This window comes from Littorina saxatilis, linkage group LG3 (genome assembly GCF_037325665.1).
Source record: "Littorina saxatilis isolate snail1 linkage group LG3, US_GU_Lsax_2.0, whole genome shotgun sequence".
Lineage (NCBI taxonomy): Eukaryota > Metazoa > Mollusca > Gastropoda > Littorinimorpha > Littorinidae > Littorina > Littorina saxatilis.
This window is the reverse complement of record NC_090247.1, coordinates 53,649,551-53,721,146: the sequence shown is the minus strand read 5'-3', so window position 1 is coordinate 53,721,146 and position 71,596 is coordinate 53,649,551. Positions and strand designations below refer to the sequence as shown.

Sequence of the window (71,596 nt, the reverse complement as noted above, 5' to 3'; positions counted from 1 at the left end):
TAAAAAAATTGCTCCAGGGGCTTGCAACGTAGTACAATAATTATATGACCTTACTGGGAGAATGCAAGTTTCCAGTACAAAGGACTTAACATTTCTTACATACTGCTTGACTAAAATCTTTACAAACATTGACTATATTCTATACAAGAAACATTTAACAAGGGTAAAAGGAGAAACAGAATCCGTTAGTCGCCTCTTACGACATGCTGGGGAGCATCGGGTAAATTCTTCCCCCTAACCCGCTGGGGGCATCATCTCAATCTGGCCAGCTTTTAATTTTTTTTATTTTTTTTTATAGGATAAGACTACCCCCTCGCTTGAACACGTAGCAAAAAGTATCAGCCTGGGTACCCTCTCTGAAGAGTGAGAACTAGTTTGGTGAATTTATTTCTAAACGGTCCCTAGTGACAATCTGTGAAACTAATTTATCTCAAACAGCTGTAAGGATGTTGATTTTTGGTATGTGTCCCAGTGGAGGGATGGTCTTATCCCATGTAAAAGCTTGGCCTGATATCAGATGAATCAAAAAACAAGAAAGGTAGGTGGTTGGAACGTTTGTTATTGACCAAAAAAAAAATTATTATTTTTTAAATTTTTTTTTAATTTTTATTTATTTTTTTTCAATAACAAACGTTCCAACAACCTACCTTTCTTGTTTTTTGATTCTGAATTTTGGAACGTTGGCAGTCTCTTTGTTTTTGGATCTGATATCAGATGTTTTCGCCTAATTGTTTTGCGGGAAGCACGGTACTTCTTACTTATGTGACTTCAGCGTGCTTTGGGCATACAGAAAACGGAAGAATTTTGAACAGCGTTAAATTCAACCTCAAATTACATCAGCGACAGTTTCGCGACTCCCGAGTGCTTGCAAGAAACCCAAGTATTCTCAGCTTTTGCTGCCATTTAGGATCCGATTTGGTACGCACGTGTTGTATATTTTGACAGACTGAAAAACTACATCCCTCTTGACGATGTTCATCTGTTTATATAGAATACACGAGTATGGTATCTTACCTTCTCCAGTGGGAAGAGGGAACTGGTAAAAAGCGACATTTTCGCCCTTTACTGTCGGCACTGGTTCTTGTGTCACAATACCACCTTTCTGTAGTTGCTTCATGAACTCGATCTGGGCATCTGAAAAATACCGTTCAGTGTAGAACTTTCGACTCAACAGTACACGGTGAGATATGACGTTCGCCCCTAGGTCTACCTTGCCAAGACAACTAAAAATATAAAGGGCATCTTTTGCTTTTCATTGATATACAATGCCACTTAAATGTCATTGTCCAAAATGTGAAAACACTGAACAGAGAACCGACTTAGTCTGAATGTACCAGATTTTGTCTCAATCTCTCTGTCTTTCGTCTCCCAAACTCTCCAGGCCAAAAAAAAAAAATTGTCTGTTTAGGGTAACCCGACCGACCCTATCGATTTGGCGCCGACCCAAAAACTTTTTTTTGATTTCAAAAAAAAAAAAAAAAAAAAAGAGGTAAAAATGCTAAAAAGAGACATTTGGCGTTTCTTTCTCTCCCTTTCTCTCTGTTTTATTTATACGTTAGTTTTGAAACATGTATTCATCAAATATGAGAAGTGAATGTTCAGCCAAGCATTTACACACCAAAAAAAAAAAAAAAAAAAAAAAAAAAAAAAACCCTACCTACCTACCGACCCTACTTTTTTTGGTCATGTTACCCTAAACAGACAATTTTTTTTTTTTTGGCCCTAGGTCTCACTTCCTCTGACTGTCTGTCTATATCTCTCCCCTTGCATACACGCGCTCAATTGCCGATTTGCAGATGGTTAATAATGGATTTTTTTTCTAAACGGTGGCGGTACATACATGCACAGTTTACGCAAGGGCATCAGTGTATCCAGTCGCTCATCAATGGCACTCATATGGACATGCTGAAAACAGATAATACACTTAGCAGATGACAAAGGACTAAAGGGAAAGACCAAAACAGAAAGACGGCTTACACAAAATCTCTGGTCTCTTTGTGTCCATTGTGTTGACGACTTTCATGACGTAGCCTTCTGGATTTACTGTCTTCACATGGGCATTTGATGACGTCGGGGCGACCCGTATGTGGTAGTTTTTGTCGTCATATCCGTTAAGCTGCTTGCACTTGACGACTTTTAACCCGTATATCTGCAAAGAAACGGCGCAAAATCTAAACAGTAGGTTTTGCCAATAGATATATTCACTCATCGTACTTGATGTTTAGGCCAGCCATGTGGCCGATCATAGATTCTGACTAAAGCTGGATTCACAGCGTACATCGATGGAAGAAACGAGCTTGTGTCCATTTGAGTAGAGCGATTTGCAAGAGGGAACAGATTAGACCATCCTGCGAAACACATTTTTCTTAACAAATCAATAAACGCTTGTGTGAATCCTCTTCAGAATGACATACTGAACCACAAATGATCAAACTGTTCATCCGTCTGAACATGGACTGAGGAAAATTAGGATTCAACTCTGCATGGTTAAGCATTAAAATCTGACCCCAGTACAGTTTTGAAAACTTTAACAAAATATCGTCAAACAATAATTATTCACCTCTTCCGCGATTTTCTCCACTAAGCCGTCTGCCACTTCAGGGGCGATAACTTCACCCGGTTGCTGTATGACCGCCTCTGCGACAGAGTTCTTCCCCTCATCTTTCTCGTTGAAATTCTGGTCTTTGGTAGACATGGCGGTCTGGGCGTAACAGACTCACAATGGATATTCAGAACCTGGAATGAAGCGCATTGGCAAAGTATGTCAGACACAAAAAGAAACAGTAAACTTCCCGTTGCCACATCAATTTTAAGAAGCTCACTCGATCAGGCAGTAAATGTTACTTAAATGTAAAGACGGGTTTAAAGTTCCATTACACACCTCTATCCCGGCGTCGAAAAAGCCGAGGTGAGTGTACACATGTATTGTATTAACTATCTCGGCGTCCGGTTACACACAGAAAGATGCAGACACAGACACAGCCACTCTTATGTGACAGGGGAGGCTACCGCTCCTTTCACAGCAGACTCTGCACCCGAGTTGTTGGCCTTTAAGTCAACACCGGTGGATTGTGGAATTCTGTTTGTGATGGGGTCTGGTGGTTTCCACTTGTCTGTATGTTCATGGAAACCTTCGGGTTTGGATAACAGTTTCCATAGGGCTAAGAAATTGGCCCTAACATTTTCAATCCTGTTTGATTGCACTTCGCCTCCCGAGGTGATCGTAGTGTTACGGCACTCGGTTACATCTGGCGCTTGCGAGCAGGGATGGGACTCGGCATGATATGTTCAGGTAATGGCATAATATGACCACTGAACATTTTCGTGCTGTTCCCATTCTGCGAACTTGGGGTGGACAGTGGTCCCCCGGTTCAGAACTTCGGGACGAAGTTCATTCAAACGGGGGCGATTGTGACAGGGGAGGCTACCGCTCCTTTCACAGCAGACTCTGCACCCGAGTTGTTGGCCTTTAAGTCAACACCGGTGGATTGTGGAATTCTGTTTGTGATGGGGTCTGGTGGTTTCCGATTGTCTGTATGTTTTTACAGAGTGACGTTAAATAAACGATTTTATCATCATTTTATCATCATTGTCTGTATGCTCATGGAAACCTTCGGGTTTGCATAACAGTTTTTATAGAGCTAAGAAATTGGCCCTAACATTTTCAATCCTGTTTGATTGCACTTCGCCTCCCGAGGTGATCGTAGTGTTACGGCACCCGATTACACTTAAAACTGAAGTGTTCTGTTTTGAACACCCTGTTTGTAACCACTCAAAGACGGTTTTGCCCGTATCACAGTGACAAAGCCTGGGAGAAAAAGGCAATGGGACATTTGTCCCCCTCAACCAAATTCCGATGGGACATAGTCGAAGGCAAGACGCGACAAAGAGGCCTGTACTCGTTTTGACAAAAGATGTAAAATGGTGCAATATGGTGCCATCTGAGAATTAGCCGCTATATCGTGTTATCTCTGTATGTGTGTGTGTGTGTGTATGTGTGTGTGTGGGTGTGTGTGTGTGTGTGTGTGTGTGTGTGTGTGTGCCCTGTGTGTGTGTGTGTATGTGTGTGTATGTGTGTGTGTGTGTAATCCGATGTAAAGTGTACATTTGGTGGCGCAGTGGTACGTAATCTCAATGCGCCCTTTGAAGCACTGAAGGGAATTGTGATGGAACATTTTCAGATTTAATGCACCAATGACGCATTAGTAAATGAAACCCTGCATAGTACACAATTCTAGTGTTTACCGTGCGTGCCGCTACTTTCGCTAGTAGAATTACGTACTATGTCACACTGTGTTCAAAAGTGGTCACAATGGGGGTGTTCAAAAGTGGTCACAATGGGGGTGTTCAAAAGTGGTCACAATGGGGGTGTTCAAAACTGGTCACAATGGGAGTGTTCAAAAGTGGTCACAATGGGAGTGTTCAAAAGTGGTCAAAATGGGGGTGTTCAAAAGTGGTCACAATGGGAGTGTTGAAAACTGGTCACAATGGGGGTGTTCAAAACTGGTCACAATGGGAGTGTTCAAAAGTGGTCACAATGGGGGTGTTCAAAAGTGGTCACAATGGGGGTGTTCAAAAGTGGTCACAAAGGGGGTGTTCAAAACTGGTCACAATGGGGGTGTTCAAAAGTGGTCACAATGGGAGTGTTCAAAACTGGTCACAATGGGGGTGTTCAAAAGTGGAACACTTCAGTTTAGAGCAGACCGGAATTTGTAAGTAACTTCCTGCAGTATGATGACGGTTACTAAGGCTTTTCAGTAGGTCTCACCAAAGATCTTGTACGAGCTGCTATACGTAGCAGTTGAAGATCTTTGGTCTCACCACAGCCTGAATCCAGCACACACGGTTGCTACATAATTATGCCTAGTACCCGTAAGACTTAGCTCAACGTTTTCGAAGTGGTGCTCTCCGAGAATATAATCCAACAAGGCGCCAAAAACTCTGACTCAGTCCTGATTCCAAGCCACGATTTTTACCCCCCATCTGTCAAGTTGTTCTAAGCCATTATCGATTTCCTCGCTGGTCCATTAGGCAGGCAGAGGACGATGTCGGCGACAAAACTGTCTTGCGGAAATTCTCACCCCTAGAGCTAGCACGAAGTTTTCAGTCTCTTTCGCATTGGTCGGGTCTCCTAGCTGAGGTTTCTAGGGCAGAATCATTGGGATGCTTTCAGAAGTCCCATAATTATGGTGAACATGTACATTATTAGAACGCGTACATTGTGATCCCCTTTTTCATGCAGATTGTAACACTAAAATTCATTATAAAAAACACCACACACCCAACAAAACAACAACACCACCACCACCACCAACAACAACAACAGCAACAACAACAAACTCGCTTACAAGGAACGACGTTCAAATCCTAATGTGTCGTGATAATCAAAAAGCATCTGGGTTCTCTAGAAACTTGTTCAAAAATTATTACCAAGCCAGTTGTTGTTCACGCGACTGTTTAAAAGGTGTTTTTTCTCTCTCTCTGCCTGCTTCCCATTCCGTCCTTCAACCCCCACCCCCCAAATACCCCATCTTCGCCTCACCCATACACAGGAGGAGAGCTGTGACCTTTACTTGGCTGAATTTATCTCTTCGACGCCTCTGGGAACAAAATAATGATGTCGCCCCAAGTCCGTTTATTCCTCTCATACTCCCCCACCCCTCCCTCTCTCTCACACTCTCTCTCTCCCAGTCTCTTTCTGTCTGTCTGTCTCTCCTCAAGCGCGCGCACACTGCAGACACACATTCAAACATACAGACCAACAGGCAGACACGAACACATGCACACAGATCCACACACGCACGTACCGGCGCACGCACACAAACACCTGCACGCACGCATACACACACTCACACACACACTCACACTGACACACACACACACACACACACCGGTACTGACACGCACACCCACAGCTTGAACTGCAGACATACATACGCATGATACACACACACACATGTTACTCAGCGTAAATAACAGCACGGACGTACCTGAAAGCTGTATTGTGCCAGTCTAGTAGTAGGCCTACGGATTCAGTGATTACTTATCCCTACTCGACAGTGTACACAAGGAAATGGAGACGAGCTTGTAAGTTGCTCCTCTTTTTCACAAAGCTTATGACGAAGGAGAGGTCTAAGATAAACTATGAACTAGTCTACACTAAAGTAAACACCAAGAAAGTGTGTGAGTGTGTGTGTGTGAGAGAGAGAGAGAGAGAGAGAGAGAGAGAGAGAGAGAGAGAGAGAGAGAGAGAGAGAGAGAGAGAGAGAGAGAGACTGAGAGAGAGAGAGAGCTGAACTGAACTGAACTGAACTGAACTGAACTGAACTGAACAGAACAGAACATCATTTTACAAGGATTAAGATTTAAGGCTAGGCCTTTTCTTACAACCTATCCTTGAAATGCAAAAACACCAAAAAACAGGAAGAAAAAGGGTGAAAGAGAGAGAGATATTATATATAGAGTACTAGAGGAATACCCGGCTTCGCCGGGGTGAATCGCGAGACAAAGACAGACAGCGTGGCGCGCGGTTCACCACAATCACCTTTGAAGGCGAAGTCCTGTCAAACGGGATTGAGAATTTTCGAGCTTATTTCTTAGCCCAATATTATCTGTTGTGGCTTCTCAAATGCCAGAACATACAGACAGATAATGATAAAATCGTTTATTTAACGTCACTCTGTAAAAACATTGGCGACATTTGTCTTAGATTAAGAACACACACAGGCACGCACACAAACTTTCCCTTTATGTACAGTGGTTCACCACCCTCCCGCCCCCCGCACACTCTCGCTCATCTAATTAAAAATGGTGTTAAGAGATACTTGGATATAAAATGGTATTTTTAAAAGTTCTGATAAAAATATATAGTAGCTGTATGAGAAGCAATGGCGTCAGCCGCAGCAATGTCTCTTCATATCCAGGGACCAAGTGGGTGCGTGTGCATAAGTCCAGCGATAAGTTTGGGACCTTGCCACCCAAGGTCTTTATTAAAACTTAAAAGATAGCTTAATTTTTCCTTTGAGGTATTTGGCAGAATATTTCTATTTGAGTTTATAAACTGAGTCAGGGGTTGAAAGTGGCATGAGTTCAAATCACACTCCAAAGTCAAATGAGCAATGGTGAGGTCGGATTGACAGGTGCATTTAAGCTCTAGAAATTGGTAATTCCCAGCTTCTGCCCTTAGGCGGTTAATCCTTTTTATAACACGTGGGCATGCATTATAGGTGTTCATCTGTTTTGATGGGGCTTCCCGAATGAGCCAGCCAGAGCTTATAGCCTTGTGCATATATTTGTTCCTCCATTCTCTCCAGAGAAGAGAGTCTGTAAGGCTACTGATCTCAGAAGCAGACAATGGCAGGTCTACCTCGGAGGCGCCTATGCCTTGGGCAGCTTCTTTAGCGGCTTTGTCCGCTTTCTCGTTGCCAGGCACGTTCACGTGTGCTGGACACCAGACAAGGTTAATCTCGCTTCCTTTTTTTATAATTTTATTTGCCAGCTCCTTTATGGCAATGACAAGATCATGTCTTTTTGATCTTTTGTTAGATCTTAATGCTTCAATGGCTGCTTTGGAGTCAGAGAATATAGCTATCTTTTGAGGAGGAGTGTTCTTGAGATTGAGATGAACAAGCGACATGCAGATGGCAAGGAGCTCAGCTGAGAAGATCGAGTTTCTGTTGCACAGTTTAAATTTCCCAGTCATGTCATCACTGGGGATTACAAAAGCTGCGCCAGCCTTCTTGTCATCCAACACTGACCCGTCTGTGTAAACATGAACATGGCCTTTGTCAGGGCCGGACCCAGGGGGGGGGTTCCAGGGGTTCCGGAACCCCACCCCTGGAAAAAGCATGTACCTTGCTTTGAGTGTTGTTGTGTTTTTTTACTAGTTTTAGCACCAAAACAATGCTGCTCTTAACCCTCAAAACAAGGCCCAGAATGCACCAGATTGCACAGATTTTAACCGTTTTTCAAAAAATGTCCGGGGGAGCATGCCCCTGGACCCCCCTAGTTCGCGCGACTTGTGGCTTCGCCACTTCGCTGATTTGCCCCCCCAAAAAAGGAGGAACCCCCCCCCTTACAACTCATTTGGTCCGGCCCTGTTTGTATACAATATCAATGTGCTCAAGGGCTTGTATCCTGAGTAATAACTGATCATCCTTGGTAGCTGTGCAATATTCTGTGTCAAAATTCATTTCTTTCATTGTCCATGAGGGATCACGAGATATGGGGTTTTGGGCCACATCATTTGGGTCGACACTGATTTCACTAAAGAGTGAAGCATTGAATTGAGCCAGTGAGGTGAAAGCAGTGCCAATTGGTGGGCCTTTTTGTTTTGGACATGGTTGTAATGCGGTTGTAGCTCCTCTTTTGTTGAGTTTTGCACTGTGTTGGCTCGAACATTGTAATCTGCGCAGCACTTACGTCGCCACATGTCAAGAGGGAGGAATCCTGCTTGGTGGTATACAATGGCCTGCTTTGAATGCCTTGGGTGTCCAAGGGCAAGCCGAAGGGCACGACATTCCGCTGACTGTAGCTTATCAAGCCATTTTCGAGCCGACGAGAAGTAGGCCTCCTGTCCATATGATAGTCTTGATCTTATAAGAGCTCTGGTGATGTTTGTTAGAATAACTGGGCACTTTGCCCATGGTTGGGCAGCCAGTATTTTAAGAAGGTTGATGGTCTTATTTGCTTTGCTTAAAAGATACTTTAAATGAGCAGTCCATAGTCCATTTGAGGTGAAAAGTACGCCCAGATATTTCACCTGCTGACTGGGTGAAACAACAGATTTATCTAGTGAGAACTGTATCTTTTCTCGATCTTCCAGTTTTCGGTTTGTAAAGACAACGAATACAGTTTTCTCGGCAGAGAGAGTGAAGCCATTCTCCCGCATATAGTTCGCAATGTTATCTATAGCTGTTTGCCACTCTTTAGAGAATTTGTGTTCTGTTTTATAGGTTTTGTTTTGATACTCTTTGCATAGAGCAATATCATCCGCATAAAGCGTCAGTTCGGCTCCATGTGTTTTAATTGTCGATATGTCATGCAGCATAATGCTAAAAAGCAGTGGTGCTATTACTGAGCCCTGTGGCACTCCCATGTCAACTTTGCGAGTGGATGATTTGGCACCTTTATAATCAGTTTGAAAGGATCTGTTCAGTAGAAAGCTTTTTATATACAGACAGACAAAAGCCACTAGACCCCATCACAAACAGAACTCTATAGTCCACAGGTGTTGCTTACACACACACACAAACACACACACACACACACACACAGACACAGAAGCCGTATATATATATGTATATCTATAAATATATAGAGATAGGTGACAGTGTATTTTTCGCGTGGCTATAAATTGATTCGACCTTTTCACTTTGACAGTAAGAACAACTTACGGGTGCAAGGGAAGCGTTCTGGACAGCGCAGTGACATTCTAAAAATAGTAACGTAGAAACGGGGATATGGATTGAAGCCACACGAAGGAAGGGAGATAAACGCAAAACACTGGAGAAGATAAGGAAGAGTTACTGGGAATGGTGAAATGAACAGAAAAACCAAAATCGGTTCAGCGCTGCGCGCTGAGAGCACGTGTTGAAATATCTCATCGATGATATTGTGTCCGGGGTGTAGCTGAATACGGTGTCCAAATTTGAAAAAGATCCACCGAGAACTTTGGCGTTGTGATGTGGTCTAGCGGCTTTGGTGTGTCGGTATGGGGGCCCGGGTAGCTGAGGTGGAACCAAAATCGGTTCAGCGCTGCGAGCTGAGAGCACGTGTTGAAATATCGACCAGGTTGTGTCCTGTCCCGGGTGTACCTGAATATGCCCACCAAATTTGAAGCAGATCCATCGAGAACTTTGGCCGTGCATCGCGCGCGCGCACACACACACACACACACACACACACACACACACACACACACACACACACACAAGTCGTATATATATATAGAGTATACGAACAGCACACACTGTACGCCCGCTCTCGCTGCAAAACTATGGAAAGCCGTTTGGCTCATAACCATTACACGTGTAATAAATCATAAATACACGTGTAATAAATAGAGAATACTACATGGCTTGCTGTGTCGTACCATATTTACACGAGGTTTTTTTTTTTAAATATTGAACTGCGAGCGAAAGCGAGCTGTTCACTATTTAAAAAAAGCAACGAGTGTAAATCTGGTACAAAACAGCAAGCCATGTAGTATTCTGTTTATCCTACATACTGTACTTACGTGTATCTTACTGAAAATGTCCTGCATTCGAGGAAGCTAAATTGAAGACGCTTGTTTTGGATCCTCGATCTCTTCTGAAGCCTCGTGCCATCTATTACGTCAAAGCAAAGAAACGTCACTCTGAAACTAGTGAAAGTGTGGCGTGACGTGTTAGTTCTAAAGATTCATGGAGGGTAATTAGCGAGCGCAAATTTTGTTTCTATAATGACGTTTGTCTCGGTGACTTTGGCACCATAAGCAGTGGAAAAACAGGTCCCTGCCAGACTTGCTTGACATGACCTCATTTACATGATATACACACGTGTGATTTGAACGATTATCTCACGGGTGTCTCTCTCACGTATGTAGGATAAATGATTTATACACGTGTATTTATTTCTTATTGCACGTGTAATTTATTTTTTTCCGATGCTATGGAATAGCATAATGATTAAATACACGTGAAATAAATATTTCATACACGTGTAAGAAATGGTTAAATACACGTGTAAGAAATATTTCATGCACGTGTAAGAAATGTTTATTACGCGTGTATTTAATCATTTCGTACACGTGTATGACATTTTTATTACACGTGTATTAATCATTAATTACACGTGTATTAATTATTTATTACACGTGTACTAATCATTTTTTTACACGTGTAATGGTTATGAGCCAAACGGCTTTCCATACAAAACTGGCTCAACATACACTCGACAAAAATGAAAAGTCAAGTCTATGCACACGCGGCAGGTTGCCATGCAATGGTTAGGATTACCGGCATCTACTAATAATATGATAACCGACACCAAAGCATACATGTATCACTGTACTCACCTTCAGACATAAACTTCGGCATGCACACTGAAGGGTTATCTGTGGTTAGGCAGAGGAAAACAGCGTGAAGGAAGAACGATCTCTGCTTCGCTGTGTGTTGGCGTTAGCCGCGTGGTAGTCCCGAGGTCAAAGGTTGTTGCAGGCGAATGAAATATGGGATCGGGCTTTGGACTAGAGCGGGAGTTGTCGCGTCTCTCTCATTCTCTCTCTCCGGTCCCCCCAGTCTATCTCTCTTCCTGTGTGTGTGTGTGTGTGTGTGTGTGCAGGGCCGGATCGGGGGGGGGGGGGGGTTCCTGGGGTTCCGGAACCCCCCCCCCCCCCTCTGGCCATCCAATGTACCTCGGCTCTGAGAAAAAAAAAGTGGACTTTGGGCCCCTGCCTTCAGTTGGAACCCCCCCCCCTCAAACGAACTTGGTCCGGCCCTGTGTGTGTGTATGTGTGTGTGTATAAATGTGTGTGTTTGAGTGTGTGTGTGTGTGTGTGTGTTTGCCGGTGTGTGTGTGTGTGTGTGTGTGTGCATGTGTGTGTGTGCCGGTTTGTGCCTTTGTGTTTGTGTGTGTGTGTGTGTGTGTGTGTGTATAACTTGATGTCACTGTGTGCGGTGTGACGTGTGTGTGTGCCGTCACTGTGTGTGTGTGTGTGTGTGTGCACGGTGTGTCACGTGAGTGTGCGCGTGTGTGTGTGCCGTGTGAGCGATGTGTGTGTGTGTGTGTGTGTGTGTGTGTGTGTGTGTGTGTGTATACAAATATATTCACAGAAAGACGCGCAGCAAAATAAGTCCATAACTGAAAAAGTTTGGATAACCCAGCCTGAAACGGCACACAGAAAACTAACAACATTTCCAGATTACCAGGTAAAAAATATGCCTTTAATAATCTTCACACCATTGTACAGATAAAATCTGCACTACACACTTTTTCTTCCGGTATAAGATCACTGTAATGACACGGCACGATACAGCTCAAGACGTGGATTCATCACTGATTGCGGCTTCTCTGCATCAAGTCAAGGACAGGCATCAGTCCACCGAAAGAAAAGAACACATATGTTCCCAGACACAGACTCACTTTGTTTCTCTCTCTCTCTCTCTCTCTCTCTCTCTCTCTCTGTGTCTCTGTGTGTGTGTGTCTCTCTCTGTCTCTGTCTCTGTCTCTCTCTCTCTCTCTCTCTCACACACGCACACACACACACACATTGATTTTATTTCAGATATAAGAATGTGTACACGTGTATTTATGTCAGTGTGTATGCGTGTTTTTCTCTCTAGGCTGTCTTCAATGAATGTGACACATTTAGGCCAAAAAAAATAATAGGTGTGGTTACGGTAACATAGCCACAAAAAAAATAGGGTAGGAAGGTAGGCAATCACTTTTTTTTTTTAAACTTTTTTTTCTAATGTGTACAAATTAAACTTACTTGACAGGGAAATAAGTGTGCGACTCGGGCGCTTTCGCTTTCATTGCGTTTTCTGCACTCGTTTTCTTGTGTGGTTTTTTTTTGACAAATGTAATAAAAAGTTATTGGGTCGGCCCCTAAAAATAGGGTAGGTCGGGTTACCTTAACCACACCTATTTTTTTGTTTAGGCCTTATGAACAGGTCTCAAATTACGCGCGAAACTGATCAACTGAAATAAATTGAGAGCCCTTCCCCTTCTAACAGACTTACATGCACACGTGACTCCAGCATCCTCGTCGTGTCCACAGTTGTGTACACCAAAACCGGCGAAGGAGCAGTCCTGCAGACGGCTCTCGGTACCACCGCAATTCATATTATCCATTTGAATTGGGCCATTCCCTTGACCAAAGTGTGCGCTACCAAAGGCTAGCGCGTTTGCGCTGAACAGCGCACCAAGCACAACATTATAGTGTGTGCTCAGCGATACCGACATATTATATATGCACAATTCTGTCTTTCTGTCTGCACTCAGTCTTTGCGTGCACACACACACGCCCACGCAACTACACAGACACACACGCACACACACACACACACACACACACACACACACGCGCGGCACACACACACACATACACGCACGCACATACACACACACATGCACACACACACACACACACACACACAGACACACACACAGACAACTTGAATACAAATAACACATACACACACAAATCAGAGCATAAAAACACCAAAAACACAATAGCAAAACATCAGACAAGCAAGCAAAAAAGGAGAGAGAGAGAGAGAGAGAGAGAGAGAGAGAGAGAGAGAGAGAGAGAGAGAGAGAGAGAGAGAGAGAGAGAGAGAGAGAGGGGGGAGATAGAGAGAGTGAGAGAGAGAGAAGAGAAAGAGAGACTGAGAGAGAGAGAGAGAGAGAGAGAGAGGCCGGGGGGGAGATAGAGAAAGAGAGAGAGAGAGAGAGAGAGAGAGACGGAGAGAAAGAGAGACTGAGAGAGAGAGAGAGAGAGAGAGAGAGAGAGAGAGAGAGAGAGAGAGAGAGAGTGGGATGGAGAAAGAAAGAAAGACAGGCAGACAGACAGGCAGACAGACAGAAAGATAGACAGACAGACAGTGAGTGATGTAAACACTTAGTACCTTGGCAGTCCAAGCATTCTGCAAGCGACTTTAGCGTCAGACGCATCCCAGTCATCACCTTGTCTCAATAAACAGAAGAAGGATCGCTCAATGAGAGGGATATTCCTCTTAACAAACAGATGTTTTTAGCTAGACATTTATAAAATGTAACAATGACCTCGAATTACATTACCGACCAACATGAACATTCTCAATTAAAACGGCATCAAAACATATAGTCTGAAAGTGGTAACTTCTTATTATCTATACGTCATTCGCCAAACCGAGGCTCAGTGCTTGGAGATTCGCTGTCATGCAGAAACAACATCTATAACTATTATGCATCAATGGGATACACCAACTCGCAATAAACCTTTCGAATTCCAATAAATTTTTGATGGAACTTTTTCAGAAAACTTTGGTACATATGTCAAACATAAAAGTGAAAGTTAAAGGTAAGCTTATGTCTGTCAAGTACCCATTTATTTTTAGGAAAAGCTTTCTTGTGACTTTAACCTTTAAGGAGTTCAAGGGACATTTCCTGCAATGATTTCCTCGAAAATGCTCCGTAAGTATGCTAATCAATTGAATGAATTTTTAATTGGCAAAAGTGCAGCAGAAAGCGCAAAATAAAAATTGTCTCGGCTCTTGTAACCCTTCATGCACAGAGCTTTAATTGTGACTTTGGTTTCAGTGTTCCTGTTCCATCAGTCCTTCCCTGAATAGTACTTCTGCTGTCGGTCTTCGTAGTGTGATGCTCCGGAGGTTGACGGAAGGACGCAGTGGCGGTCTGCCCTCAGGGGACGCTCGCTCAGTCTGACTCCGCGACTTAACAGTCGATGTCGTCAGTCGGGGGCTTAGTAGGTAGCGGCCTGTGTCCATTACTGAACACCATCGAAGTGACTCGGCAGCATTGCAGTGTCATCTTCAGTGGTTTGCGTTTTTATTTTGTACTCACCACACATCAGATTTAAAGGTATATATATAGAGACCGTTTGGGGTTTTAATGGTATTGTCTGGTTGTGCATACGGGGGTATCGCAATGTTATGCCGGTAAAAGCGGTTCTTGAAGATTTCAGATGGCCCCAAGTGTTTACTTTGCGATATTTTCAGCGAAAGGTATTGTCTTTATCAAAATTTAAATCAGTTACTGCACGATGTTTCTGCTTCTAAACTGAAGTGGTTGTATTTGGATGTAGAATAAACAGCGTTGTAAATCCCGTACATTTTGAGTTCAATTCCAAGAAGCCTTGGTGCTAGGCCGCTGTGCATTCAGAAGCTTGACATTTCTAAGGCACGAACAATATAGTTAATCTGATTTTGCATGTTACTGGGAATCCTTTGTTCTAGTTCATCCGACTTTAAAACACATTTCGACACACAATTCCAATATATGCCACTTTTTCTCATGCCCTTTCACAAAAGACACGATTCTGACTCGTTAATCTACGCCCAGTCGTCGTTCTTACAAAAACTGTCATAAAACCTTTTGGAATGTTGAGGTTAACAACCTTTGACACTTAATTTAGCAAGCAAGACAGTATCTGATACATCATTTCTTCGACATGGATTCTTGAGATTAGAAAAGCGCATTTTAATCAACAAGATATTACAAAATTATGACGATAAAAGTGTATTCCTCTACACAGAGCATTGCTATCTGAAATAATGGATTGTTTAGCAGGAAATACATACTTCTTAATACACGATAGAAGAATACAAGGCTTTGGTCTACTCTGCTAAACAACAAATTCAGGAGAAAAAAACCAGACAGACAGACAGAGTGAAACATATACACAACCCGTATATATACGGGTGTGTAACAATACGACTAAAATCATGGACTCTATAGATGTCAGGCGTACTCTCCGACGACCACTACACGAACGAGCTGTGTCACCTGGTGGCGGCAGATGTATTAGCAACCAATACAAGCACATGATAACTACAAGTGCTCAACCACCTTTACTATCAGTCGACACGCGGTGATACGTATGCCCTATGACCTTTTCTTGGGGGTATCCCGTACTAAAAACAGAATACGGGATTCTGGGAAAGCTGTTCAAGGGCACTTACGCACTATATTCGATGTTCAATACACAACTCAAAACCTTTTGAATGAATAAAATGAATAAAATACAAGAATAAAAAGTTCAGAAAATACCCCCAAAAATTGAAAAATAAAAAACCTAAAATTTCTTGCCGACGATGCGTATCGAACCTGTGACCGCCGGGTTCGTGGGCAAGCTTACCACCACTAAGCCAATCTGGCACACAATGATCTGGTGCAAACATAGACATTTAAACTTCGAACGTTAAACGTGAGTTCTCGAGCATGTGTTGAATCCTCGGTTTCCGAGTTTCTCCGTTCGTATTAAATACACAAATTTTGTGTAGTGTACATTTCGTCGATCTCCGACTCGAGGTGAGTTAAATTGGTAACTGACCCATGCGCCCGTTTACTTCGTATTGAAGGCAATTTAAGTAGCGTTAAGTTCAAGTGTGACCGACATTGTGTTGTAGTCCTGCTCTGAAATGTATTGACCAATTGCCGTCATTTCTCACAAGGATTTCCCTTCCCAGAATTCCATATTTTTGATGACATACAAGGGATTTAGTTTGGGACGAGACGCCCTATGGTCGGTTTATTATATAAAGGGAAGTAAGCGGTTAAAAACGGGCGTCGACAGAGCAAAAGAAGGGGGATACTAACTTGTAGTTATCATTAGCTTGTGCAACCAACCATTGACGCGGGCGGGTGTGTGTGGTTTCTATACATGCGCTAAATAGCCACCGAAGCGATCTTTATTTGTACCTGCAAAATATAAGCAGCGGCAGACAGCCCATGTGTTGTTGAATTGTGTAGTGCATAGCCCACACTATCATCCCAGTTGAACACGGGTGCTCGTCAATACCGGGATCTGGTTGTATGAAGGTAAATGGTGATAAATGTGCCGCAATTAACTTGTGCGCTGCTCATATATTTGCTTTTATTGGTGATCCTGAAAGGTTCTACCTTTTAACTCGTTTTGAATAAAAATCATTTTGCAAACCCGTTATTCAGGATATAGAATACAGACTTATAATTCTTAGTGAGAAACATTTTAACTACTTTTCATTTTTACGAATTCCACAGAGCATCATCATCTCAACCTCACCCCCTTACCTCCTTTTTTTTTTTTTTTAACACCCCCGGTATAGGGGTGTGTATAGGTTTCACTGGATGTGTTTGTTTGTTTGTTTGTTTGTTTGTTTGTGTGTTTGTGTTCGCATATAGATCTCAAGAATGAACGGACCGATCGTCACCAAACTTGGTGAACAGGTTCTATACATTCCTGAGACGGTCCTTACAAAAATTGGGACCAGTCAAACACACGGTTAGGGAGTTATTGGTGGATTAAGATTAAGAGTGACATATTAATGGTCAAAGGGAAATAACCTTCTCAGTTGGTGGCAGTGAGAATGGTTATTTCCCTTTGACCAACGGGGGGTGTTTTTCCTAACTCGACGTACCCTTTCGCAATGGACCCTGTGTTTACATTCTGAGTTCTGAGTTCTGAGTTCTGACTTCTGATTTCTGACTTCTGACTTCTGACTTTTGACTTTTGACTTCTGACTTTTGACTTTTGACTTCTGACTTCTGACCTCAGTTGCTGGCAGTGAGAATGGTAAGGACGGGGGTGTTTTTCCTACCTCGGAGGAATTTCTTGTTTTTAAAGCAAACAAACACTCAAGTCCTTAATGGCAAAAAAACGTAGGACTTTTAATATCAATTTTACTACCTGTGCGCTGCTGTCATTGTTTTTTTGCTTAACGCCCAGCCGACCACGAAGGGCCATATCAGGGCGGTGCTGCTTTGACATATAACGTGCGCCACACACAAGACAGAAGTCGCAGCACAGGCTTCATGTCTCACCCAGTCACATTATTCTGACACCGGACCAACCAGTCCTAGCACTAACCCCATAATGCCAGACGCCAGGAGGAGCAGCCACTAGATTGCCAATTTTAAAGTCTTAGGTATGACCCGGCCGGGGTTCGAACCCACGACCTCCCGATCACGGGGCGGACGCCTTACCAATAGGCCAACCGTGCCGGTTGCTGCTGTCATTATATTTAGTGACTTGTTTTTAGTTGCGGTTGTGATCGTGCCATTCGCACAGTTTTGCCAGCTGTAGGTAGGCCTACGAGGGGGCACTTTGTCAGAAACAACTTGATGCCTACTCTGCTTTCGCCGTTGAAAATAACATCGATCCAAATTCCATCAGTTTAATTGTCTCAGGCTGTCTGTGTCTGTCTCTCTCTCTGCACACATAGGACGTCACTTTTCCATTCTGAGGATAGGACTCGTTGGCTCACGTAAGTGTAGCCTATGCGATCGTAACTTTGTCTGTCTGTGCGTTTGTGCGTTTGTGCGTGTGTGTGTGCGTGTGTGTGTGTGTTTGTGCGTGTGTATGTCTGTGGTAGAAACTTTAACATTTCCGAGTCTATGTGTGAGTGGTTATCCAAGACTACGGATAAAGCTCGCATAAGATTACGTCACGGTCAAAAGTGTTTGACGTCAATTAATGCATCATGACGGCATGCCTCCCTGTAGTCTTTCTCTCTCGCGTGGTGTGTGTGGTCTCGGTCATTGTTATTTTGAGCGGGCCGAGACTTTTTGGCAGTCGTGTCCCTGTAAGTAGGCTACATGCAGATCGACAGACAGATCTAGATCTAGTGTCTCTCACTCTTGCACCGTGTCACCTATGCTTGCTGTGTGTGTGTATGTGTGACGGAGTGATTGAGTTTGTGTTACTGTTTGTCGATTTCTTACGTGAGCCTTGAAGGCTTCGCCTCTTGTTTTTCATAGTGATCCTTTGAAGTTATAACGAAATGACACCGCTTTTGAAGTCTCGCGTTATCCGTCGAGCGAAACGGGGTCAACGTCCCATCAAAGAGCTTCTCTCTTTGGTCCCATTCATCGCTTCTGTTTTTTTTTTCTCTCGGTGAATTTTTGCACTCTAAACTGAAGTGTTCCATTTCTTTCTTTCTTTTTAAACAGTGGGACAAGGCATAGTTGGCCTTCATCACATTAATTCTACAGAGAGAGACATGTACAGAGAGACTGACTGACTGACTGATCTTGAAAACATAAGGGTAGAGGTTTTAAGGCACAGCCCAGTCTTATATAATAATGATAATAAATGAGCATTTATATAGCGCAACATCATAACTTTACAATTATGCTCTTTGCGCTTGACACATTTAAAATTAAAACACAGTTATACAAGCATTTACATCTACATTCATAGTCAACAACGCTTAATTAAAAGCATACACCATCAAACATACATTAAAAAAAATTCTTCTACTAACTAAGTAATAAAAACATGAATAAAATAGGTAGTGAAAACAAGGGAAATACCAGCTGAATACCCTTAATAAAACAGACCATGTTATTAACAATACTGAAAACAGCCCTAGATGTTTATATACATTATCACATTATCACTAAAACAACAAAATAATACACTACATGTAGCCTACTTAAGGACTGAGAAAACAAAATCAGGGGTTGTATTTCTTGAAGAGGTGTGTTTTAAGTGCTCGGGGAGGAGAGAAAGCCTTCGGACAGTCGTATATAAGTTTCAGAGGGACTTCGGGCTGGATGTGAAAGGCTTCGAGAGAAGCAGTAGGGTGTTTGTTTGTACGTTTGTTAATACTAACTGCCACAGAAAGATTTGCACATTGTCCTTTACGAAGCTCATCGTCACTGTATTACTAAAGTTTGCGTCATTAGTGATTTCTTATACTGTGTCTTGTGGCTGTACAAGACATGTTGGCGTAGCGTGCACAATTCTTAAGTATTTGAACCTTGACCTGCATGAGAATGAGACCTGATCTTAAATGCAATAACAATTGAGAAAGTATTTTTATGGAGGTGAGAATTTCTGCCCTTATAGAAAATGGGGATACGAGTCTTTAACTTTTTGTTACGTGTCTGTCTTTTTCTGTGTGTAACCGTTCCCCAAGATACATGTAGATAACTACATTTACCTGGTTTGTTCTATCGTAGACTAGAGGCTTTGAACACAACTTTAAATGCCGCTCTTCCATTTTCCCGTATCTCATTAACTAACAGTCGTACTCGGGTCCAGTGAGCGTAATTACTTGACGTGACATTCAAAGGGCAGTTTAAACGTTTTCAGAATACTGAATTCAGAATACAGAATCTTGAATTGCCCAAGGTTGGGAATTTGGGATGACATTGCGGTTAAGAAACATTTCAATCCAGCCATATACACCAGCACACGCATCATCTATACAAACTGATCAACAACATTAATTTAAAAATAACACTGGACAGCATAAGTATAAAAATACATTCACAAATTATACTAGCAGTATACACATCGAGATTCCTCGCCTCAAGTCAGTCACACACACACGCACACGCACACGCACACACGCACACGCACACGTCACAGCCTCATGCATTTTTATAACGTGACAGAAATCGCAGTCGCTGGTAGAATAACAAAAATAACAAATTAAAACATAAAATGCAATAAACATAGATCTGATGGTTTCTTTTTTCCGACAAAAATAACATTGCCCATGCGCTTCATTATAGGTACAGAAACAAATTTCTTTTTGAGTCTGTTACGTGAAGATCCAGCCACCATGTCTGGCAAGGACCAGAACTACATCATCGAGAAAGATGAGGGGAAGAACTCTGCACCAGAAGCGGTCATTCAGCAACCGGGCGAAGTTATCGTTCCTGAAGTAGCAGACGGCTTAGTCGAGAAAATCGCGGAAGAGGTGAATACAGTTTTCAGCTATTTAAAAGTGTTTTTGTTGTTATTGTTGTTGTTGTTGTTGATGTGCTAGGGTTACATTTTAAGCTAAGCCTTTTATCCTAACAATTCTGAGTTTATGTTCAGACGGGAGAAAATTGTAAAATTAATTTGTGATTGAGTTAGTCATTCCGAAGAGGATTCACACAGGTGTTCATCGTTTTGCTAAGGAAAGTGTGTTTGACAGAGTATTAAAATCAGTCTGACAGAGTGCTTTGTCCCTGACTCAATTAAATGACGCGTTTGAAAGGGTTTGAAACTTGCTTTTTCTTTTCTTTTTAATTTACACTATGAGGCCAGCTTTTGTAATAAATGGGCGACATGGTTGACCATAACATGACCATAACAGGTGGCGCTAACTAAGTTGGCATCTTTAAAGATGACGCCATGCTGTTTGTCTTTGCAGATTTACGGGTTAAAAGTCATCACCTGCAAGCAACTTCATGGGTATGACGACAAAAATTACCACATACGGGTCTCTCCTCCGTCATCAAATGCTCATTTGCTGTCAATAAATCCTGAAGGTTACGTCCTGAAAATCGTGAACACCATTGACACAAAGAGACCAGATATTCTCTGTAAGTCAGCCGTCCTTTTGTTTTGGTCTTCTCCCGTAGCTCTTCTCCATCTGTGAAATTCGTTATTTTTGTTCAGCATGTCTAAGATTGGATTAACTCAGAAACAAGTACCACTGCACAGAATGCAGCCAAGGTCTTGATTTTTGGTATGTGTTCAAGGGAAAGTACGGTCTTATATATGTGAAATCATGGACGTAGATATCTTAGGCGGTGAGCATGCTTGTGTAAGGCAGGACGGACATTAAGTCAAGTTATAGATCAAGGAAATACATGTATCCTTCCGTTGGAGTTGTCTTCTAAAGTTAGGCCTAAGGACCTCATACCTATTACGCTGTATACCGTTGAGTCGTAGTTTCTACACTGTGATGTGCTTTTCCAGATGCCCAGATCGAGTTTATGAAGCATCTTCAGAAGCGCGGCATTGCAACACAAGAGCCAGTGCCGACAGTGAAGGGCGAACAAGTCGCGTTTTGCCAGTTTCCTCCTCTTTCTGGTGTAGGTAAGCCTAGTGGTAAGGCGTCCGCCCCGTGATCGGGAGGTCGTGGGTTCGAAGCCCGGCCGGGTCATACCTAAGACTTTAAAATTGGCAATCTAGTGGCTGATCCGCCTGGCGGCTGGCATTATGGGGTTAGTGCTAGGACTGGTTGGTCAGAATAATGTGACAGGGTGAGACATGAAGCCTGTGCTGCGACTTCTGTCTTGTGTGTGGCGCACGTTATATGTCAAAGCAACACCGCCCTGATATGGCCCTTCGTGGTCGGCTGGGCGTTAAGCAAACAAACAAACAAACACTTAACATCCTGTAGATCCCTCTGTTTTGATTAAGTTCCCCTACCCTCCCCCCCCTCCTACATTTTGATCTTCTGGTTAGTAATTGCGTTGTCCACCATCATGAAAATGTGTGTAACTTAGTATTGTTATGGTCACGTGAAATAAGCATTTGCTTGAGTTCGTGTCTTAGCTGCATTTTTGTCAATTGTCAATTGTTTCATGTCATGTACTTTGAATACAATTGTGTGCAGAGAGAGTGGACATTTTGTGATGAATTGATGCCTTAACGGACGCTCGCGGAAAATGTATACCATATCCTAGACGTCATCGCTTGGCGTTTGTCATTCATTTCAGGTGACGTCAAAACCCACGCTGTCTTTGTACGAACCTTCCTCCCCGGACAAATCCCATATGACGTCACACTGACACGTGACCTGTGTTACAAGCTCGGCCACTTTCAGGCTTCTGTGACAAAAGCCTTGGAGGTAAGGAAAAGTACAATCCACAATAAAAGTAAATACACAAAGCGGGCATGCAAAAGAAAGTGTGAAATGGATTAACACCCGATTTTTGTACCCTAAGTTATGAATATTTTATTGCAAGATTAATGGGTGAAGGGTCAAAATAAACGCTTGAAAGCTTGAGATTTGTTGGGTAGTATTCAATATAGGGCGGTGGAAGGGCGGCGGGGAATATATATTCACTTTATATGCTGGCGATATTACAATGGATTAACTTCAGTTTTCTGCGTCTGTGTGTTCTCGTGTAGTTAATCTTAACTTTAGTTAATCAATTGTAATAGTTTCCTAGACGCCAGACACCAGAGTCTGCAATTCTTTGTAGTGATTTAAAAGTGGTTTTGTGTTTGGGAATTCCCTACATGCTATTAAAAGACCAGTATCATTAAGCTTAGTTTGAAATTTCGCAGGAAAGAAAGAAAGCAGGATAGGACACGTACGTCTCCTGTTATATATGCATGTCTTGTATTGCAGGACTTCAGTCATTCGTTTTACGACACATTCGACTGCCTGTGGAGTTTCAACAACATACCAAAGCTGAAGGAGTTCGTACACGTCATTACTGACGTCAGAAATCGACGCTTGGTTGATGACGTCATAGATCACTTCACCACAGTCGTGCTACCGAGGCGAAGTGAAATAAGAGCTGGTGTGTTGTTTTGGTCTCATTGTTGTCATTTCTGCTTCTCTGTGTTTCATTCGTTGTACTCTCTCTCTCTCTCTCTCTCTCTCTCTCTCTCTCTCTCTCTCTCTCTCTCTCTCTCTCTCTCTCTCTCTCTCTCTCTCTCCCTCTCTCTATCTCTCTCCCTCTTTCTTTCACCCGAAATAACATTTCAAAACGCACGGCCCTCATGTGAAGCTGATAAGTATGTGTTCAACCAGACTTTCACTTTTGTTCTTGTCACAGGTTTTATCCACGGTGACCTCAACGACCAGAACATTCTGGTAGAGCGCAAAACTGACGTCATGCCAAACGACCCGGATGAGTACGTCATATGCGGTGTTCTGGACTTCACGGAAGTCGCTTGCACGCACCCCCTGTACGACCTTGGCATTCTAGTGGCCCACTTCATGTTGGGGGCCAAGACCTTTGACCCTCTAGAGGTGGGAGGTCACATCCTGGCTGGCTACAGGTCAGTGCTGGACTTGCCTGAGCTGGAACTGTCGTTGTTGAGGGTGACGGTGGCCGTGCGGTTAGTGCAGTCGTTGGTGCTTGGGGCCTACAACTACAGTTTATATCCCGATAATGAATACTTGCTGACAACAGCGCGGCAGGCCGGCTGGCACGTACTGCACGCCCTGTGGGACACGCCTGCTGACGGTCTGTATCAGATGTGGGCCAACATTCAAGAATCCTACCAGAGACGATCAAGCGTGCGAACAACAAAGCCAAACATCAACGACGATCAGGAGAACCCTGGAAAGTGTATGGATTCTCGTTCATTTAAAGATCTCAAAATATAAACCTGACAAAATCTGACGGCCAGCTTCTTCTTCAGCGTTCGATGATGGTTATGTCTAAATTCGTTGGCCCGTGATGTTGACAAAGTGACGGCCATCGACTAGCTCTCACATCAAAAAGCTAAAAGCGCACAGTAAACAGTTAGAAGTTTATACCACTTAGGTCTTTAGGTCACTGCAGCGCCTTTTCACTCCAGCGCCGCAGGCTGAGGTTGTTCACCTTGCTGTCAATACTATTGGTTCGGGTTGTCACTGGTGAGTTCTGGAGAGCTGTCGATCACTAGGTCTGATCGCGGTATCTCTATGTTATGATCTTGCACATTTTTTTGTAGTGCAGTGGAACCTCCCTTTTAAGACCTTCCAAAATCTGAGAAAATCAGGCCTTAAAAAGGAGGGAGTCTTAAGATGGGGGTATATTTGCGGAGGTTATGAACAGAGAGTCTGAGAAAAACAAGGTCTTAAAAGGGAGGGAGTCTTAAATTGTGTGGTCTTAAAATGTGGGTTCCACTGTGTAGCAACGCACGCTTATATGCAGGCTATTTATTTACCCTGTTATTTCCAAACATGATTTAGGTGTTTCGAGCACGATATTTGTGTCGCCCCCCGCGGGTTAGGGGGAAGAATTTACCCGATGCTCCCCAGCATGTCGTAAGAGGCGACTAACGGATTCTGTTTCTCCTTTTACACTTGTTAAGTGTTTCTTGTATAGAATGTAGTCAATGTTTGTAAAGATTTTAGTCAAGCAGTATGTAAGAAATGTTAAGTCCTTTGTACTGGAAACTTGCATTCTCCCAGTAAGGTAATATATTGTACTACGTTGCAAGCCCCTGGAGCAATTTTTTTATTAGTGCTCTTGTGAACAAGAAACAATTAACAAGTGGCTCTATCCCATCCCCCTCCTTTCCCCGTCGCGATATAACCTTGAACGGTTGAAAACGACGTTAAACACCAAATAAAGATATTTGTGTCGTTATTCTTGTGCTCAAATCATCCTCGTCAGGCCCTTGTCCGGACGGAGGAACGCACAGTTTGTCAGGACACTGACGCCCTGTTACTGGAGATTATCCAAATTTGATGGCGACAGCTTGGAAAGAACAAACAATAATACGTTCGTCCCACGTATAGGGCTCCCTTCTCCTAGAGAAAAGGGCCTTTCTTCACGCCTGACGGAGATTTAGATTGGACTTTGTTGAATATATAGAGCTTAAACAATGACCACGAGTTGATTACTGGAAAATAAACCACGAGTGGGTATTTGCAGCCGCTTGGTAATTCACGAGTGCACTCGGAGCACACGAGTTAATTACCAAGCGGCTGCAAATACCCACGAGTGGTTTATTTTCCAGTAATCAACGAGTTGTCATTGTTTAAGCTATTTATACAAAGAACAACACGGGTCGAACATGCAGTCATGCAGACGACATTTTGTAGGCAATTTCATTTCAGCCTAATCACTCAGAGTGTCAAATGCGCGTCATTCAAATAGTCCCTATTGTTTTACTTTATTCTTAGTCTCCGACTCGTCGGCATTATACTTGTCTCGTCTAAATATCGGACCCTATTGCTACGATTAAAACACAATAGCGTTTGGTCCATGTCGTTGACTGATTGCAGACGACGGTTCCCTTTCCGCATGAAACCACGGAAATAACCGAACATTGAAAAACCCACTGACATCTATTACGGAGAAAACTCGGGATAACCGGATGTTTAGCATTACGTCAATATGCTAGGAATCATATGACGTCATGACGTATCATGCTTGCCTACGTAGATTGTATGTTCGAAAGTCTGACTTCTGTTGTGAATTCGCGTGGTGAAGACTGCGGTAAATCTGTAGATGATAAGAGAACAAGGATTGTCTCAGAAGAAACGACTAAATGTTTCAGACCGGTAACTTCATTTCAACATTGCACTATATAATGGACGTTCTATGTGACAGGAGAGTTTGCTGATTTTGTGTTAAACATTGGAGAGATCGTCTGCTAGAATCAGAGATAGGTCGCTTCAGATTGCAGCTTCTGGAAATTTGCAAGGTTTGTTGCCTGTTAAAGAACTGGATTTTAAACGTAATGTAGGGTACAGTAAGCAACAACAAAAACACACACAAAGCAAATGGCATCGTCTGTCGACTAGTCACAAAAACAAACCTGGCGAGGTATGCGTGTACTTTATACACGTCAGCCATTGTTGTTACAGTTTTGAGTCAACGTTGTATTCTTCCGCAACAAGGTCCAATCGTCTGGGTTTCAAATGATGTCATGTTCTAAAAATAAATTCTAGTATTGATTATTTTTTAGCCCTCTTTATTCTTACTTCGAATAATCCACGTGTGATTTTGGTGTAATCAAAGTAGTTCGTTCTAATTTCTCACTTGTCTAAAAATAATCAACTAGATTTAATCCACCCCTCCGTTGCATTACAGGAGTTGTATACATTTTGATAACTGATTACTTGATTTGTGCAACTTGGATCGTACTTTTCATGTGAACATTTGTTTTATTGACATGTTCATTTTTGTTGTTGCTGATCGTGTTGAACAGTAGTTGGGAGGCCTCATTTAGAGGGTTCTTTTCTAAATAAAAGCCCATTTTGCACGCTTAGCGGACACAGGTCTCACGTTGTTAAATTTATATTTTGGTTACTGATTGCTCGCACTTTGTAACCTGGGACAATGGTTTTTAATTGCGTGGACATTATTTCTTGCTCTCTAATTTATTTTCTGTTTGTGTTAATTAGGCTACTGCTTGATGAGCCGGACAATAATGACAAGTACCAGTTAATAAAGGCATATATGTGTTGTATGCTATTATACGGCACGCCACGGCATATTATCGTATCGATTTGTATTGTATTTAATGGTATTATATTTTATCGTATCAGAATATTGCAGTGTGTTTGATTGTCAAGGTTGTACTGAATTGTAACGTTTTTGAAGCGTATTGTCGTGCATATAATTGCATTCAATTGAATTGCATTGTTAATTGTAATTATTGCAGTGTATCTCACAATGTTACCTCCCTTTTTAAGACCGCCAACATCTGCGGATTAGATTTTTCTCGTTAAAAAAGGTGACAGTTTTGGTGAACTCGTTAACTCATCAATTCGCATAAAATAAACCTCCGTACATCTTGGTGAGTTCGATGCCGCATGGTTGCACAGAAACATATACATTCCTGTAAAAAAAAATGTATGATTACAATTATTTAGTTATGAATTAAGCTTGATTTATTTTCGGTTAATTAGAAGTGTTGTGTCTCATTATTACATATCTTTTTTGTCGTGTTTATTGCAATTTTTTGTTTTAATTCATGTAACCCTAGGTTTTTTTTAAAAATAAATATTGACTTGACTTGTAATAGGGCCTTATTCGTGGTACTACTTTTGGAGTGTTGGCATTCCTTATGGCCTCAGGCAGTTGAACTTTATGTTTAATCAATGTTAATGTTTTGCCAGCGTCTCCATCCCCCCCCCCCCCCTCTCTTCCCCCCGTTCTGACTCTCAAGTCGCACGACACCCCAGCACACACACACACGCGCACCGTACACTTTGACACAAACACACACCAGACCTAGCAATCCGTGTGTGTGTGTGTGTGTGTGTGTGTGTGTGTGTGTGTGTGTGTGTGTGTGTGTGTGTGTGTGTGTGTGTGTGAGAGAGAGAGAGTGTTGTTAAAACATGCATAAGCCTATATTCCTGACATTGACAGCAGTGATTGCCGAGCCGACTTCTCAACGCATACGTTACCTTGTAAACAAGATAAGTCACACAGAGCCAAGGAGTTTATTAAAAAGTATACACGCGTATAGAAAGAGGTTGTAAACAAAGGTATCTGAAAAAAATGTATACATAAAGTGCTCATGAATGAATAAGCCACCACACCAAAAATTCTATAAATTGCTCATATAAACACCAGTTATGGCTTATAATAGTTACTGTATTCTTATCTGCAAATACACAGACAGTCATGCCCTCCATACACTTTCTACGATTTCAACAGTGTTGCATAATAATCAAAGTAACCATCATATTTTAATAAAACACCAAGCCTACGGCTTATAGAAGTTTCTTCAAAGCATAATTTCAACTAGTGATAAACATAGAAATGGTAAACAGTCAAAGTTAGTATATAATAACACACGAAAACAAGATGGTGAACCATACTTGGGTTTTAGCATAAATTATTTACCGTGCTGGTGCTGCCACCACTGCTACTGCTGCAGTTATACTGTTCAAAAAAAGAAACGTATAGCTTGTAATATTTGGTTAATTTAGTTATATGGCTACAAGGATATCCACCAAACTGCAGAAAATGTTTATCTGGTCGTCGACCTTTCGTCCATTGCCACAAGTGAGCTCTGCACGTGACGCATGCGTTATCAGTGGCTACAATGTCAAAATTGCTCATTTGGCATGACCACTCGTCATGCTTCAGTGTAATCTCGTGAAACTCAGGGAATATTGAGCTCTCACCATGTCTTCCAAAACCCATAAAAGCGGATTGTTCGCCACAAAGAAATCAGACGACAATTCAGCGACGAAAGATGGCCCGATTGAGCAGAGAAGACCGCCAAATTGCATTGGGTCGTTTACAAGCAGGCCAAAGTCAAAGTGCAATCGCCAGGCACTTCCACGTGTCCCAGAGCACCATCAGTAGACTGTGGGTCAGGTTTCAAGCCACTGGCTCCGTTGCTGACTTGCCACGAGCGGGAAGACCAAGGGCGACAACTGCTGCTCACGACCGCTTCATACGGCTCCGCCACCTCCGGAATCGTTTCCTGTCGGCCTCATCTTCTGTCCAGGCTCTCCCCGGGCCACACCGATTATCGGACCAGACCGTGCGGAACCGCCTGCATGAAGCTGGTTTGAGAGCTCGCAGACCTCACAGAGGAGCTGTCCTCACCCGCCGCCATCGCCAGAACCGAGTGCAGTGGGGCAACCAGCACCTTCGCTGGACCGTCCGGAATCACTGGAGACACGTGTGGTTCAGCGACGAGTCCTACTTCCTGCTCCAGCGACATGATGGTCGGAGGAGGGTCTACCGGAGAGTAAACGAACGTTACGCGCCCAACTGTGTGGATGAGGCACCCGTTCATGGTGGTGGAGGCGTCATGGTGTGGGGGGCGATCAATACCGCTGGAAGGAGCACCCTGGTGCACGTCCAAGGGCGCATAACTGCCCAGCGATACGTGGAGGAAATTCTGCGCCCACACGCCCTTCCTCTTCTGGCTGACCAGGATGCCATATTCCAGCAGGACAACGCTCGCCCGCACACAGCACGACTCACCACCCAGTTCCTCACCGACCACCATGTCCAGGTGCTTCCCTGGCCATCCATGTCGCCAGACATGAACCCGATAGAACACCTCTGGGATGAATTGGACAGACGTGTGCGCAGGCGAGAAGAAGCGCCGGCAAATCACCGCGATCTATTGCAGGCACTTCAGGAGGAGTGGGACACCATCCCACAGCAAGATATCCGGCATCTGATCCAGTCCATGCCCAGAAGGTGCCGGGCAGTTGTTGCTGCTCAAGGCAGTCACACCCCCTACTGACTTGACAGCCTCGGCACCCAATCGTATTGATTGACTGATTGATTTGAAGATGCAAATGAACTGTGTGTGCATTCAACTGTGTTCATACCAAATTTCAAACAAATAATCTAAATATTGGATTTTCTGTTAATTTTTTCGTAAAATAAAGCAAATTTGGCAAGTAGCAACTATGCGTTTCTTTTTTTGAACAGTATAGTACTTCTCTGAGCAGAAAATATATTCTCTCTCCTGTTGCTTTCTATGACGTGACCTCCACTTTGAGAACCTACATTTTTAAAGCCCGCGCTAGGCTGTGTTAAAACGAAGAGTTTGAAGCCGTTACTGGTGGATGTAGTATATGAAAGAAAAAGACCTTGGTCATCCTGCCATAAGTGCAGATGGCTGATACCGCCTAAACACGCATACACCAGTGTATCTCATCTAAAGTTGGGTTAAAACCCGGGAACATGCCCCTAATGGCTTTGCCGTGAGGGCGTAAAACTTAATTTCTCTGTCAAGCGTAGGACTGTGCATGGTAAGAATCTCAGTCGAAATAGGCAGAACCCAGTGGGTGAAATGTGATCGATTTCATCATCATCCTTGAGCGACAAAACATACTAAATTCACTTTTAGTCATCCGTATAAGAATAATAGTACTGATTTCACTTCAACGTTATACAACAGTATCAGTAACATACAATGACCCGGAAATATTCCCTGAAATATCGCCATCGGTCTAACCTTTTTGATTTTCTGCAATCTTACACATACTAATCGACTTTAAGCTCGTGGCGGATATCCTTGACAAGATTATGTTCAAGTAAAGGTTAAATCAGAAGTATGTACAAGTAGTCCGCACAACAAAGCAAAACAAACTCAAATCACCTGCAGAATAAGACAGAGAAAATCCAGGCCCAAATTTCAATATACTGTAGCATAAAAACCATAGAAACCATATAGGGGAGACCGGGGCTAGTCCGCCCCCGGGGCACATCCGTCTTTGTCTGTTTATTCTTTCGTTTGCCACCTTTTAGTCATTGAGAGTGGTGTCCCATCTTCCCGCCATATCCTGCAGAAGTTCAGAGGTTGCGCGCCCATACATCGTGAGTACAGGTCACAAAAAGTGTTTTTCTTCAATTTTGTAACATGAATGCATTGGAGTTCACTTAGGTTTTGATGCATTACCTCTGAGAACAAATACTTAGTCTTGGTGTCGAGTGAAAGTGCATTAATTAAGGTCGAGTTCTGACGAAAGCTTTGCTTCTTTCTTCCCATGTTGTGCTCGCTATCTGGCACTAGAGTTGCCTGCCCGTGCGGGGGCAAGTCCGCCTATTTGTCATAGGGCATGTTCGCCATGAAGAATGTGCAGGTGTGGGGAACAGTCCAGTTTACATCTGCCATAACTGTGACTCTGATGGTGACTCCATCTATTCTCGATGGTAAAGATTGCAGATTCATGTCTAAAAAAGACTGACGCCGATTTGTGTTACATTCTTTCGACATTCTTTTGTATTTTGTCATTGGCATTTTTTGAACCTAAATATTGAAGGGAATTAAAAAAGCTTTCCCACTGATCGGGTGCTTGTTTGACTGACTGTGTGTGCGTGCGTGCGTGTGTGTATAAAGCTTGCCCACTACTAGTCTTGTACCTACTATGGGATGAGAGCGGCGGACTTGCCCCACCCTGTAGGCGGACTTACCCCGACTTGGGGCAAGTTCGCCTACGTCAGGGTAGGTCTACTTAAAGCAGTATGTACAACAAATGTTCATGCGCACATACAAACTGTCTGCACATTGATATCAGCTACACATTTGTCTTGATGTAAAATAAAAAATCAGTCTTCTAGTTCATCAAACTCGCCAGTTATGCTACCAAAAGCATAAAAGTAGGCGGACTAGCCCCGGTCTCCCCTACCACTGTCTGACGACCGTTTTGCTTCTCTGTCCAGTTAATTATTTATGTCCTTTGCAAAGTTGTCGTTGCTGGCGTCACATGCAGATGACACAGGTCCAAGTCTACGTCTCGACTGAAATGTTAGGTCTTGAACTGAAACTTTCTGTTTTTAGTTGTTTGTTGCTGTTTTGTCAGTTTGGTGTGAGATTTAGTCGTTGGGTTTGTCGATTTTCATTGTGAGATCCTATATATAATTAACGAGATTTAATACATTGTTCACGGTTTTTGTCGTCGTCGTAGTCGGTGGTTTTTAAGGTCAAACGGTTGATCGACTCTTGTAGGATTCTTGAATGTTGGCCCACATCTGATATAGACTGTCAGCAGGCGTGTCCCACAAGGCGTGCAGTACGTGCCAGCCCCGATGTGCTGTTGTCAGCAAGTATTCATTATTGGGATACAAACTGTAACTGTAAGCCCCGATCACAAGCGACTGCACTAACCGCCCGGCCACCGTCACCCTCAACAACGACAGTTCCAGCTCAGGCAAGTCCAGCACTGACCTGTAGCCAGCCAGGATGTGACCTCCCACCTCTAGAGGGTCAAAGGTCTTGGCCACCAGCATAACGTAAGCCACGAGTATGGTAAGGTCGTACAGGGGGTGCGTGCAAGCGGCTTCTGCGAAGTCCAGAACACCGCATATGACGTAGTCATCTGGGTCCTGGGAGGAGGCGTGGTTTGGCATGACGTCAGCTTTGTGTTGAACCAGAATGTTCAGGTGGTTGGGGTCACCGTGGATAAAGCCTGGAAGAAAGGGAAGGTCTAATGTGACATCGTGTGGAAAAAGAGACATATTATAGGTCGCAAACAACACTTTCGAGTTTCGTGCTGAACATCGTCTGAAGGGGACAGTTTTGAGGATGAAAGTCGCTTGTTCATTTCAATGCTTGTTATTCTCTCAGGTGCCGGGAGACTGGTTCCGAATAACTCTCACATACTCTTTTACGCATGTCGTATGCATTTAGAGCGCTTCCTTCCCTTTGTTTGTCAGACCTTTAAAAAGCGCTCTGCCTTATTTGTTGAAGTTTTTTTAATTTGATTTTTCTTGGAGTGCATAGGGCTAACTCTATGCACAGACTAAACTGTTTTGCGAAATGACAAGAACAGGTTAATTTTCTCACGACTCACTATCTCTCTCTGCACAGTTGTCTTTACATTCTGCACAATCCCTGGTGCCACGCCTCTGAGCATTCAGATGCCTGACATTTCCAAAATAAGAAAGACTGATAGAATGGATCTCTTTTGGTAATGTTCATCAGAGTCCTCGGAGCTATAGTTCATGACATTAAACACTCATTTTCTGATTGCACTATGTCCCTTTGTATTATGCGCGTTCACTTATCAAGTGAAAACAGAAATATAGGCCTATCAGCTATACCAAATAAGCTCATCATCATTCTTTTGTTTGCAAGTTGGGCTTGTGGCCAGATCACAAAAAAGACGCTTGGTTCAGGATTTCAAAAGCAAAGTATCACAACAATGAGGAAAAAGACAAGAAAAAAAAAACCACAACAATTGTCAATTTGTGACTCACCAGTTCGTATGTCATTACGCCTCGACAGCACGGATGTAGTGAACTGGTCTATGACGTCATCCACCACACGTCGGTCTCTGACGTCAGTAATGACGTGGACCCACTCCTTCAGTTTTGGTATGCTGTTCAAACTCCACAGGCAGTCGAATGTATCGTAAAACGGATGACTGAAGCCCTGCGCGAAACACATACACAATAAAATAGGCTACGTTTTCTTATTTTTGTTTGCTGATTTCTAACTGAAGATCGCGTTACAGGTCCTAACTTGGAGGTTCCTTTCCTCTCGTGTTCCGGACATTCCCCGGGACAAGGTTTGTAACTTATTGTAAGAGATCAGGATTTAAAACAAGATTTAAAGTACTGACTGTGAATAAAACAGACTTTTAAGGAACATTCTACCTTTTCCTGTGATGCATCTCAAATGTGAATAGCTTTACAAAGAAGGGCAAGTACAAAGCAGAAAACAACACCAACGCTGAATTTTTAACAAGATTTAAATTACCGATTGTGAAAGAGGCTGACTGTTCAGGAACCGTCTACCTTTTAAAGTGTTAAAAGGCTAGGCCAGGTACAAAACAGAAAACAACATCGACGCTAAATCAGTCTCACATCACCCTCTGGGTTCAACTTCAAGAGATATGAAACAATGATAAATATTCTTCTTCGGTCAGCCATCATAAACACCATCACAGACATGTCCATCACACCTGTGACAAGAGCGTCCATCACACCTGTGACAAGAGCATCCCTCCACACACCATCACAGACATGTCCATCACACCTGTGACAAGAGCGTCCATCACACCTGTGACAAGAGCATCCCTCCACTTCGACACATACCAAAATTCTACACCCGGACTGATTCCTGTGAGGAAAAGGTACCCCCCCCCCCCCCCTGGATTAATTTAGTAACGGATACCAATGGCAATCTGTGAAATCAATTCAGCATTAAATAAAACTCCCACTCTGCGCAGACACAGCCAGACCCCGATAGTGATAGCGCGAAAGCAGTCTTACTGTCCCAGTTCTCCGCGCATTATTTATCGACCGGCCTGATATGTGTTTTTACTTTCATTTTGACGCTTTGTGTGTCTTACCTCCAAGGCTTAGTTTGTCTGGCTGCCGACGTTTATCGTGTCTTACCTCAAAGAATAGATAAGACTGCTAACGTTCCAACATTCTGAATCAAAAAACAAGTATTGTAGGTTATGGGAACGTTTAGTTATTGCCAAACAAAACGTTACATTTACGGGCGGGGATGTAGCTCAGTCGGTAGCGCGCTGGATTTGTATCCAGTTGGCCGCTGTCAGCGTGAGTTCGTCCCCACGTTCGGCGAGAGATTTATTAGTCTCAGAGTCAACTTTGTGTGCAGACTCTCCTCGGTGTCGGAACACCCCCGTGTGTACACGCAAGCACAAGACCAAGTGCGCACGAAAAAATCCTGTAATCCATGTCAGAGTTCGGTGGGTTATAGAAACACGAAAATACCCAGCATGCTTCCTCCGAAAACGGCGTATGGCTGCCTAAATGGCGGGGTAAAAAACGGTCATACACGTAAAATTCCACTCGTGCAAAAAAAACCACGAGTGTACGTGGGAGTTTCAGCCCACGAACGCAGAAGAAGAAGAAGAAGAAGTTACATTTACAACTCAGCAGTTTTGCAAGCGAGATGCATCGACGATTTTGAGATAAGTTCATAATTTGCATCATAAGTGTTTGTCTGTCCGTCTGCTTAGGCCAAAAAAAAATGTTTGTCTGTTTAGGGTAACATGACCAAAAAAAGTAGGGTCGGTAGGTAGGTAGGTTTTTTTTTGTTTTTTGTTTTTTGTTGTGTAAATGCTATGTTGGCTGAACATTCACTTCTTATATTTGATGAATACATGTTTCAAAACTAACGTATAAATAAATCAGAGAGAAAGGGAGAGAAAGAAACGTCAAATGTCTCTTTTTAGCATTTTTACCTCTTTTTTTTTCTTTTTTTTTTTTGAAATCAAAAAAAAGTTTTTGGGTCGGCGCCAAATCGATAGGGTCGGTCGGGTTACCCTAAACAGACAATTTTTTTTTTTTGGCCTTAAAAGACCACAGGGTCGACGTGCTGTACATGTAACGTTTGGTTCTGTCAATAATTAAACGTTCCAATAACCTACAGTTCTTGTTTAAACAAACATTCGTACCTCCAAGGCTTTTGTCATGGTAGCCGTAAAGTGGCCTAGCTTGAAGCAGAGTTCAGGCGTCAGTGTGACGTCACCGACTATTTGACCGGGGAGGAAGGTTCGTAGACAGACTAGGTGAGTCTTGGCATCACCTGTAAAGAAAGATAACATCTGGCGTTGACGCTTCCACCTACAAGGTGAATTCCCTTGATTTCACTTGCCCTAGCTGCCTCAAGGGCCGACCACATTTGGCCGCCGTTTTACGCTCTATGCGCCGCAGGCCGTTTTGTGCGTCGCGCGGGATTTGCCGAGTGGCCACACATCGACGATTTTTTTCACAACGCGGTATCAGTGAGCGGGTCACCGTTCAGTTGCATTCGACTGCCGCGCCGCGAGCAGCTGACGTCATCGCTCTGGTTTGCTCTGATTGGTCAAATTTCCGTCGTTCTATGTCTGTGTCATAGAAATTAGAACACGCGCTATTCTTCTGCAAATAACGCTTCGCGATCATAGCAGGACGCGGTGCGCCGTTTTGAGCATAAGTCAAATGTGGACAGGGTCGGCCGGGAGTGTCTGGTCGGGCCTTTACGAAGACGGCGTACCGATGCCTATATGACGGGATGGCTGAAAACGTAATCTTGCCATTTTGATGGCAGAGTCCCTTTGTTTTTGTTTTTGCCAAGTAGCTCCACGAGTGTTAAAGACACAGTCCTTCCCGTGAGAACAAATCTTCTCAACATCTTGTTTGTTTGTTTGTTTGTTTGTTTGCTTAACGCCCAGCCGACCACGAAGGGCCATATCAGGGCGGTGCTGCTTTGACATATAACGTGCGCCACACACAAGACAGAAGTCGCAGCACAGGCTTCATGTCTCACCCAGTCACATTATTCTGACACCGGACCAACCAGTCCTAGCACTAACCCCATAATGCCAGACGCCAGGCGGAGCAGCCACTAGATTGCCAATTTTAAAGTCTTAGGTATGACCCGGCCGGGGTTCGAACCCACGACCTCCCGATCACGGGGCGGACGCCTTACCACTAGGCCAACCGTGCCGGTTTCTCAACATCTCAGATTTGGCCAAGTGTTTCAATGGGACAAGAGCATCCTTCAACTAAAACACATGCCAAATGTCAATATCCTGGCTGATCCCTGTGCACAGTGGGAGTGTTTGGTTGGACTGGGTGACCGAGTGGTAACGCACTGGGTGGCCGAGTGGTAACGACTGGGTGGCCGAGTGGTAACGCACTGGGTGGCCGAGTGGTAACGCACTGGGTGGCCGAGTGGTAACGACTGGGTGGCCGAGTGGTAACGCACTGGGTGGCCGAGTGGTAACGCACTGGGTGGCCGAGTGGTAACGCACTGGGTGGCCGAGTGGTAACGCACTGGGTGGCCGAGTGGTAACGCACTGGGTGGCCGAGTGGTAACGCACTGGGTGGCCGAGTGGTAACGCACTGGGTGGCCGAGTGGTAACGCACTGGGTGGCCGAGTGGTAACGCACTGGGTGGCCGAGTGGTAACGACTGGGTGGCCGAGTGGTAACGCACTGGGTGGCCGAGTGGTAACGCACTGGGTGGCCGAGTGGTAACGCACTGAGTGGCCGAGTGGTAACGCACTGGGTGGCCGAGTGGTAACGCACTGGGTGGCCGAGTGGTAACGCACTGGGTGGCCGAGTGGTAACGCACTGGGTGGCCGAGTGGTAACGACTGGGTGGCCGAGTGGTAACGCACTGGGTGGCCGAGTGGTAACGCACTGGGTGGCTGAGTGGTAACGCACTGAGTGGCCGAGTGGTAACGCACTGGGTGGCCGAGTGGTAACGCACTGGGTGGCCGAGTGGTAACGCACTGAGTGGCCGAGTGGTAACGCACTGGGTGGCCGAGTGGTAACGCACTGGGTGGCCGAGTGGTAACGCACTGGGTGGCCGAGTGGTAACGACTGGGTGGCCGAGTGGTAACGCACTGGGTGGCCGAGTGGTAACGCACTGGGTGGCCGAGTGGTAACGCACTGAGTGGCCGAGTGGTAACGCACTGGGTGGCCGAGTGGTAACGCACTGGGTGGCCGAGTGGTAACGCACTGGGTGGCCGAGTGGTAACGCACTGGGTGGCCGAGTGGTAACGCACTGGGTGGCCGAGTGGTAACGCACTGGGTGGCCGAGTGGTAACGCACTGGGTGGCCGAGTGGTAACGCACTTGCGCTCGGAAGCGAGAGGTTGCGAGTTCGACCCTGGGTCAGGGCGTTAGCAATTTTCTCCCCCCTTTCCTAACCTAGGTGGTGGGTTCAAGTGCTAGTCTTTCGCGGATGAGACGAAAAACCGAGGTCCCTTCGTTGTACACTACATTGGGGTGTGCACGTTAAAGATCCCACGATTGACAAAAGGGTCTTTCCTGGCAAAATTGTATAGGCATTGATAAAAATGTCCACCAAAATACCCGTGTGACTTGGAATAATAGGCCGTGAAAAGTAGGATATGCGCCGAAATGGCTGCGATCTGCTGGCCGATGTGAGTGCGTGATATATTGTGTACAAAAATTCCATCTCACACGGCATAAATAAATCCCTGCGCCTTGAATATGTGCGCGATATAAATTGCATAACAATTTTTTTTTTTAATTTAAAAAAAATTAAAAAAATCCCTGCGCTTAGAACTGTGCCCACGGAATACGCGCGATATAAGCCTCATATTGATTGATTGGATGAGTTTCCTAAGTGTCACCTATATGCTATTCTGCTGTAAGTGACACTTTCGTCATTTTGCTGTAAAGGACGCCCGTGTCATTTTGCTGTAAGGGAGACCCGTGTCATTTTGCTGTAATAGGGGACACCTGTGTCAGTCTGCTGAGTGACTCAGCAAAACGATTCACCAGGATCACCACTATAATCTTATAGCTTGTTGTTGATTCTAAACATGCTCATTACATATTATTGCATCTATGCATTTTTGAATAAAACACTGTTTAAACCAAAACGATTCAAGTCAGGGTAGAATGCAGCTAGTGAGTTTTGTTATACATGTGTCCAAGAGAAAAGATTCTCTTGTTCCATGTATTAGACAGACGGGCGCAGTGGCGTGGTGGTAAGACGTCGGCCTCCTGATCGGGAGGTCGAGAGTTCGAATCCCGGTCGCTGCCGCCTGTTGGGTTAAGAGTGGAGATTTTCTCGATCTCCCAGGTTAACTTATGTGCAGACCTGCTTAGTGACTTAACCCCCTTCGTGTGTACACGCAAGCACAAGACCAAGTGCGCACGGAAAAGATCCTGTAATCCATGTCGGAGTTCGGTGGGTTATGGAAACACGAAAATACCCAGCATACCTACTCAACGAAAGCGGAGTGAGCTGACTATGCTCTCAGAGTATAGTGTGAGGAACCCAAGTGGGCAAACAAGCTCACACGTAACCAGACAATTCTGGAACGCTGAAGAAGAAGAAGACATCTCAGATCTCTGGCTGTCAACACGATCGTTTACGATGGGAGGACAGGGCTTTTGGGAATTCCTTAAAGCTTTAGACGCTAGTAGTGAATACATTTCCTTTTCGTTATAGGAGGGGCTAATGTCCTTTGGTAGACAAAAGCTAAACTTACCTTCACCACTGGGAGGAGGAAACTGGTAAAAAGCAATATTTTCGCCCTTCACTGTTGGCACTGGTTCTTGTGTTGCAATGCCGCGACTTCGCAGATGCTTCATGAACTCGATCTGAGCATCTGAAGAAAACAGTAAGGTGTAATTTCAATTCGACGCTTTGACGGTTTACTTAACGAAAAGTTAGCATTAGCTGTTAACGGTACACATTGGGAAGGCTTTTACATTCAAGATAAACTTAGAAGAAGAAAGAACAAGAAGAGATCCCAAGGAAAACACAAGGAGGAGTGGGGCTGGCGTGGTGAAGGAAGAATCACAAAGGATGTTTATAATCAAGCTTCGTGTATATTTTGTTCTTTTTACATTTAGTCAAGTTTTGACTAAATGTTTTAACGTAGAGGGGGGAATCGAGACGAGGGTCGTGGTGTATGTGTGTGTGTGTGTGTGTGTGTGTGTGTGTGTGTGTGTGTGTGTGTGTGTGTGTGTGTGTGTGTGTGTGTGTGTGTGTGTGTGTGTGTGTGTGTGTGTGTGTGTGTGTGTCTGTGTGTGTCTGTCTGTCTGTCTGTGCGTGTGTGTGTAGAGACTAAACTACTGGACCGATCTTTATGAAATTTGACATGAGAGTTCCTGGGAATGATATCCCCGGACATTTTTTTCTTTTTTCGATAAATACATTTGATGACGTCATATCCGGCTTTTTGTAAAAGTTGAGGCGGCACTGTCACACCCTCATTTTTCAATCAAATTGATTGAAATTTTGGCAAAGCAATCTTCGACGAAGGCCGGACTTTGGTATTGCATTCCAGCTTGGTGGCTTAAAAACTAATGAATGAGTTTGGTCATTAAAAATCGGAAACTTGTAATTACAATTATTTTTTTATTAAACGATCCAAAAATAATTTCATCTTATTCTTCGTCATTGTCTGATTCCAAAAACATATACATATGTTATAAATTATTTGGATTACAAACAAGCTCTAAAAATTAAAAATATGAAAATTATGATTAAAACTAATTTTCCGAAATCGATTTAAAAACAATTTCATCTTATTCCTTGTCGGTCCCTGATTCCAAAAACATATAGATATGATATGTTTGGATTAAAACCAAACTCAGAAAGCTAAAAAGAATAGACATACAAAAAAGAACTTCTCGCCACGCTCGCGTGGCGATGGGCAGTTTGTGTGATTGCATGCGCCTTTCTTTGATTGACTCGTAGCGGACCGCTGGAACTGACCGATGCGGCGGACAGTGCCCCGCACAGAGCTTAGCTTAGCGTCACTACGCAAGATTCCAGCAAGCTGAAAGGTCAAGTTTTTGTATTTGGTGAACATAGACATAGAATAGACATACAAAAAAGCGTGTTATCCTGCTCAGCGCGACCACTACCGCACTATTCTGCATGGCTTGTCGATTTCACTGCCTTTGCCACGAGCGGTGGACTGACGAAACTACGAGTATGTGGTCTTGGTGAAAAAAGCAGTGCGTTCAGTTTCATTCTGTGAGTTCGATATCTTGACTAAATGTTGTCCTTTCGCCTTACGCGATTTGTTTATAATTAATTTTGAAAAGTTCATTCACTGTTATAAAACAACAACAACCTTACGGCTTACAGTGGTGTCTTCAATTTGAAAGCAGAATTGCAACTTTTGTGTTAAATAAGCAAATTGCGAGCATTTAGCTTAATTGCAAAGTAGAATTTCAACCTTTTTGATGATTCAGCATAATTTTAATTAATGTTACACACATGTGCTCAATATACTCACGGGAACACAGTATCTCCATGCTTTTCTCCAGACCTATCCACACAAAGACAGGCTAAACGTATTTATTAGATAAATAAGGACTTGAACTAGTAAAAGAGAAGACAAGGGAAGAAGAAGACTTACGATGTATCTCAGGCCTTTTTGTGTCCATTGTGTTCACGACTTTCATGACGTAACCTTCAGGATTTTCTGACGTCAAATGAGGGTTTGATGACGTAGTGACCCTTATGTGGTAATTTTTGTCGTTATATCCGTTAAGCTGCACGCACTTGACAACCTTTAACCCGTAAATCTGCAACAACAACAACAACAAACAACCAACAACCAACAACCAACAACAACAATAACAACAACAACTTTGCTTTTCGTGGGACAAATAATCTGCACGTGCGCCTTGTCCACGTTTTTCAGACACAACCCTTTCTAGTTATTGGCCCGAGGATTGTTTTATCTCCATAAAAGCAAAGTTATTCACTCTTTCACAACCAATACAAAACCGACTGAGACTAGATCGGGTAGTTCCGCCTCGCCTTCCTCGGCTTTTTCCGTCTTTTCTTTCTTTATTTTGGTGTTTAACGTCGTTTTCAACCACGAAGGTTATATCGCGACGGGGAAGGGGGGGAAGGGGGGGGGGAAGGGGGGGGGAGATGGGATAGAGCCACTTGTCAATTGTTTCTTGTTCACAAAAGCACTAGTCAAAAAATTGCTCCAGGGACTTGCAACGTAGTACAATATATTACCTTACTGGGAGAATGCAAGTTTCCAGTACAAAGGACTTAACATTTCTTACATACTGCTTGACTGAAATCTTTACAAAAATGGACTATATTCTATACAGGAAACACTTAATAGGGTAAAAGGAGAAACAGAATCCGTTAGTCGCCTCTTACGACATGCTGGGGAGCATCGGGTAAATTATTTCCCGTCCCAACCAATATGGGACTCCCCCTAGCCCGCGGGGTGTGTTTTTTCCGTCTTACGTCTTACACTAATCTGTCAGGACGCTGATAAAAAGTGATTCATCGCAAAGTTGAAGTGGTATACTCCTTGCAATAAAACTTGGTAATTTCTAAATGGATAGCCTGAAGCATGGTTGAAAGCCCCATGGAGAACTGTGTAACAGTGCTGCACTGTCCTCTTAACATTTGCTCGAGAAGGAGGAAGTTGAACATTTGGTTACTTCACCCCTTTAAAAACCGTTGAGTAAAAGAAAATATTCACCTCTTCTGCAATTTTCTCTACTATGCCGTCTGCCACTTCAGGGACAATAACTTCGCCTGGTTGCTGTATGACCACTTCTGTGGCAGAGTTCTTTCCCTTGTCCTTCCCGTTGAAATTCTGTTTCTTGTAAGACATAGCGGCTGGGGCGCAACAGACTCACAGTGGATTCTCAGCACCTGTAATAAAATGCATGGGCAAATACACTTAGAACAAGAAAAATGTTCATTCAAAATGAACAGGCGTCCATGTTATTTTGACAAAATGAATATTTTTGTTAAAGAAGCTGGCAAGCACACCCTATCGAATATAGCGGAAGTAGTAGTAAATTTCAAGGGGCTTATTGTCCGTCAGGTCTTAATTGCCTATATTGGACATGAATTGGTTTATACGATTCGAGTTTTACGCCCTCACGGCTTTTTGATGTTTGCATGTTTAGATGGTATCAGCCATCTGCACTTATGGTAGAATGACCAAGATCTTTAACGTGCCATTGTGGTGACACGGGGGTGGGAGATGGATACCGTCTCTGGGTCTGCACATAAAGTTGACCCGTGTCCGTCCCGGCCCGGATTCGAACCAGCGACCTCTCGATCACAAGTCCAGTACTCTACCACCTGAGCTACCCGGGCCCCCGGAAGTAGATTCGACCCTAAATGCTTAAGGTATTAGAACACACCTGACAGTACGCTGGAGTAGCCTCCCTTCCCGGATTTAGAACGCGTTTCGTGTCGTAACAGATTATCCACTTATTAGCCATATCCGTATGCAAAATAATGAAATAAACATTAGGAAATGTCAGAAGTTTACAACTATCGACATTCTCTATCAGTGCAATAAAAAAAACAATCGTTAGAACTTGCATTTACGACATGTCGTGCGTGAGAACGTGTCACTGTAAACAAGCACTTCTTGCCTGGCTGAAGAACCATACGAGTCAATCTAAAACAGCTGTTCTGCGCGAACTTAGAATCCGGTTTCATTCTAGAATGGACCGGGTCCAGGTTGGAATTCTAACCCTGCGCAAGTACAGGGGTGCCATTCTAGAATGAAACCCTTGTTGCTGGTCCATTCTAGAATCGGCCGTGCGCAAGGTTGGAATTTGGGTCCAAGTTGGAATGGTCATTTCAGTTAGACTATCACACAACCAAAGCCACAAATGTGGATTTTCTGTTTGTTTTTGTTTTTTGTGTGTTTGGTTGGGTGTTTTTTTCGGGTTTTTTACACTTTACTCAAAGACATCGTGAATTGGGATTGTGATGTTCTGAAAGTGATTACGATTTTGAGAGACACTCAGCACTGATCGCTACGAACGGAAATTTCCGGACTGACAGTGTTTTGCCGATCTCGCTTGTAACTTTTAATCTTATTCATATACATGAAGTTGGTCTTCTGAATTGTGAAGATATAATGTCAACTTTTTTTTAAACCTGTGACAACAGCTCTATAACTCACTCTGTCCTTCTGTTGGTCTGTCTGTCGGTTAGTCGGTCTGACCGTCTGTCTGTCTGTCTGTCAAAAAAATTGTCAAAAAACCGGACATTTCCGAGAGGGAGACAGCGCTGACATTGCAAGCGGCCGCAACCGGCTCTCATCACAAAAACAACAGCCCTGCAAACAATACCGCCCTGGTAGTCCCCCTTGCTATGGTCTGCCTTTGTTTATTCCAGCGTCGCGGACGACGCTGGTATCTGCGGTCGGGAAGACTTTCCACGAATTTGCCTGCAGGGCGCCGCCGTGTTTTCTGTGCTCGACTGCGAGCAGACCACAGGCACATTACACCCAAAATTCTTGTAGGCATACACAGACGCAACATAGCATATACAGACAATAACACCCACAACACTTCAACTGCATATGAAAGGAATAAAAATAAATCCGCAAATCAGTCGCGCACAAAACACCAGAAAGAAAAACAAGGAGTACCAAAGCGGCGTGCAGAAACTAAACTGACTCGGAGACTGAGAAGAAACATTTATCACACGATGTGGATAGCAAACATTAAAATAAAACAGATAAGTCAAGCAAAAAATAAACACAAATATCGAAAACACAATAAACAAAGGTAAAGAAAACAAAAAGAGATGCTTGCCGACAGTCAGTGTGTGTGTGCGTGGTTTGCCGTGTGCGTCAGCGGCAGGGCCGGACTACCGGGGGGGTTATGGGGGTTGCGCAACCCCCCCCCTAGCCTAAACATGTACCTTACTTATTTAATTTTTTTTTATTATTGCTTATTTTATGCCGTTTCATGCAAGGAGCGACCATTTTCCTATCTCAGAATATGACCTACCCGTCAGCTTCAGGGGGCTTCGCCCCCTGACCCCCACAACGAGGAGGGGGGTGGGGTGGGTTCTAGGGTTTTCGGACCCCCCCCCCCCCCCCCAGCCAAAAAAATAAAAATATTGAATGAGGTATGCATTTCTTTATTTTACATTGAGTTTCAATTTTTGGGGTATTAATCAGTGACAAAATCTGCTGCCTGAAACTGGTAATGATCATCCTCAGAATGCACCAGATTGCACCATTTTGCATCCTTTTTTTCAAAATTTTCCGGGGGGGCATGCCCCCGGACCCCCCTAGCAAGCTAGGCGCTTCGCGCCGTCGGCTCGGCGCTTCGCGCCTTCACACACATATCTTCACAATATACTTTTGAAAAAAAACAGTCATAAAATGAGCTGATCCGCCCCTGCCGCCAGGGGGGACATACCCCTGGGCCACCACTGGCAACCCCCCCCCCTCCTCTTCGCCTAGTCCGGCCCTGAGCGGGGTGTGTGTGTGTGTGTGTGTGTGTGTGTGTGTGTGTGCGTGCGCGTGCATGCGTGCGTAGGCTACGTTCTTGCGTGTGTGCGTTCGAATGAGAAAGAAGAGAGAGAGAGGATTGAACAATGAGGTCACGTTCTCTGTCACATGAATACATATACACACACTGAAGGCTACTTCGGACACGAACACTTGCCAACAACTGTGGTTGGACATGCTTTTGAAATGTAATATTTTTTCGACATGATTTCTGGACATACGAATCCCGCTGTGTTGCCTACTGATGTTGCGAATGATGAAGGTTTTGAGTTGACTGACCTTGAGGAGGGATTGCATCAGGCGTTTATCGTCTCAAATTATATCCTTGCTACTTTTCAGGAGTCAACTATTGCCATTCATGGTAACTTGGATAGTCGATGTTTTTATTTGTTTGATTCCCATAAAAGAAACAGAAATGGTAACCATTCTTCAAATGGCGCTGCAGTTTTGATGTCATCAAGTTAATTCCTTTGCAGAATTGATTGATTTTCTCAAAAGCCATTATCAATGTGTTTATCAATTAACACCTGTTCATTTCTGTCCAACTGCAATGCAAACTCAATGTGGAGGAAACAAGGATTCATTACAAACAAGTCATCCCTGTACATCAACAGATTTATGTACCTCAATCAATACTGCTAGTATGAGTGACAGGAATCTAAAAGAAAAAACAACCAAACGCAAATGTACTACTACTTCTACGACTCGTTTGAATGTAAAACAGAAATGTAACACTATCTGTGACAATGACGGTTCTACGACTCGTTTGAAGGACAGTATAGATCGAACCTTAACCCACAACTACGACAATTTGTGTCAGACTTTTTTGAACAGGAAAATATGCCTCTGTTCAACAGTAACCAAAACATGGAAGATGTTTTTGAAACTTTACAGAAATGTAACACTAGCCTATCTGTGACAATGTTGCTTTTGAATTGAACCCACATTTGTTGAACAGGAGAGAATGTTCCTGTTCAACAGTGCCCAAAACACTGAATCTGACGTTTTTGAATCTTTTCTGTCATCTAACTGAATCTGACGTTTTTGAATCTTTTCTGTCATCTAACCCAATTGCTCATGACTTCATCGATCTTGAACATGCCTACTTTTCAAAGAAAGACAGACAAAAGCGAAATCTGCATGTTAGCCATCTGCCTGAAATGGTCAATGCACTTTTGTAAAATTGTCACAGCTGTAATGCACTTTTGTGAAATGGTCAGTGCTGTTGTGCACTTATGCAAAACTTGGTGCTGTGCTGTTAACATTTGAACAAAATGCATTTTGTTCAAATGTTTAGTGCAACTTGCTACTATATAATCGCTGTATGCGCTTTGTGGTAATAATGCACTGTTGTGAAAAGTTTGCGCTAAATGTTGGCACTATGCATCATTGTTGGAGCACCCTCCTGTAGATGCACCATGCTGAAAAATGTACTTATGAATCAAGCATTGACTGAAATAAACAATTTATATATCCAGCACAACATGCAATTCATTAACTTTTGACCCTAACCTTTAACACTTCCCAAAATAAATCTTTGGTGGACATTGCATCGACGCTGTTCATTTTGAATGAACATTTTTCTTGTTGCGTACTCAGGAGTGTCAACTTTCTTGACATGACATGACATCGCAAGATCGCCAAAGGATTTTTTTCAGGGGTAGACAAATCAGCCCCATTTTATCAAAGGGAAGGTGCAGGTGGAGATAATTCAAGGGAAGACAACTCTGTCTTACCTACAAACATTACGGCCCCCTTTATTCAAGGGTTTCATTCTAGAATGGCACCCCTGTACTTGCGCAGGGTTAGAATTCCAACCTGGACCCGGTCCATTCTAGAATGAAACCGGATTCTAAGTTCGCGCAGAACACAGACAAGTAATGGAAAGCAGTCTGCGAATAAACATAACAAACTGCTGATGAAAAAGTGTGTTCGTCCCTGCTCTGGATAAAAGACATTGGACTGATGACAACGTGGCAGCGTTCACGCGAACAGATTTTTTTCACATTATCGCTTCTACATTTTATTGCACGTACTTGGGGCAGATCAGAATTTCACACTGGAAGATGACAAATTGGTCTTGTGAGTTGAGAACCACATGTTCTTTGCCGACAGAAATCACGATGGGACAAGATGCAGATTGTGTTGAAGAGATGTTTGCAGATTATCGCATCTACATTTTATTGCTCAGATCAATGCACGAATTAAGTTGGGGTAGATCTGAATTTCGCAATGCCGGAAGACGACAAATCGGTCTTTTGAGTTGAGAACCACATGTTCTTTGGCGGCAGAAATCACTATGGGACAAGATGATGATTGTGTTGAGGAGGTTAATACTGACTGACTTTAGATGAAGAGTTCCTAGACCTGGTTTTTGTAGAGAGGCATCATGATGATATCCTGTGTTTTTTTAACGTTCTTGGTGACAACGCGCCAGAATCGCACGAAGATCGAACTCTCGAAGAAAACAAGTTTATCGCTGAACATCGGAAATGTGAAAGTATTACTCTTCCTGTCTGATCAGTCTCCCCGTTAAATCTACAGGCTACATTATTTATCAGGTAACTTACCAAACCGGAGTGTGTGTGTGTGTGTGTGTCAGTGTCAGTGTGTGTGTGTGTGTGTGTGCCGGATTACCACCATTAACGCACCCTTTTGGACTTTTCTACGTAACCTTACTATGCCTGCTGTGACATTCACGAGGATTATTGTGATTCTTGGACAATCGTGTGCCTGTGCTGGACTTGCAGGAAGACAAACGGCGTCGGAACGTATACGTGCTGCCAAGTGTGCATGCCCAGAGCGCAGTGTGAACCGAGAGTGAATGTGTCATTGTGTGGAAGTTTTGCTTGATTGATTTATTCATGATTTAATTTGCCTTTTGGTTCAATAGAAAAATCTGTATACCTTATACTTTGTATTTTGTGGTGTGATTCGCCCGAGTGCGAGACCCCCATCCCCGAACGCCTCTGTGGGTAGAATTGTATAATTGTGTGAGTAACGTGAGTGTGTAGATGAGAATGTGTAGATGAGAATGTGAAAGTTGCTTTGGACCCAGACACACACAGCAGACTTCAACGCAACAGCTAAGTTTCAGCCTGACAAAGAAATTCGAGTGACACAGCTAAGGGCTGTACTTGTTATTTCTCTATTAAAACAAATGTTTCAAGATCTTTAGGCCAATAAAAAATAAATTGTCTGTTTCTAATAACATGGGTAAACAAAATAGGGTAGGTAGGTAGGGATTTTTAATTTTTTTTGCCAGGATAGAATTGTTCAAAATAACTAAATGACACAAAGAGACAAGACTCGCTATAGATAAATTTATTTTTAAAAAAGTTAAAAATGTGACAAAGAATATAAAATGATTGTTTTACCTGGTCTGGAATCTTCAGTAGTAATTGCATTAAAAAAAGTCTGATATATATATATATATATATATATATCAATTATCATGTTAACTTTTTCTTAAAATGGGTGCGCTAAATCCTAGTCTATTTGTTTTTAATGGACTAAGCAATCCTTGGACTGACAGAAAATATGTATTTTAAAAATGTCCAGTTGCAAGTTACTTATTTTTCTAATTGGAAGAGAATATACACTCTTTTGTGTTCAAATGGGTAGGGGGCGGGGGTAGTAAAAGGATCACAGTTCAAGATTGTGCGCGACAAGAGGTGTGTTTCTTTTAACTGTGATAAAGAGCGACAACTCAACTTGGTATCTAACACTATTTCTGAACACTGTAACCACTTTAGCACTTTTAATTTATTAATTTTTCTGTCTTCCAAACTTCTTCTTCTTCTCCTCCTCTTCTTCTTCGTTCATGGGCTTAGACTCCCACGTTCACTCATGTTTTTAGCACGAGTGGATTTTTACGTGTATGACCGTTTTTACCCCGCCATTTAGGCAGCCATACGCCGCTTTCGGAGGAATTCCAAACTTCTAATTCAGCTTCAAAAAATGAGAAAAAAAAGGTGTTTTTTTAATTCAACAGTTAAATCACTATGTTGGATATTCTATTTTGCTTCCCTATTTATCTTAAGTTTTTGATCATCTGATTACCTTGCTTTCCTATAATTTGTAAGATAATATGCACTCTTTTCTGAAAAATAGGTAGGGGGTGGGGGTAGTAAAAGCATCAAAGTTCAAGATTTTGCGCGACAAGAGGTGTGTTTCTTTTAACTGTGATGAAGAGGGATAACTCAACTTGGTATCTAACACTATTTTTGAACACTGTAACCACATTAGCACTTTTGATTAATTTTTTCTGTCTTCCAAGCTTTAAATTCAGCTTATAAAATGAGTAAAAAAGTGGTGTTTTTTTCTGAATTCAACAGTTAAATTACTATGTTGGATGTTCTATTTTGCTTCCCTATTTCTGTTCTGAAGTTTTTGATCATCTGACTACCTTGCTTTTCTATTTGGAAGACAATATGCACTCTTTTCTGAAAAATGGGTAGGGGGTGGGGGAAGTAAAAGCATCACAGTTCAAGATTGTGCGTGACAAGAGGTGTGTTTCTTTTAACTGTGATCAAGGGGAATAACTGAACTTGGTATCTAACACTATTTCTGAACACTGTAACCACTTTAGCACTTTTAATTTATTTTTTTCTGTCATCCAAGTTTTGAATTCAGCTTACAAAATGAGTAAACAAGTGTGTTTTTTCTGAATTCAACAGTTAAATAACTCTGTTGGGTGTTCTTTTTTGCTTCCCTATTTCTGTTCTGAAGTTTTTGATCATCTGATTACCTTGCCTTTCTATTTGGAAGATAATATGCACTCTTTTCTGAAGAATGGGTAGGGGGTAGGGGTAGTAAAAGCATCACAGTTCAAGATTTTGCGCGACAAGAGGTGCGTTTCTTTTAACTGTGATGAAGAGGGATAACTCAACTTGGTATCTAACACTATTTCTGAACACTGTAACCACTTTAGCACTTTTAATTTATTTTTTTCTGTCATCCAAGCTTTAAATTCAGCTTATAAAATGAGTAAACAAGTGGTTTTTTTTCTGAATTCAACAGCTAAATCACTCTGTTGGGTGTTCTTTTTTGCTTCCCTATTTCTGTTCTGAAGTTTTTGATCATCTGATTACCTTGCCTTTCTATTTGGAAGATAATATGCACTCTTTTCTGAAGAATGGGTAGGGGGTAGGGGTAGTAAAAGCATCACAGTTCAAGATTTTGCGCGACAAGAGGTGCGTTTCTTTTAAAATTTGTGAAGAGGGATAACTCAACTTGTTATTTAACACTATTTCTGAACACTGTAACCAGTTTTGCACTTTTAATTTATCTATTTCTGTCTTCCAAGCTTTAAATTCAGCTAATAAAATGAGTAAATAAAGTGTTGTTTTTTTCTGAATTCACCAGTTAAATCACTATGTTGCATGTTCTATTTTGCTTCCCTATTTTTGTTCTGAAGTTTTGATCATCTGACTACCTTGCTTGTCTATTTGGAAGATAATATGCACTCTTTTCTGAAAAAATGAGTAGGGGGTGGGGGTAGTAAAAGCATCACAGTTCAAAATTTTGCGCGACAAGAGGTGTATTTCTCTTAAAATTTGTGAAGAGGGATAACTCAACTTGTTATTTAACACTATTTCTGAACACTGTAACCACTTTAACACTTTTAATTTATGTTTGACTGTGTTCCATGCTTCAAATTGGGCTTCAAAAATGGATACATAAGGGTTTTTTTTCCAAATTCACCTGTAAAATCACTATGTTTGATGTTCTATTTTGCTTCCCTATTTCTCTTCTTCAGTTTCTGATCATCCGATTGTTTTTTTGTTAACATATTCACAATACAATATCACAATTTCTTCAGTAGGGTTTGCGTGAAAAAATCTCATACCTATGCTCAAACTTCAGTCGCTATCTCAAAATTTTGCGCGACAAGCTCTATTCATTTTGTTTTTTCCTGATAAACAAAACACTGAACTAACATAAAAACAAACCTTTAAAACTGCCTAACCACTTTGAAATATGGCCTCAGGTGTGAACTCCAGCCTTAAGTACTTAGGCCTTAAACTGAAGTACGTGTTGACAGAATATTTTAATATAAGTGCAGTTTATATTTCAAAGTTTGGAGTCGTAGATCATTCTTTTTGGATGCAAAATGACTAACATGTATCACTATCAGTGAAATTTGTTGTTTAATTCTGCAAGCAAATGTGTGTGCTGTTATTGCATTATTTGCAAAAAACGCACAGAAAAAAACACTATTTTCGACGACTCACTGCGGAGCAGAGCGTGCAATATACGCTCTGCTGCAGAGTTATCCCACGTGCGGTTAGATAGACGCTCATACATGTAAGTACAGTTTATTTTCTAGGTTTGGTATCGTAGATAATTTTTTTCGAATGCAATGTGAAAAACAGGTATTGATACAGTTTGTTGTATAATTTTGCAAGTGAATATTTGTTTATTGGCTGCATGTTTGACAAAAACGTTGTAAAATAAACACTTTTTCGTTGCTTTTGTTGTTTGCTTTGATTGCAGCCAAACGACTTGCTCTACGGGGCTGAAAATAAAGTGGAAGACACTTGAGGAATTGGATAGGCCATCATACGAGAAGGTGTAGAAATCTGCTTGCTGGCAGCTTTAAGTGTTACAGCGACATCAGAAAGCTCTAAAAGCTTTGGTTTTTTTTAAATGCATGATTTTCATAGTTTGTCACTTTAGACTATTTTTGTAATAATTAATTTGATCGGAAAAAAATAGTGTAATATACAAATAAGAAAATTTTTGAATCACATTTTTGCTATCCTTGATGAGAAGCGAGTTGAAATGTGCCTAAATAAAGTCACACCTTAACATTTTTTTAGTTTTTGCCCACTAAGGCATTTGCAACATGAAATTTCAGTATTTTTTAAGTTTTTACCAAAATGACATGTTTTAACAATTTGAAGTTTTTGTCTAAACATGAAGTGACATTCTAAGATCTGAAAGCTTTTTTTTTTTTTTAATGCAACGTCATGAATAATATTTTCAATTTTTTGCATTAAAGAAGCTGGCAAGCACACCCTTTCGAATATAGCGGAAGTAAATTCGACCCTAAATGCTTAAGTACTTAGGCCTTAAACTGAAGTACGTGTTGACAGAATATTTTAATATAAGTGCAGTTTATATTTCAAAGTTTGGAGTCGTAGATCATTCTTTTTGGATGCAAAATGACTAACATGTATCACTATCAGTGAAATTTGTCGTTTAATTCTGCAAGCAAATGTGTGTGCTGTTATTGCATTATTTGCAATAAACGCACAGAAAAAACACTATTTTTGACGACTCACTGCAGTTATCCCAGGTGCGGTTAGATAGACGCGCATACATGTAAGTACAGTTTATTTTCTAGGATTGGTATCGTAGATAATTTTTTTGGAATGCAATGTGACAAACATGTATTGATACAGTTTGTTGTGTAATTTTGCAAGTGAATATGTGTTTATTGGCTGCATGTTTCACTAAAACGCAGTAAAATAAAAACTTTTTTGTTGCTTTTGTTGTTTCCTTTGATTGCAGCCAAATGACTTGCTCTAGGGGGCTGAAAATTAAGTGGAAGACACTTTGAGATATAAGGAATCGGATAGGCCATGACACGAGAAGGTGTAGAAATCTGCTTGCAGACAGCTTTAACATGACATCACATATTGATATATTTTTTAAGTTTTTGCATATTACCCCATTTTTGAGGTCACGTTTTAACTTTGGTTAAGTGTTTGCCCACAACTGACATTAGATTATATTTAAACATTTTACATTATTTTTCTAGCACATGTTCATGTTAGTCTGCGCCATCCATTTCTGTGAAAAATACCAGTGTTCAACATTGATGAAATCATGGACATGCGAGTTGGCACTGTCAAGAGAAACATTTGTAGTTTTAGTTTTGGAAACACGGCGTCGCTTTCGTCTGTCTTTCTGTGAAAAAGAGTGTTCAACATTGATGAAATCATGGACAGGCAGTCTTGATGAAACATTTACAGTTGCTTCAATAGCACAGGGATGTTGCTACAAATTCATACCTATAGGACAAATGTCCTGAGTTCTTCAGCATCAATAGGACATTTGACCGCTTTCAGAAAGTTTCATAGGACATTATGAATTTGCGCCAAACAGCTTATAACATTCCATGGAATTGTTCCAAAGTCATGCGCCCACACACACACGCACACACACACACCCATGCGCGCGCGCTGTAGAACACACACATAATATAGTAAATACATCAACACAGTGTGCGTATAATGTTGTATTTGTTTTGTTTCAAAGAAACCACAAAAAAGAAACCAACATGAACAACTTCAGAGCCGCTGGAGTTGTCTCCCGTACTCCTGTAGCATGCACTGATCTATTCTAAAAATAATCCACTATTTTTAGATCAGTGCGCTGCACCGAGACGGTTATAAATACCCAAACGGCACATACCGCAAACAGTTCGGGAATTCCCGACAAAAGAAAAGATCCGCACGCTGCACTGGCAACTTCAGTGTCAGCTGAACACGAGAGTTTGCTGTGTGAATCATAGAAACATTTCCACATGAATGACTGGTGCGTGACTCAGGGAAATAAGCGTGTTCAAGTGAGATATGTTCCGAAATGTCCTCCATACTCAAGCCAGGAAAATAACTTTGTTCAAGTTCACAAACATCCTGTATGTTCAATTCAGTGTAAGTACTATTTGCATGTAGAAAAGCTTCTTCCATGTTCCGCCCATTGTTAAACACAGACATACTTTCCTGTTCAACAAAAATGTCTGACAAAGAATTAGGCTGTTGTGGGTTCAATTCAATCCCAACATTGTCACTGTCAGTGGCACATTTCCCTTTCATGTTCAAAGGAGTCTTAGATGAAGTGGTACATTTGCGCTGATTTGTTTTTTCTTTTTGATCTCTGTCAGTGTCACTAATAGTACTAGCAGTACTGACTGGATTTGGAGTACAAAAATCTGTTGGCATACTGGAATGACCTGGTTTGAATGAACCAAGCTTGTTCTGTCCACACTGACTAGCAGTAGCAGAAGTTTGGATAGAACTTGGAGAAAAATGAACAGGTGTTAATTGGTAAAAGCATTGATAATGTGTTTCTAGAAAAACAGTCAAATCTGCAAAAGAATCAAATGACATCAAAACAGCAGCACCACCTGAAGAATGATCGCCATTTCTGTTTCTTTCATGGGAATCAAACAAATAAAAACACTGACTATCCTGTATCCAGGTTACCGTGAATGGCAATGGTCGATTCCTGAAATGTTGCAAGGATGTAGTTTGACACAGCAAAAGCCTGATGCAATCCCTCTTCTAGATTAGTCAAATGAAAGCCTTGGTCACTGACAACATTAGCAGGCAAGTAAGCGGGGTTAGTGTGTCCATTAATCATGTCGAAAAAATATTCTATTTCAACAGCATGTCCAACAACAGTTGTTGGCAAATGTTCGTGACCGATGTAACCATCAATGCCGACCCTCACCTTCATCATCACTGTCTCTTCTTGCTGTGCTAGCAGTAGAGCCACTATGACTACTGTCGTCGTCACTGTCAACATTTGCAGAGTCGCTGCTGTCACCATCATTAGCTGCACACTCTGCGTCACCACCTTCGTCACTGTTGTCACCGTTGTCAAAGTCCGGGTCGCCATGTGCATTGGCATCATGCACAGCTTGAACAGCTGCCTGCAAGACATTTGCAGTCACCTCTCTGTGTGCACCACCCACCTTCTTGGAGATACGCCGATAGGTGTTGTGCGACAATCCTGGAATCGACATGATGGCAGAGAACTTCCGAAGAGCTGCCTCGCCACATCCTAACTCGTTGTTGAAGCACATGACAATGGAGTTGTTGACGTCAAACCCCATAGTGATGTTGTTGCTCCCATCAAGTCGGCTACATGAATACTGCTGCTTTGTGAAGGTGCAATCCTGGTAAATACAAAAACAACAAAAAAGATTAGTAACAAACAACAAAAAAGCTAGAGAGCAAGAGAGAGTTTGAGAGAGAGAAAGAGAGAGTGGGAGAGAAAAAGAGCACTGATAATAATCACTAATATATTTCCTTTGTAATACTATTATCATCAGGGCTTACAGCTTTCAGATTATGTAGTTTTTCCCCCACACTGACAGTGACAACTGAAACTCAATCACAAAAATTCCAAGAGAGAGAGACTCAGTTTGGGAGAGCTGGTAATAACTAACAAGGCAAAATAACACAATACAAAAAAAATAGTAATTATAAAATGAGTTTACATACCTCACAAGCCAGTCTTATTTCTCTTGAATATCCCATCTTGTCACCAAACTCCAAAGCACCCCGACAGGGTTCAAACCACACTCGCCACAAGCGACCGCCCAAAACAGAGACTTCAAAGTTTTCAACTCAATGAAGCACCGCTCTTTGTCACTGTCCGTTTCGTCAGCTGCAGCAACGTAGTCTTTCATAACATCCAGTTTTCGTCTGGCAGTACACGGTTGTTCAGCTGGTACAATTCCATTGTTGTCATCAGCAAGCAGATCGTTCGAGATATCAGCATCTCCACTTGCAAAAATGGTATTCGCCGATCGTGTTCTTGTCAGCATTTTTCGCTTGCCAGCGAGCCTTGGCTGCTTCTTTGCACTGCTGCTTGCGTGAACGTTTTCCCCGACCAAGCGGAGTCCTGTCTGGCACTAAATCTTGCAAATCTTGAGCGTTTGTATCCATGTTTTCCGATATTTTCGATGAACTTCGGACAGCAATGACCAATTTCCAAAATGCCGGAAGTTTGCGTAGCGAGGTGAAAGTTGGTCACGTGACCGATCTAGGCCAATCACAAGCTCTCCAACGGTATGTGTCATGTCGGAACGGGGTTGGGAGAATTTGGCGTAACTAACAGTCAAACAAATGCATTTTTGGCATTTCAACACACAATGAAAATAAATTCTTGACACAGTTGGTTTTGAAACACCTTTATTTTGCATAAAATAAGTGTTTTATGTGAAAAACATCGGTTGAACCTGAATTAGAAAGGATTATTTGGTATAAATATGTCAAAATCTCAAAACTGACCACTTGAACACACAACACGATTTTTGACTTCAGACGTGTGTAGCCCCTGGCCTTAAAAGAATCCTTTGCATGGCCTCGGCGTATGGGCAGTAGCTCTAAACGTAAACTATGGCAACAACAACAACAATTCGGGGACGCCTAGAATCACACAATAATGTATCTGGAGTTTTTGCAGGCGATGTCTCAACAAACAAACAAAAGTAGAGGCTCCAAGACGGCTCGGTGTCCGACGCGGGTACTATGCACGCACAACAGCCCGAAACTCCGTCGATAGAGAACACCCCTGGCCTAGGTGATGTCTCTATCGACGAAGTTTCGATTTCATAGTAGTAAGGGTAGTAACTCAAGACGTAAATGTGGCAGTGTCCCATAGGCAACCGCAGAGTTATCCTGTCCACAGGCAACGCTTACCTGATCCCAATTACTAGGCGTCCTCGGGGACGCCTAGAACAAGGAAACCCAAGTGCCAATCACACTACATAAAGGATAACCAAGTGAGGCAAAGTGATAAAGTAAAGACAAGATCGAAGAAACAAAAAGAAATAAGCGTTGTGTAGACATCACCAGTAAGTGAGAGTTCCCCTGACATTTGAGAGAATACGGCTTTCATCCTGGGAAAAGCGGGCTGCCGTACAGTACGAGGAAGATACGTATGCTACGTATTATAACATAGATATTCTTCCTTCATTCTGTTTCGAGAAACTGGACTTACAAGCCCATCAGGAAGGGTTAGTCAACATAATTGCTACTAGTCTGACCTAGTGCAATCAACCCTTCCAACTTTTGTTGCAGCAATCAATAATAATAATGATGGATCACACACACACACAGATACATGCACGCTCTCACGCACTCACCCACTCCGTCGAGGTTAACTGCACCGCGGCTACTTGACATTTACAGACGAAACCGCTGACGGACGGTGACCGACAACATTAGCTCATGAAAAGTGCAAAGCAGCGACTGATATTATTCACTGAGGGAGTGAGGGAGTGTGTGTGTGTGTGTGAGAGAGAACTCATAACTCAGAAATGGTTTACTGTGAAGCCATCGGCCCGTACACAGATTGGGGGGGGGGGGGGGGGGGTTCGAAACGATCGCGATATGTACATTGGATAATATCATGGATAACCATGTTATTTCTTCAGTCCAACACTTGGTCTGTTTACAGTTTGTATTTCTGCCGTTGTTATCATGCGCGAATCGAATGCGACTTGGTAAACAGTCTTAGTTATGTTATATGAAGTCTTATATCGCGCGCGTATCTCCAGACTCGGACTCAAGGCGCAGGGATCTATTTATGCCGTGTGAGATGGAATTTTTTTTACACAATACATCACGCATTCACATCGACCAGCAGATCGCAGCCATTTCGGCGCATATCCTACTTTTCACGGCCTATTATTCCAAGTCACACGGGTGGACATTTTTTTAAATTTATGCCTAACCAATTTTGCCAAGAAAGACCCTTTTGTCAATCGTGGGATCTTTAACGTGCACACCCCAATGTAGTGTACACGAAGGGACCTCGGTTTTTCGTCTCATCCGAAAGACTAGCACTTGAACCCACCACCTAGGTTAGGAAAGGGGGGAGAAAATTGCTAACGCCCTGACCCAGGGTCGAACTCGCAACTTAGTGTCTGTATGCCCATCAAGTCACAGAGTTTGTACATAACACGTCTTCCACGTGCGTTCAGAAGTCAGCGGCAAGTGCAATGCGGCACTGTCCCTGCATTCCCGGTCAGGAGTCACGGGCGACAGCGTCAGGGTTGTCACTCTGGCCTACTTGTTTGATTACTTGACAACAGGCACAATTATGATCCTTCATTCTGTAACCGAGTGCCGAAACACTACGATCACCTCGGGAAGCGAAGTGCAATCAAACAGGATTGAAAATGTTAGGGCTAATTTCTGAGCCCTATAAAAACTGTTATGCAAACCCGAAGGTTTCCATGAACATACAGACAATCGGAAACCACCAGACCCCATCACAAACAGAATCTCAAACCACGGGCCAACAACTCGGGTGCAGAGTCTGCTGTGAAAGGAGCGGTAGCCTCCCCTGTCACAATCGCCCCCGTTTGAAATGAACTTCGTCCCGAAGTTCCGAACCGGGGGACCACTGTCCATCCCAAGTTCGCAGAATGGGAACAGCAAGAAAATGTTCAGTGGTCATATTATGCCATTATCTGAACATATCATGCCGAGTCCCATCCCTGCTCGCAAGCGCCAGATGTAACCGAGTGCCGAAACACTACGATCACCTCGGGAAGCGAAGTGCAATCAAACAGGATTGAAAATGTTAGGGCTAATTTCTTAGCCCTATAAAAACTGTTATGCAAACCCGAAGGTTTCCATGAACATACAGACAATCGGAAACCACCAGACCCCATCACAAACAGAATCTCACAAACCACGGGTGTTGACTTAAAGGCCAACAACTCGGGTGCAGAGTCTGCTGTGAAAGGAGCGGTAGCCTCCCCTGTCACAATTCTATCGATATGATGGGCATACCTCAGGTGATCGGCTTTTGACCACCTCAAGTTCTTACGCCGTCGTATATGGCCAACGGGTTTTCGCCCTTCCGTCCAAAGGGGCACCAGTCTTTCACCTGCCTTTCAGTCATGTTGTACTCGAACACTGCCGAGTCAGTTACAGCATGTAGTGAGTTCTTTCCGTATCTCTGGTCAACCACAATGTTTCTCACAACATGGAGAGTTTCAGACGAAATGACAGCGTTCCTAACTTCGGCTGGGAATGTTGTCAAGTAGAACTCTAGCCCGGCAACCTGATCATCCCAGAACTGTTGCACACTGTCATTGTCTGAATCAGGGGCGTCAAAAGCATCACAAAACTCGTCAAAGTTCTCGTTTTCCGTTTCGTTCAAATGCTCATGTAAACTTTCAGTACATTCAGCGTCACTTTGGCCCTTTATTTTCTCCTCCTCCCTGTCCACTTTCTCCGGTGACTGGAAGCATCCCGGTGAGGGCATTTGCGAAAGGGATGGTGGGGGTGGGCTTTGGAAAAGACCTATGTCGCGGGATTCTTGGGTCGTGTCAATTGTGGTAATGTCATTTTCTTGCACAGTACCTCGATGGAGTTCAGTGTGAGACGCAGATTCCTGTGCCTGTGGTTGTGCTGTTTGTTGTTCAAGTCTCGATGCTGCACGGCGGGCGTCACGCCTGAGCTCACTCGGTGACTTTTTACATTTAGTCAAATTTTGACTAAATGTTTTAACATAGAGGTGGAATCGAGACGAGGGTCGTGGTGTATGTGTGTGTGTGTGTGTGTGTGTGTGTGTGTGTGTGTGTGTGTGTGTGTGTGTGTGTGTGTCTGTGTGTGTGTGTGTGTATGTGTGTGTGTCTGTGCGTGTGTGTGTGTAGAGCGATTCAGACTAAACTGCTGGACCGATCTTTATGAAATTTGACATGAGAGTTCTTGGGTATGATATCCCCGGACATTTTTTTCTTTTCTTCGATAAATACCTTTGATGATATCCGGCTTTTTGTAAAAGTTGAGGCGGCACTTTCACACCCTCATTTTTCAATCAAATTGATGGAAATTTTGGACAAGCAATCTTCGACGAAGGCCGGGGTTTGGTATTGCATTTCAGCTTGGTGGCTTAAAAACTAATGAGTGAGTTTGGTCATTAAAAATCGGAAACTTGTAATTAAAATTATTTTTTTTATTAAACGATCCAAAAACAATTTCATCTTATTCTTCGTCATTTTCTGATTCCAAAAACATATAAATATGTTATATTTGGATTAAAAACAAGCTCTGAACATTAAAAATATAAAAATTCTGATCAAAATTAAATTTCCGAAATCGATTTAAAAACAATTTCATCTTATTTCTTGTCGGTTCCTGATTCCAAAAACATATAGATATGATATGTTTGGATTAAAAACACGCTCACAAAGTTAAAACGAAGAGAGGTACAGAAAAGCGTGCTATGCAGCACAGCGAAACCACTACCCCGCTGAACAGGCTCGTCAGTTTCACTCTGTTATGCACAAGCGGCGGACTACGGTCATTGTGAAAAAAATGCAGTGCGTTCAGTTTCATTCTTTGAGTTCCACAGCTTGACTAAATGTAGTAATTTCGCCTTACGCGACTTGTTTTCTGTATCGGGTCACACCACGCTGCACGGACTGGGTTTCAATGGCCGCTGCACTGTCACTGTTCCACCTTACAATGAGTGTTGTACATTCTCCTTTGCTATGAATGTCCCAGGTGGAAAGATGGCATTTTTCTGTCAGGGTTCGAAGCACAGACTCTAAAGCCACTGGTACACACATTTTAGACGATGTTGGCGTTCCACACACACGCAAAAATGATGAAGTTTTGGGAGCTCGAAGTTGATGCTGCTCGCTGGTTGCCAGGGGCAGGTGGAGAGGGTGTGAGAGAGAGAGAGAGAGAGAGAGAGAGAGAGAGAGAGAGAGAGCATACAAGAGCAAACCTACCAGCAAGGAGGAAATCTGCCTGGTACGATTCACCGCCACACCACAGTCCAGTGTCAAACACCTATGTCGTCGAACTGCACTGCTTACATCTATATAGGCTAAACCTATGTCGTCTTACCACACACAAAAAGCAGTGCTTATACTTTCACAGAGAAGCCAAGTTGAGACTGGTTACGTGAAGGCTGTCGCTACCACTCCGGCCAAATAATTATAATTTATTCTATCTACTCCTTTCACACCCCACTCAGTGGCAGCTGATCGTGGTGCTTTCCGTGGCGACAGTAAAGGGGTGTTGTCCTTCTGCTTGTCCGTACAGAACGGATTCGGTCGACAAAGGTGGGAATTTGTGAACATAAAAAGCTCCATTGGGTGTTGAACTAAGATTATTCTATAGGCGATGTGTGTGTGTGTGTGTGTGTGTGTGTGTGTGTGTGTGTGTTACTGTGTGTGTGTCACTGTGTGTGTGTGTGGTGTTACTGTGTGTGTGTGTGTGTGTGTGTGTGTGTGCAAGTGCACGCGCGTGTGTGTGTGTATGTGTGTGACAGTTTATGGGTATTCTGTATTTGTGTATGTGTGTCTGCGTGTGTGTGTGTGTGTGTGTGTGTGTGTGTGTGCTTGTCTTTGAAGTAGTGAAGATTACAATGAAATAGCAAAACGAGAAAGGCATACGCACACGCGTGTCCTTTGTGAACTCACATTTTCTGCAGGTGACAACAGTGAAGGAAATGGCACGCAAACTACGTGCAAAAATCTGACATGTTGTTGAGTTTTAACACACACAAAACAAGTCGCGTAAGGCGAAAATACAACATTTAGTCAAGCTGTCGAACTCACAGAATGAAACTGAACGCAATGCAATTTTTCAGCAAGACCGTATACTCGTAGCATCGTCAGTCCACCGCTCGTGGCAAAGGCAGTGAAATTGACAAGAAGAGCGGGGTATTCGTTGCGCTGAGAAGGATAGCACGCTTTTCTGTACCTCTCTTCGTTTTAACTTTCTGAGCGTGTTTTTAATCCAAACATATCATATCTATATGTTTTTGGAATCAGGAACCGACAATTTCGAAATTTAATTTTGATCATAATTTTTATATTTTTAATTTTCAGAGCTTGTTTTTAAATCCAAATATAACATATTTATATGTTTTTGGAATCAGAACATAATGAAGAATAAAATAAACGTAAATTTGGATCGTTTTATATTAAATATATCTTTTTTTACAATTTTCTGATTTTTAATGACCAAAGTCATCAATTAATTTTTAAGCCACCAAGCTGAAATGCAATACCGAAGTCCGGCCTTTGTCGAAGATTGCTTGGCCAAAATTTCAATCAATTTGTTGGAAAAATGAGGGTGTGACAGTGCCGCCTCAACTTTTACAAAAATCCGGATATGACGTATTTATCGAAAAAAAGAAAAAAATGTCCGGGGATATAATTCCCAGGAACTCTCATGTAAAATTTCATAAAGATCGGTCCAGTAGTTTGGTCTGAATCACTCTACACACACACACACACACACAGAAAGACAGACAGACACACACACACACACACACACACACAGAAAGACAGACAGACACACACACACACACACACAGACACACACACACATACACCACGACCCTCGTCTCGATTTCCCCTCTATGTTAAAACATTTAGTCAAAACTTGACTAAATGTAAAAAGGAAAACAAACCTTCGCCTGGCCGAACTTGTACCAAATAAGGAAATCAAAAGTGACTGACCAATCAGATTTCTGCAACTGATACCATGAAATGTTAGCCATTTTTGACGTTATTAAGCGCATAACATGTAAGAATTTTCTCAGCCAAGAGCGCTTCTTTGTGAACCAGCACAGCAAAAATGGAGACACGTGCACTGTAAGGTTTGTCCCGTCTTTGTCAAAACTCATTGCTGTGTGCATTTCTCTTCTTTTCAGTTCTTTGAAATTTCAATTTTCGCCTTCATTCGGTCTGTTCAAATAAAAGGAAATGGCCTTTTTGAAGTATTAAATATCATGCGCAACCAAAATTAGATGACTCAAGGAATTTGCTGTCGTCTGCTTTGTGCCAATGAGACAATGCTTAGAATGATGTACACCCTTTTCCTCTAGAAAATTATGTTTAATCTTTCAATTTTCTTATCAAAGTTTTTACAGAATTAGAAAGGTCTCATTTACCGCGATCTATGAAAAGCTCTTATCTGGTGGTAACCCCGTTTCAGTGAATGTTTCCCATCTGATAATTTGTGTATTTATTGCCATGTTCTTATATATTTTGTTGCAGACACTGACCAGAATGCATGGGTTTTCTATTGTTGCGATCAACAGCTAGTCTAGTGATGTCTGCTAAGACGATGACCAGCGTACAGAAGAGATGGTCATTTTTGTCGTGAACGTCTGCCTCGTTTTTTGTGAACAATCACGAATCCGACAGTGTCCCGTGAACAATGGTGCGACCAGTTGCACGTGAGAACAGTGAATTCCAGAGATTTTCAGTGGACTAGGGGTCAGCCTGAAATCTTCATCCTTGAGTATAAAACATCGGTCAATAAAGATTGCCAGCGTAATAGCTTGGGAATGCACGCGTGAAAGAATGGTATTTAGTTAGAAAGGTAGTTAGATGTGTTTGGATATTAAATGTTAAACACGACTTGGCACTACCGGCACGGTTGGCCTAGTGGTAAGGCGTCCGCCCCGTGATCGGGAGGTCGTGGCCGGGTCATACCTAAGACTTTAAAATTGGCAATCTAGTGGCTGCTCCGCCTGGCGTCTGGCATTATGGGGTTAGTGCTAGGATTGGTTGGTCCGGTGTCAGAATAATGTGACTGGGTGAGACATGAAGCCTGTGCTGCGACTTCTGTCTTGTGTGTGGCGCACGTTATATGTCAAAGCAGCACCGCCCTGATATGGCCCTTCGTGGTCGGTTGGGCGTTAAGCAAACAAACAAACAAACAAACGACTTGGCACTACTCTTGTTATTCTCTTTTATCAGATTGCCATGCTTACAGTTTGATCTGCTGAAAGGTTGGCCAACATAGGAATCTGCTGGATGTAAAGAAACTCGGAATAACCGAGGTCGACTTCTGGTGATCTACTTCAAGGCCAAATAATGTTAGCTTAGTTAGTTTGCCTGGAAAAGTTGAGTATAATTTGTTTTTGCTTTCATTAGATTGGCATCCTGTCTGTGGGTGTGCTTGGGAATGCACGCGTGAGAGAATGGTATATAGTTAAATTTTAGTTAAAGGTAGTTAGACGAGTTTGGACATTAAAGTTAACCACGACTTGGAACTAATCTTGTTTTTCTCTTTTATCAGATTGCCATGCTTTCCGTTTGATCTGTAGAAAGGTTGGCCGACATTGCTCTAGTAATCTGCTGGATGTAGAGGAACTCGGGATAACCGAGGTCGACTTCAGGCAGTCCCATGGACATCTGGTGATCCAAAGGTTTGCTGACATCGCTCTACGAATCTGCTGGATGTAGAGGAACTCAGTATAACCCAGGTCGACTTCCGAGGATATCTGGTGATCTACTTCAAGGCAAAATAATGTTAGCTTAGTTAGTTTGCCTGGAAAAGTTGAGTACAATTGTTTTGCTTTTTTCCTTAGATAAGCAGCCTGCATGTGGGTGTGCTTTGGAATGCACGCTTGAGAGAATGCTATTTAGTTCGATTTTAGTTAGAAAAGATAGGGCTGAGAATCATGCACAGGATTCTGTACAGCGATCACGGGGTGAAACCCCACCTATAATGATTGTATAACCTTTAAAGCTCCATTCAACGCTTGAACTTTGCTGTGAAAACTTTCTGTTTGCTCTCTCAGAACTGAGCATACTTTATTGTCAAGAGGGTTACAGCAGAACAAAATATACGCCTCGTCGCGCACACACACACACACACACGCACACGCATGCACAAACATGTTCGAGAGCCGAGTGGAAGGAATCGAATTTATTGACACTACATCGAAGGCAAAACCTCATTATTATGTTATCTCAAGTAACATCGTGAGAGACAGAAACAGAATCAGACAGACAGACAGCTAGACAGACAGTCAGACAGAGAGGGGAGAGAATCTCTGACCAATCAAATACCTACAAGCAAAACTCTCTACGAAATCAAGATTTGATAAAAACAGAGATAAAATTGTATAATTGTTCAGGCCGCAGCATGATCGTGAGACATTTCTCGGCCATTGTTAGGTGAGTGGGTGAGTGAATGAGAGTGATTGAGTGAGTGAGTACTTAAGTGAGTGAGTGAGTAAATGAGTAAGTGACTACTTGAGCGAGTGAGTGAGTAAGGTCAACAGTAGTGAGTGAGTGAGGTCAACTAGAGAGTGAATGAGTGTGTTAATGAGTGAGTGAGTGTGTTAATGAGTGTGCGAGTGAGTAATTGAGTGAGTGAGTGTGTTAATGAGTGAGTGAGTGAGTAATTGAGTGAGTGAGTGAGGTCAACTGTAGTGAGAGAGTGAGGGAATGAGTGAGTGAATCAGTCAGTCAGTACGTACGTACGTAAGCAAGTAAGTTAGTAAACAAGTAAGTAAAGCAAGCAAGGAAGGCAGAAAACAAACATTTACGACTGAACCCTAGTCATATATAGTGGCAAAACCATAGGTCACATTCTCTATTATTAACATAAACCTTCAACGTACTTAGAAGCAAATGTAATGACACCAAACACGTCATTACCAATTTTAAATACAAAGGGGGAGGGGGTGGTCAAGAAAGGATGATGTGTAATAGGTGTTACTGTACAAATCGAAACATGGAAACTCGCATGGATACAGGTCATGGGGTATACAGGGTTTGCAATATGTTCCACCAGTTAGATGTCGTATATTGGGAGCATCTCAAGTTATCTTATGTTAAATTCTCGTTAGAATTTAATATTATTTATTGATTATAGATTATTTCGTTCATTTTATTTTGTCTTATTTCCTTTGATTTTCAACGCAATTCCATGTTATCGTTTTTCATGGAGCCTTTCATGTTCACGTCCTTATAAAGCTCGTCCTAAGTTTGTAGTTGATATTGAACATGCAAATCACAAACTATCTGTTGTCCGACAAATACATTTATCAAGATCAAAATATTTGCAAGATATCCTCAGGCAGGTGCCTATATCAACCAGGAAATAAATAACTATAGTTTTGAAGATGATTTAACAATCACAAACTTTCTGTAGTCACAATTAAGATTTTTTTAATGATTTTTTTTATACCAGTATGTTTGACCAAGATTCTAGCCTTACAGAAATTTGTTTTATTTTTTGTGTTGCTTGTTTCTGTCCGTTTAGGCCCTTGTACAATTGTTCAGAATACTTCATTGAGGGTATTTCGATGCAAAATTAATGTGCTTAAAATTCATTGTCATTTACATTACATGTGAACAAGTACAAAATATATTTGTCACTTTACAAAAGTTCTCTTCTGTAGTCACATTTTCTCATTAACTTAGAAGAAACAAACTTGTCAGAAAATCATGCTTTCACGTTTTGTACATTATTTTGTTGTAACAATTAATACTTAGCGACCACCGCCATTACAGCAACAGCCCGAAGAAAGACGTCAACCAGAAAATAACCGATTAGAAAGAAGACGGCAATAATACAGAATAGTATTCTTTTTGTCGTTATCAATCAGTGCAGACACAATCATGTTCGTAATAGCACAAACTATAGGAGAAAATCTCATTTAAAAAGATATGAGAAAAAAATGTACGCTTAGCTACATCGAGACAGTTTATCTGCAGCAATAAGGAAAACAGTTTTATAAAGGAGTTGTTTTCAAGCCCTAATTCCTGATATGAACTGGGCGAAATCGACTTCACGTTGTCATCTTCACGAAGCTCGCTGCATGAAGCTTTGACACTTTATTTTTAAGTAAAAAAGACTTTGCAAAGTCTTCGCAAAGTCACATTCAGACTCAATTAAGGCCAGTCTTTATGCGTAGATTAGCAAGTGTCCTTCACGGACTGCTTTCTGTCCTCTTCTGTCGATGGTCTCTGCAAGAAAAGAAAACAGAACAAATGAGTATATATATTACAGTTAATCTGTGAAACCAGAGAATACGTGTATTAACTAGGTAATACATGAATTAACTGACGGAAAAAAACGGTTAATTCATGTATTACCTCAAATAGTTTAGTTAATACACGTATTCCCTGGTTTCACAGATTAACTGTAACATATATACCTGGCACAGTGTCATACAAATCCAAAACAAAACACACACAAATCACCAACAAAACTTAACCCTCGACTACACCACACATCATCCCACCACACACCACCACACCACACCATATGACACCACACCCCACCAAACGACACCACAACCCACAGTAGACACGCCACCATAAAAACCCATCCCACGCGGTATTTGCCTGTTACATTACTATTGGCTTGCGTTATGTTAGGTGTTATGGGTCTTCGTGGAAGTTTCAGCCCGTGAACGAAGAAGGTTCACCCCACTTACAGGCACAGGTGACGCACACGTCCTGGCTGTGTGTACAGTTGTGATTGCCCATTGGCCAGTTGATGTCACAGTGCAGCAGAGCTGGCTCGTTACCCTCACACCTCACCGTGTCCACGAAGATGTCCCCGCCGCCCTGGCCGAAGTAAGCTCCTGGCCACACCGTCGCGTTCTCACTTAAAACAGACAAAGACGACAAAAAGGAAGTAAGGAAGAAAGAAAGAAACAACAACAAAACAAGCAACAATACAGCAAATAATAATGATTTAAAAAAAAATCACGAAATTAGAGAAGTAAACGATAGAAGGACAATAAAATAAGCTTTTTTGTTGGCCCGATGGCGCATATCGTCTTCGGTTTCATCTTTATCGACCATCTTTATGTGGCTATATGTTCTGAGAGTATGTTTTTGTGTGATGTTGTAGACGAGCCAAAAGAAAAATGTCTGTTGGTTGCATTCAGACAATAAAGTTTTATTGAATTGGCCAAGGCCGAAGGCAGAGGTTGATAAAGATGAAAACCGAAGGCGATATGCTCCCCGAAAAGCGCGACAGTGTTATTTGTTACCCCGCTGATTATATGATTGAAAACTCGTGAAAATGACGACAATATAAGAAGACAACGAGCAGTAAGAACATAAACAAAGCTGCCGGATTTTCATTAAAATGCTTTGCGAGATGATGATATTGGAGGACGAGATTCCGGCGAAGTTTAAGAAAAGGTTCTTGATCAAAACATTGAAGAAAGTCAACCATGTTGAGCCGAACTGGTCATTTGTCAATTTGGTATCGACAAAATTACATCATATCAATAAAATAATAATAATTGTCAGTAAGTACTGGTGTCACATGACTGATGTGAACCAGTTGATTGGCTAATGGCGATGCGCTTAAATCTGTTAGCGCACTCCTGGAGTGCGCTAACTTTTCCACAGAGCGTATTCTTACACCCTTTGCCAAAGCGAGACTGTACTCTCATCCTCAGAATTAATTAATGACATGTAGCTTATATTCTCCACAATACCAATGATTATGACCATAAATGTCCTGCTTTTCAATTAAAGCAGAAGTGTTTTTTTTCTGACAGATTGCATGCGCCTGTGCCGCCCACAGTTGCACTGATCTAAAAATAGAACCCGCTGTGTCTAATTTTTCAGTTTCGACTTGCGAAGATTCCTCTCATAATTATGCCATGTTGGTGGCATGTACCTTATTATCCACATTACCAAATGATGAGTTAGTATACAATTCCCAGCAGCTAACAGAAAACACAAGTGTTATTCCGATAACGTCGCAGCTAGATCAGCACGTAGCAGACTACACTGAAAGTGAAATACGACTGCATCTGTTCAGTAAATGAATGCTTTCCGTTTATTTTAAGGCAAGAACAATCGGAATCGAAAACGTGTAGGGTTTAGAACGTTCTTACCACATATAAGACTTATTACCAGCCTGCTTTATGTGTGCAGACTCAGTGCAACGGGACGAGCAATTTTTGTTTTTGAAATGAGACTCAGTGCAATAGCCTAGCAGACGACATAAATCCCGCTCAGCAAATTAACATGTTAGGCAAATGTGAACGATAAAACGATGGGGATATAATACGTGTAGGGTTCAGAGCATTCTTACCGTTCATATTTAGTACCAGACTCCCCGATGAGGGAAGATACCACACGAAAAACATGCCACGTTTATTTTGAAAATGGGCTTTCCGTCGACCTTGGCAAGGGGCACAACTCTGCACAGTCAATCTGTCGAAGCTCGATGAAGGTTTCGAACCGCAAATAACTGAAAGCACAGTCCTTTCTCCGAGTTCAAATGAGAGAAAGATCATCACTGTTTAGCTTAACGCTACACTGGAATTTACCAACAGAAATTAAAACAAGAGTTTGCGTGTGATGAAAGCACAACACACGAGACAGCCCACACAAAAGTAGATCTTCTATACGACCTGACCACACAGTTATGCCTATTCAAATGCGCGTAGCAAAATGTGCGTGTTGTATCTTCTTTTTTCTCTGGCGGTACCGACAATATCGTTATTGAAACAATCCCAGTGCACTAAGGGATTTATAGAGCAAATCTCGAAAATAATTATTGAACTCAGCGCTATGCGCTTCGTTCAATAATGAATTTTCTCGATTTGCTCTATAAATCCCTTAGTGCACTGGGATGTCTCAATAACTTAAATAATAATAATAATAATAATAATAATAATAATAATAATAATAATAATAATAAATGAGCATTTATATAGCGCAACATCATAACTTTACAATTATGCTCTTTGCGCTTGACACATTTAAAATTAAAACACAGTTATACAAGCATTTACATCTACATTCATAGTCAACAACGCTTAATTAAAAGCATACACCATCAAACATACGTTACAAAAGATTCTTCCACTAACTAAGTAATAAAAACATGAATAAAATAGGTAGTGAAAAATCACTAAAAACAACAAATACACTACATGTAGCCTGCTGATGGACTGAGAAAACAAAATCAGGGGTTGTATTTCTTGAAGAGGTGCGTTTTAAGTGCTCGTTTGAATGTTTGGGGTGACTGAGAGTGGCGGATGTGAAAGGGGAGAGAATTCCATTGTGTGGGTGCGCAGAAAGTAAAAGTGCGTTGTCCGTATGTTTTGGTTTTGGTGTGTGGCATGGTAAGGATGCGACAGTCAGAAGAGGCACGGAGTTGTCTTGCTGGAGAATAGACGGTGAGGTGTTCAGAGAAGTAAGCAGGAGACGAGCCAGAAAAGAAGTTAAAGCAGAGGGTGGACAGTTTGTAGTCAATGCGGGCTTGAATAGGTAACCAGTGCAGTGTGTGAAAATGAAATAAATAAGGCACAACAACAATTAATGAGTAAATAACTAACTAAATGAATGAATGAATGAATAAATGAACGAATGAATGAATAAATACATGAATAAATAAATCAATAAACAAATCAATAAATAAGTGAATCAATAATCAGAAAAGACCAACACAGAACAAATGAATGAAAAATAAATTCATTAATAGATCAACAAATAAAAAGTTTGACCGCATGCGAACGGATATACGTGCGAGTGTACATGCATGTGTGCTGTCGTGCGCTTACCTTGGGTACCCTAGTTCCCGACAGAGCACCTGCGTTTCCTCTGCGCCCCAGCCGTCATTACACACGGTACCCCAGGGGCCGGTAATATGAACAGCGTATTTTGGACGGTCGAGCAACCACAGTCGACTGACTGTCAAGTCAGTTGACTGCAGTCTGCTGACCGGCCGTGTTTTGACGGGTAATATGTGCAGCGCGGTAGCACTGACAGTCGGCTGACTAGACAGTCAGCCGCTCAGTGGTATTTTTAGAACATTACAACTTCCGATGTAAACATCGGTCCTGTTTTGGCGGTACCGGTATCTAAATTTCGGCGCCGACCCTAAACTTTTTTTTTCCAAACTCAAATTTTTTATTTTTTTTGTGGGTGGTAAAGGACAGGGTGAGAAAATTTGATCATTAAAAATCTGAAAAATGTAAAAAAAATATTGTTTTTAGAAAACGATCCAAATTTACGTTCATCTTATTCTCCATCATTTGCTGATTCCAAAAACATATAAATATGTTATATTTGAATTAAAAACAAGCTCTGAAAATTAAATATAAAAAAATTATTATCAAAATTAAATTGTCCAAATCAATTTAAAAACACTTTCATCTTATTCCTTGTCGGTTCCTGATTCTAAAAACATATAGATATGATATGTTTGGATTAAAAACACGCTCAGAAAGTTAAAACAAGTAGAGACACTGCGGTCGATCGACCGAAAAAGGTGCCTGTAAGCCCAACCGCAGTCGGGCGACTGTTTTCAGTTGGACCGGCAGTTGTTCGCGCTCATATTACTGACTTTTGCGGTTCAACGTCGACCCACCGTCAGTTTCACGGTCAGCCGACCGATGACTAGCTACATATTACCGGACCCAGGCAGTCGGTCCAATGCGCACCTCCACCCGACCCTCGTACTGGCTGGACCCGTTCGTCAGGCGTATGGCCACTGGAAGACAGTGTTAACACTTGAGTACATCAGTGTTCGCTTTAACTAGACATGCCTGGCATTTCACTGGTTTTATGAGAAACTGCCGGAAAAGAAATCAGTCCAATCGATTTTGATTGCAAGAATAACAAATAAAATAAAATAACAACAACAAGAATGATGACTTTATGGAACTTGGGCAAAATGAAACATCCAGTGCTTTGGATTGCATTTTACAATGGGTGGTTTTTTTTCTCATTTAAAATAATGTTGCAGCGCTGTGATTACAAATGCGTTTGGCCACTTGCTTTTTACATTTAGTCAAGTTTTGACTAAATGTTTTAACATAGAGGGGGAATCGAGACGAGGGTCGTGGTGTATGTGTGTCTGTCTGTGTGTGTGTGTGTGTGTGTGTGTGTGTGTGTGTGTGTGTGTGTGTGTGTGTGTGTGTGTGTGTGTGTGTGTGTGTGTGTGTGTGTGTGTGTGTGTGTGTAGAGCGATTCAGAGTAAACTACTAAACCGATCTTTATGAAATTTGACATGAGAGTTCCTGGGTATGATATCCCCAGATGTTTTTGTCATTTTTTCGATAAATGTTTTTGATGACGTCATATCCGGCTTTTTGTAAAAGTTGAGGCGGCACTGTCACACCCTCATTTTTCAAACAAATTGGTTGAAATTTTGGTAAAGCAATCTTCGACGAAAGCCGGACTTCGGTATTGCATTTCAGCTTGGAGGCTTAAAATCTGAAAATTGTAATTAAAATTATATTTTTATAAAATGATCTAAATTTACGTTCATCTTATTCGTCATCATTTTCTGATTCCATAAACATATAAATATGTTATATTCGGATTAAAAACAAGCTCGGAAAATTTTAAATATAAAAATTATGATCAAAATTAAATTTCCGAAATCGATTTAAAAACATTTTCATCTTATTCCTCGTCGGTTCCTGCTGATTCCAAAAACATATAGATATGATATGTGTGGATTAAAAACACGCTCAGAAAGACAAAAATGCAGTGCGTTCAGTTTCATTCTGTGAGTTCCACAGCTTGACTAAATGTAGTAATTTCGCCTTACGCGACTTGTTTCTTGCTCTCTTTCTCTAGCTGATACCGGTTAATAAAACCCCTACCGCGATCATTCTTTCGTGTATTGATTATATATTTTAATTTTATTGACCGATAACAAAAACAGGAGAACATGATTTGTTAATACTTTTTTTGTACATTAAAAAAAGGTGTGTTTTATTGCAGTATTTAGCTGTGATTTTATTTGCAATGTGATCCCTAATTTACTGTGTTAATTTCCAGTGTATTTT

The 71,596-nt window shown here is 42.2% G+C and overlaps 4 protein-coding genes and 1 long non-coding RNA gene across 7 annotated transcripts in view; 1 reads left to right on the top strand and 4 right to left on the bottom strand.

Moving 5' to 3' along the window:
• Window positions 1-11,313, bottom strand: part of LOC138962659 (hydroxylysine kinase-like) — a 14,340-nt gene extending 3,027 nt beyond the window's left edge. The window contains exons 1-4 of the mRNA XM_070334559.1: window positions 11,057-11,313; window positions 2,561-2,736; window positions 1,978-2,149; window positions 1,015-1,134 (exon numbers count right to left, since the gene is read on the bottom strand). Of these exons, the coding sequence (XP_070190660.1) occupies window positions 1,015-1,134; window positions 1,978-2,149; window positions 2,561-2,695 (427 nt within the window). The 5' untranslated portion in view covers window positions 2,696-2,736; window positions 11,057-11,313. The remainder of the gene's footprint in view (window positions 1-1,014; window positions 1,135-1,977; window positions 2,150-2,560; window positions 2,737-11,056) is intronic.
• Window positions 11,314-11,902: 589 nt separating this feature from the next.
• On the bottom strand, window positions 11,903-13,667 carry LOC138960965 (uncharacterized). Its single transcript, XR_011454103.1, has 3 exons — window positions 13,611-13,667; window positions 12,723-12,892; window positions 11,903-12,051 (listed from the first exon to the last, which is right to left on the bottom strand). It is a non-coding gene; the product is annotated as an uncharacterized lncRNA (long non-coding RNA).
• Window positions 13,668-16,425: 2,758 nt separating this feature from the next.
• Window positions 16,426-25,678, top strand: LOC138962657 (hydroxylysine kinase-like). 3 transcript variants are annotated; one of them, XM_070334557.1, is made up of 7 exons: window positions 16,426-16,524; window positions 20,206-20,393; window positions 20,835-21,006; window positions 21,386-21,505; window positions 22,132-22,262; window positions 22,770-22,944; window positions 23,203-25,678. In XM_070334557.1, exons 2-7 carry the CDS (start codon window positions 20,256-20,258, stop codon window positions 23,757-23,759), a joined length of 1,293 nt encoding a protein of 430 aa, XP_070190658.1. In that variant the 5' UTR covers window positions 16,426-16,524; window positions 20,206-20,255; the 3' UTR covers window positions 23,760-25,678. The 3 variants fall into 3 exon arrangements, with proteins under 3 accessions (XP_070190658.1, XP_070190659.1, XP_070190657.1); XM_070334556.1 differs by lacking the exon at window positions 16,426-16,524 and having other exon boundaries at window positions 20,093-20,393; XM_070334558.1 differs by lacking the exons at window positions 16,426-16,524; window positions 21,386-21,505 and having other exon boundaries at window positions 20,092-20,393.
• A 4,960-nt stretch (window positions 25,679-30,638) lies between these two features.
• LOC138962656 (hydroxylysine kinase-like) lies at window positions 30,639-60,006 on the bottom strand. The gene is made up of 7 exons (XM_070334555.1): window positions 59,787-60,006; window positions 41,492-41,667; window positions 40,394-40,562; window positions 38,507-38,626; window positions 34,950-35,080; window positions 32,776-32,950; window positions 30,639-31,985 (listed from the first exon to the last, which is right to left on the bottom strand). The coding sequence occupies exons 2-7, from the start codon at window positions 41,624-41,626 to the stop codon at window positions 31,501-31,503; spliced, it is 1,215 nt and encodes a 404-aa protein (XP_070190656.1). The 5' UTR covers window positions 41,627-41,667; window positions 59,787-60,006; the 3' UTR covers window positions 30,639-31,500.
• A 3,713-nt stretch (window positions 60,007-63,719) lies between these two features.
• Window positions 63,720-71,596, bottom strand: part of LOC138962655 (scavenger receptor cysteine-rich domain-containing group B protein-like) — a 10,415-nt gene continuing 2,538 nt past the window's right edge. The window contains exons 4-7 of the mRNA XM_070334553.1: window positions 70,222-70,290; window positions 69,359-69,434; window positions 66,257-66,429; window positions 63,720-65,783 (exon numbers count right to left, since the gene is read on the bottom strand). Of these exons, the coding sequence (XP_070190654.1) occupies window positions 65,782-65,783; window positions 66,257-66,429; window positions 69,359-69,434; window positions 70,222-70,290 (320 nt within the window). The 3' untranslated portion in view covers window positions 63,720-65,781. The remainder of the gene's footprint in view (window positions 65,784-66,256; window positions 66,430-69,358; window positions 69,435-70,221; window positions 70,291-71,596) is intronic.

What these genes read in the sequence shown, in the direction of transcription:
- LOC138962657 (XM_070334556.1), top strand. Translation starts at nt 20,190, where the DNA reads ATGCGCTTCATTATAGGTACAGAAACAAATTTCTTTTTGAGTCTGTTA. An exon ending in TCCTCCTCTTTCTGGTGTAG is followed by an intron (nt 21,506 to 22,131) that starts GTAAGCCTAGTG and finishes CATTCATTTCAG; the next exon opens with GTGACGTCAAAACCCACGCT. An exon ending in GCGAAGTGAAATAAGAGCTG is followed by an intron (nt 22,945 to 23,202) that starts GTGTGTTGTTTT and finishes TTCTTGTCACAG; the next exon opens with GTTTTATCCACGGTGACCTC.
- LOC138962656 (XM_070334555.1), bottom strand. Translation starts at nt 41,626, where the DNA reads ATGTCTTACAAGAAACAGAATTTCAACGGGAAGGACAAGGGAAAGAAC. An exon ending in AAAAAGGCCTGAGATACATC is followed by an intron (nt 38,627 to 40,393) that starts GTAAGTCTTCTT and finishes TGTTTTCTTCAG; the next exon opens with ATGCTCAGATCGAGTTCATG. An exon ending in GCGTAATGACATACGAACTG is followed by an intron (nt 31,986 to 32,775) that starts GTGAGTCACAAA and finishes CCTTTCTTCCAG; the next exon opens with GCTTTATCCACGGTGACCCC.